Raw genomic sequence first — 72,089 nt, 5'->3', positions numbered from 1 at the left:
GGAATTAATTTAGAACAAATGCCAAGATTTATTAGAGTTCAACAACGCCTTATCTCCAAGATTATGCAGAAAAGATGGAAATATCTGGGAAATGTGCTAAGAATGAAGTGAGAGCATCTGCCTTGAAAGGTATGCCATTGGGCAGTTTTGGAACATGTAAAAAAGAGGCAAACTGAAAGACATCCAGGGTCAAACAGTACTTAGAGAGGGAAAACTCATGGTATTTGACAATACAGAGGACGTGCAAAGAGCAGCCCAGGATAGACAGGGATGGTGGAGCCTTGTTCATGCCTGAAACGACATTTCATGGTCTGGAATAGATTCAGATTCAGAAATGGAGTGTTTCTGAAGTGGATTTTTAGTACTTCAAGTGCCATTTTCAGAACAAAGATGGAATTTTCAAAAGACCCTTATACTCCTAAGTCAATGAAATGTTTTTGAAAATCCCACCCAAGATCTTTATTATAAAACTTAAATTTGTATCCATGATCCAATCACATTACAGAGATTGGAAAAAAGATAACTGAGGCTATCAAAGATTGGAAAAATAAAACCAGTAATTATAGAAGAGAATCAAAATCAACCTCAGAATAAGAATGGAAAACTTTTACTACTATTTTTCACAGAACTTTTAAACTGAGTTAAACTTTATCAGGGCAAGTCACTTTTTATACCGGTGCAGCTACAGCTGTGCAAAAAACCCTAGCATAGACAAGGCCTTACTCACTAGAAACCTGAATCTAAGATTTGCATTCATCTATTTAAGTCTCAGTTCAGGAAAGCTCGTAAGCACATGCTTAAGCACCCTTTCTGAATAAGGATTCTTTCCTGTATCAGGGCTTTAGAGAACAGAAACGGGCCGCATGTCCCAAGTGGTCTCAAACAAGTGCAGACCAAGAATTATTCACAGAAATTATTCAGAGAACACTTTTGAATATCTTCAGTTGCACCACTCATGATTAAGTTACACATGTACTTAAGTGTTTGCAAGATCAGGGCCAAAGTCAGCCCAAATAAGCTTCCTAAAATGTGTTGCACTTTATTCTGTACAATTCAGATTTAAAAAAACTTCCTTACCTACATTACTAAGATAATTATTGTATTCAGACAGATGTTTGGAATTGAAATACATTAACAATTTAGAGCCATCTCTGCAGGTAGTAACTATGCCCCTGCAAGCCTAGAGACTTCTTATTTAGAGTCACATCCATGTGACTAACTTCACTGGGGCTCCCTGAGTGTAACTGAGGACAAAATTTTGCTCTTTCTGTGACTCCCTTTTCACTGCTAGTCTGGGCTGGATTGTGAGGCAGGTGGGGTGCTCACAGGAGAGTAATTGGAAGGAATGCTACAGGGGAATGTTTAAATCAATAGAAATGATGGCTCTGGAAGTCTAAAAAATAAATCTGCCAGTTTTTCTAGCCATATTAGGCTTGTCAATCTTCTTATTTAAGAAAAACCTAAAATTGGAGCCTATGAGTAGAATTTCCAAACACGCTTGGCACTGGGATAACTTTGCTGGTATTTAAGTCAATGGTAAAATTGATTGAGCTAGGCCAGCCCTGAATACTTTGGATAATCTCACTCTAAGGATTGATTTCCTTTTAATCCAAAAAAGAGTACATTAAAATAGATGTTAGGTTAATATAGTTTGTAAATATTCCTTCAGTTTAGGTTCAGAACCTTTTGGAATCTAATTGTCAAAGCAGGGAAGCTATTTTCAATCTTGCAAACTCTTGCAATTTTATCGTGAGATGTGGTATTTTTCTTTAAGCCTCAGCTCTTGTTGTCTCACACCTATGTGAGAATCTTGACTTGCATTTTTTTTAAATGCAAGTCGCTAACTCTCGTGGCAGTGGAGAAACGCTTGGAAATATGAACCCTGAAGCCTCAAAACCCCAAAGGCCAATGAACCCCAAATAGATGATTTTTTTCAGTCCATCATGTTTTTTTGCCATCTGACTCATAGTTTTTGAACATTTGGGATAGGTGATACTGCTGTAGTGTTTCTGCCAACAGAATCCCATTGTCCCCACTTGCCATATATTGCCATTGGGTTGGAGAAAGTCATATGATCTGGATGTGGAAATGACTGCAATGGGGTGTGTTAGATGTGGCTAGATGTTGGCTGTGTGTGTTCCCGCTGTATGCTGTCCCAGTTCTGCGCAGGTAGCTGGCATAGCAGACCTCGAGCGAACCGCCCAATGACCACAAGATCCATTAAGAAACAAAGGCACCGGCCAGATTTATTGTTGACGAAGCATTAGTAATAGTACCTGCCAGACTTTGAGGATACTAAGACATGTATGCCTGTGACATGGCGGGACTTTCCATTCCCGCCTCGGCTGGCCAAAGACACTCCCTCTGAGACTCCATTTTATACATCAGTACAAACAAGTTACGTATTTCCTCTCTGACATGGGCTATGATCACCCATTATCTTATACACGTTGGTTTGATCAAAACATCTCTATCCATCACACTGTCATCCTGACCTTATCTTTAGGAGGGGTCAGTGTGTTCTCTTTACCTTTGGATGTTCGTACTATACTTGGTATCAGGGTATTCTGGTACCCGCCTTCTGGAACGCGTTTGCATGAGTGTCCTGTGCCTAGCCTTTCTTAGGAGTGGGTGTGTTTTTTTTGCAATACTAGCCCTGTTCTTGCCAGGTTCTATGAACCTTATGAGCCTTAGGCCTCACACCAGGCTTTTGATACAAGGCCTTATGTCTTAGGCTGTCTTTCTACAACAGGGTGCTGCCCTCCCAAAATTACAAAGCAGCCTCCAAATAGCTCAGGACACCCACAGCACTTTCATGGGCAGCAGCAGAGAGAGGAGGCATATTCGGAAATGAGCACTTTGCCCAATGTTTTCAAATTAGGTACACTTTACTCTGCTGAGGTACCTAAATAAAAGGGCCCTGATCCTCAGAGTTTCTGAGTACCCACTACCCCTATTGATTTCATTGAGAGCAGGAGGTGCTCAACACCTATGAAAAAATCAGAGAACTTATTTAGGTGCTTAACTTTAGACTCCTACGTTTGAAAAATCGGGACTTGGGCTTCAGTTGTTTATAGTAAAATTTCTCTCAGAGCCACAAAAATAGACATGCCTGTAACATGTAATCTTTTATCTCTACCAAAGAATATGCCTAAGTGACATCACTTCTGTTCTAGAGCAGGGGTTCTCAGCCTTTTCATAAAATATTTGAGACTCCCCAGCATTCATGAGGACATCACATCCCTATGGCAACCAATCCTTCTCAACAGAGAGGAGGCAGGTGAAGTAGACACAATGGAGACTCTTTATTCAGGATGTCAGACACACAGGTTTCAGAGTAGCAGCCGTGTTAGTCTGTATTCGCAAAAAGAAAGGGAGTACTAGTGGCACCTTAGATACTAACCAGTTTGAGCATAAGCTTTCGTGAGCTACAGCTCACTTCATCGGATGCATTCAGTGGAAAATACAGTGAGGAGATTTATATACACACAGAACATGAAAAAATGGGTGTTATCATACAGACTGTAAGGAAAGTGATCACTTAAGATGAGCTATTACCAGCAGGAGAGCAGGGGGGAGAAAACCTTTTGTAGTGATAATCAAGGTGGGCCATTTCCAGCAGTTGACAGGAACATCCGAGGAGCAGTGGGGGGTGGGGGAAATAAACATGGGGAAATACTTTCACTTTGTGTAATGACACATCCACTCCCAGTCTCTATTCAAGCCTAAGTTAATTGTATCCAGTTTGCAAATTAATTCCAATTCAGCAGTCTCTCGTTGGAGTCTGTTTTTGAAGTCTTTTTGTTCTAATATTGTGACCTTTAGGTCTGAAATCGAGTGACCAGAGAGATTGAAGTGTTCTCCGACTGATTTATGAATGTTATAATTCTTGACATCTGATTTGTGTCCATTTATTCTTTTACGTAGAGACTGTCCAGTTTGACCAATGTACATGGCAAAGGGGCATTGCTGGCACATGATGGCATATATCACATTGGTAGATGTGCAGGTGAACGAGCCTATGAGAGTGTGGCTGATGTAATTAGGCCCTATAATGGTGTCTCCTGAATAGATATGTGGACACAGTTGGCAACGACAGACCCATTAGCTCCCTGGCTCTCCAACTTGCTGGATAAGGACACAGTTTGCATCTTAATATTACCACAGAGGCTTGTCTAAATCTGGCCCAGATTAAGCAATCATGGAATGGATTGTTGGACTACACAAGCACTTGCTTACATGGAATAATAGTATTAAAATATTTTAGTGGTCTTTTAACACAATTTAACAGCTGGAAAGAAGGAAGAGGGCCAGCGCCATGACCAGCTGAGTCTCCAGAAAAATACCATCAAGTGCTTCACAAACCACCCGTAGAATACAGGCCACAGATGGAGACTTTTTTGTATTGGAGCAACAGATTTTTTCCCCTCTGGATCCTTTTCAGAATCTATGCAGATATTTTAACAAAAATCTGTCTGGCGCTCCCCAAATAAAGAGCTTTGGAAAGTCGTGGGCCCAGATTCTCCAGTCTGCAAATGTTACTTTGCGCCACATGAGCGGCACAAAGAGGTCTTGAAATGGCTGGAGACAGCCAATGGAGAACTTTTTTCCTGTCCAGGCAAACTCTCCTCAGATGTACTTCTGGTGCAGAAGGCTCTGCTACTTGCTGTGCCAGCTTCCCTTCCCTTCCCCCGGCCCCCCACAACCTCCAGCACAAGAGAAAGTAAGGAGTATGATGGGGGCAAGGAGAAGAGGTGGCATTAGAGAGTAGCATTGGATCTGCTTAACTTTTGCTGGAGATAATGGAGCTGCAGCTGTCCCCACGTGGCTGCCCCTACTCTATTTGAGCACAGATTAGTTGGAGTGAAGAATCAGATCCTTAGGATATCTTTGCCTTTGAAATTCACATTGATTTAAAGCACGCACTGTTTTTTTAAATGTAGCCGTTGTTCCTCCACAGATGGTCTTGATGCTTCATCTCATTAACCCGCAGTCCTGGACTGCCAATTTTTGGTTGGCTGTATTCCTGGAGATTTGATCATATGACATAATCTTTAATTCCTGGACACTCCAGGCCAATCCTGGAGGGTTGGCAACCCTAGTCTAGTGACACCTGGCCTCTGAACCCCTTGTATGTGTGACATAACTACATCATATCATACAAGGAAATTAGTTTATTTATTTGACAATTTATTAATGGTAGACATGTTTGTTTTACTTTAAGAATGTTTGATTTCTTTGCTTTCTATGAAGTCAGGAAACATGCACCCAATAAACCTATGAAGTGTGAAAGGCATTACCTATATTATGCCCAGAAGTGAAGGCCTATAAAAAGGTTAGTAGCAAGAAGTAGCTGAGGGCGAGATATTCCTTTGCCAGGGGGAAAGAAACTAAAATATTGTAACTGAGTTAAAAATAAATAACAGAGTATCAGATCTTAGAAAACATACCATATTTTCTTGAAGAACAGAAATATAAGACAGCAAAGGGAATTCTTTTCCTCACTGTCCCACTTTTATCCCAAAGATCTGAGGAAGTCAAATGAAAATTTCCTGGCATCCTGGGGTAATGAAATAATCTCAGTCTTCTTGTGAAACCACATTAGTGTGGAGATCGAACAGTGGTTCTTTGAGAACAGTAAGTGCTATATAAGCATCATGTTTCCCAGGAAACTGAGGCTTTGTTTATTTGTACAGAGCTATGCTACTAATGTAATAAGAAATAAACTGCTTGAGTAGAGAGACAGACCTGAATACCTATCATGTCAAAATATGTCAGCTTTCAGCTTTGTGACTGAGTCAATTATCCCTGTAAGAAGTACCAGAGCTGATTATGGTACTGAGTCAGCAAATCAGTTAGACATGTGCGTAAATGAATTGCGGAACAGGGAAGGACTTAAGCAAATGTATAAGTGCTTTGCTGAATCAGTCTCTTGGCTTTCCATTCAGTAACAGTACACCCATTTAAAAGGGATTAGCATTGGCTTGTTAATTTGGCAATGTGACCTGTATATACTGTATACTATCTGTGCATAATTATGCACAGCCTTCAGAATGTGCAAGTTCAGTTGGCTGAATATAGTCACAGGTCAGTCTCTCCAGGAGACAAACTAGCCAGGTGGGCAAGATCAAAATATGCTTTAGTCTCTCCCATTATAAGAAAACCCACCCTTGACCTCACTTGGCTCTCCAACTACCACCCCTTCTCCCTTTCTCTTTCATCTCTGAGCTCATTGAATGCACTGTTTACAGTTGCTGTCTGGAGTTCCTCTCCTCTAATTCCTCCCTAGATCCTCTTCAATTTGGCTTCCACCCCTTGCACTCATCTGAAAGTGCTCTCACGAAAGTCTTTAATGACCTCTTCTTAGCCAAGCCTCAGAACCAGTACTTCATCCTCACCCTCCCTGACCTGTCAGCCACCTTTGACAGTCAGTCAACCATGCCAGTCTTCTAGAAATCTTGTCTTCCTTTGGCTTCTGTGATGCTATCCTCTTCTCCTCTTACCATCCTGATAATGTCTTTCAGAGGATACTACTTATTGCCCCCTTCAGCTTCCTGTGGAGGTTCCTCGGGGATCTGCCGTTAGTCAGTTTCTTCTCACTCTGCAATTTATCTCTGGATAATCTCAACTGCAAACAAATTCAGCTACCATCTATGCTGACAACTCACAGATCTCTCTCTCTCCAGCCCTGTCTCCTTCTGATCAAGGTAAAATCTCAGTACCTCACATCTCCTTGTGGATGTGTAGCCAACAACTCAAGCTCTACATGGCTAAAACAGAGCTCTTAATCTCCTGTCTCGATTACTGTGGACAGCACCACCATTTTGCCTTTCAAGCCCTAAACCCGGGTGTCATCTTTAACTTGGGCCTCTCTCCAGATCCTCACATCCAGGCTCTGTGTAAGTTTTTCAGATTCTTTCTGCATTACATCAAAGACATGGTCTTTCCAGTCCATCCACACAGCTAAAACTGTCATCCAACATCCTTCTTTCTGGCCTGGACAAATGCAATCGTACCCTGCTTATATCCACCTCAGAATGCTGCAGCAAAGGTCACCTTCTTAGCCCATCACTTTGTCCATGTCAACTTTCTATTTCAATCCCTCCACTGGCTCCCTCTTCTCTATTGCATCAACCATAAGCTACTTGTTTTCACTTTCAAGGCCCTCCACAGCCTATCCCCACCTTACCTGTCATCTTTCATTCAGGGGTGTCATGTCAGAAAAAAATCGGGGGGGAGGAGTTCTTCAGCATATAGAACATTATGTGATTATATTATATCCTGCACAGTTGGAGGGAGGGAGAAAAAGTGGAACACATAATGGAGCATATAGAACTATGAAAAGTTGGGGGAGGGGGAAACTACCTCCGCCTCATAGGAAAGGACTCCTCTTCCCTATTTACTATCAACATATTGACTCCTGATTCTGATCGGCCTATGATGGCAAGCTCCATCACCTCCATTGTTAAATTTTCAAATAAGCATCTTTGTACTTTTTCCCATGCTGCCCCACATGCTTGGGAGGAGTTCCTCATAAACATGTGTACAACTAATTAATTCTCCTCCTTCAAATCCCTCCTTAAAATTCTCCTTTGCCACAAAGCCTACAAAAAACTTGACCATGGTTAGGCTGCTGGTGTGCTGAGACCACTGCCTATTATGCTGGCCAATATTGTCTCACTATTTTTGTGTTCCCCTATCTGTCGGCTAATTGTCTCTTGTTCTATACTTAGATTTAAGATGTTTCGGGGTATAGACCACGTTTTTGTTCTGTCTGAAGCACAATGGGGTCCTGGTTCTTTGCTGGGTCTCCTAGTGCTACAATAGTACAAATAAAAAAAGCAGGGAAAACCTATGCACTACAAATCCTTATCCTAAGCCTGGACCTCTTTGCCCCCCCGCCCCATCTTGCTACAATGACCCTACAGCCCCAAAGTAGAAATAATGAACCTGTGTAGACCATGGTAGGGAGAAGACTGCCTCTTTCTTACTTGAGAGCTGAGTTAGCCATGTCAAACTGGAAGGCTCTCCTATCAGGACTCTAAGTGTAGGACTTCAAGTGAGTCTCAGAGGATCCCTCCATCCCCCCCAATTCCATGTGTATTTGAGTGATGGAGGATAGTAACCTGTGGGATACATGGCTTCTCTTAATTGGAGTTACCCATCAGGTAAGGGACCATGACCACCGTAGCCCTTGTCTGATCTCTGTTAACTGAGCAAGAGCACATTGTGGGTAGGGCAGTGCGGAATGCCCTTAGTGTGGCATGTTGTTCCCATGTTTCTGACAGCAATGGGAACTGGGCTCACTGAAGTCTGTAACTCGGCTTACTGAAGTCTGTAACTCTAGCCTCGAGTAGTGGACCAACTTTGGTGAGCAGGTTAGGCCAAAACTCCCTTCAGAAACTCCCTTCTGCCAGGCCAGCAGCCAGGATGCATTTGTGGGCTGGACAGAGCCCTATCAACCTAAAGATTTTAAAGTATGTTTTTCTTTAGTTTGATTTTAGCTTCAGACCTACAGCAGCAGACTGTCTGTGGCACAGTAGTTTTTCTAGGTTTCACAATCAGATTAATTCCTGAAATGTACCGCAATGAAGCTTTTGACTAAAGCCGTTTGCTGAGAAAACCTAGTTTGGATCTAGAGGTTTTGCCGGTACATAAATCAAAGGTAGGATGAGTTCAAAGATTCCTTCATCTGATATTTTATTATTTGGTATGTAATTTAGTCCATCTGAAAGCTCCTTTAACAGCGTTACATTTATGAAAAACACTGAATGCTTCCAAAATGGAGAAATGCTATCTTATGAGCCGTGGTATACCTCTTTCCCCCTGCCCACCCTCCCCAAGACAAAACCTAGATTGAAACACAGTAGAGATAGCAAGAGGAAGGATGGTCTGGTGGTTAAGGCTATGCCTTGGAACTCAGGAGAGCAGATTAGTTCCCAGCTCTGCAACAGACTTCCTGTGTGCCTTGGGCTAGTCACTTAGGCTTAGATTTACAAAACCACTTAAGTGCCTAAGTTTTAGTATAGGTGCCTGTGATGGGTCTGGCATCGCAGCACCCCTTTGTGGCAGGGATGGGTGGGGTGTCGGTACCTCGCCACTCGCAAGTTCCCACACCCACCCCTTTAAGGGCATCCTGATGTGGCCTAATGGCTGGTCTCCCCACACTTGTCCCTTGGTCAGGGTAGTGGGTTCTAACAGCCCGAGTCCATATAATTCCCCTGCATCTCAGGGCAGCATGGCCCAACAGCTCCTGTCCATACAATACACCCTGAGTCTCAGGGTAGCACAGCTCAACCGCCATAGTCCATGTAGCTTGCCCTGGGTCTCAGGGCAGTGTGGCCCAGTGGTCAGAGTCCATATCACTTCCTCAAGTCGCAGGGCAGTGTGGCTCAACAGTCAGAGTCCATACAATACACCCCAAGTATCAGGGCAGTGTGGCCCCATGATCAGAGTCTATAGAATACACCCTGAGTATCAGGGCAGTGTGGCCCAACATCCAGAGTCCATATCACTTCCCCAAGTTGCAGGGCAGTGTGGCCCAATGGCCCAAGTCCATATAACTCACCCCACATGTCAGGGCAGTTAGTAGGGGGATCTGGGCCCACCCTCTCCACCAGGTCCCGCTAGTGGTGTGGTTTCCCTGGCCCCAGCTCAGCAAGTATCCACCCACAACACACCAAGTGCCCTTGCGGCTCCCACGTCATTTGTCTCTAGAGTTCCCCTGGGGCACTTCTTACCAGAACCGCCTGGTTCTCCACTTCAGGGGGTCCTCCGGTCTGCTCTACTCCCATGGCATCCTCCGTCTGGGCTTCAGGGCGCGTCCCGGCTTGGCTGACCACTGGATCTGGGAGTACAGGCAGTCTCTCCTCAGGAGGCAGCAGCACACCTTCTTCCCCTCCAGGGATCAGCCCTGACTGAGCAGCTCTTCAGGCTTTTATACCTGTTCTCCAGTTGGAGCATGCCCAGCAGAGCTTCCGGGGCGTGGCTTCCTCTGCAAGGAGGGAAGGGTTAACCCCTGTGGTACCAGTGTGGGGCCACTCTGCCCCGTGACAGTCCCTAAATCCTAGTTTTAGGCTCCACTGCGATTCACAAAACTCCCGCCAACCCCTGTAGGCCCCTAAACTTCCTCAGCACCTATGTTTTTGGTGTACAAAGTTCCTTCTGTGCCTATGTTTCTGCCTGTAGGCATGTGCACTGCTGCCCCACTCTAGGCATCTGGGCACCTACCTCCCGCCTATGCCCCAGAACGATTCCCAGACCAGGGAAAGATAGGCATTCGACTGCCTAACTTGTGTGTGGGGTCTGATCCACAGTGGGGCCTGCATGCAAATTAGCTTGCCTAGGGGAGGAGGAGGACCTCTGTCATAACTTTTAGCTTAGTGGGTAGGGTACTCGCCTGGGATGGGGAAGACCACCAGTTGAAGACTTTGGAGTGAAGCTCAGTCTCCCACATCCCTGGGTGAGTGCTCTAACAACTGGGCTATAGAGTCATTCCCATGCTTGTATGGGTGTGTACATGCTCGCTTGCTCTCTTGCCCAAAGGGCTCTTTAAGTATTGAATTAAAGTGGAACAGCTTCAATGGGAGAGACTGAGGAAGCCCCACATCCAAATATCCCATAGCCCACTGGGTAGGGCACTCAGCTCAGAGATAGCACATCCCTGTTCAAATCCCTTCCCCGCATGAGGAAGAGGAGCAACTTGAACTGCGGAATCTTTCACATTCTCGGTCAGGGCAACTTTGGAGCTACCAAGTGTCACACAATTCTTGTGACATTCGCACATCTGCCCTGTCACACATTCCCTCATCTCAGCAGGAGCCTCATCCATCCATTTGGGCTGCAGGTAGAAGCTGTAATTCCCAAGTCCAGCAGCCACAGGCTGCTGGGTGCTTGATTTCAGGTGGCTGCTCTGTCTCTTCTTTCTGGTCCCACTGCTGGCACCAGGTCAGGAAGGAGAAAGAGGTGGTGTCAGCAGCAGCTGGTGAGGAAGGAACACAGCCAGGGAAGACTGAGAATGGGAGCAACACAGGACAGGGCTGAAAAGGGATAGGGGAGGAAAAATTATTTGCAAAATAACTCATTAAAAATTGAATAAAATGCCACATGTAGAGCTGTACAAAATTTGGCAGCTGTGTAGCTGCCTGATTTATTTGGTTGAGAGCAGTGGAGTCAAATATCCAGCCAGGTTGAAGTATTTAACAGGCTCCCATGTCAGATTTTGATTCTATAGAATGCAAGCTTTCCATTTAAATTAGAAAGAAAGAAAGAAAGAAAGAAAGAAAGAAAGAAAGAAAGAAAGAAAGAAAGAAAGAAAGAAAGAAAGAAAGAAAGAAAAGCCTTTATAGTTGTGAAGATAATATTGCATATGTGATCTGACAGCATCTTATCTTAGACCTGGCTTACACTCAGGAACAATAGACCTGATTCACCAATCAGTGGCCTGCATTCGGCATAGCTACACCAGGGCTGACTCCTACTGTAGATAAAGGCAACTCAGAGTCTGACCTGACTTAGCTAAGTGGGGCTTACTCCTGGTTTAAGCACATGTTTACAGATCTGGCCTCCTACCATCTTTCTAGAGCTGTGGTTCCCAAACTTGTTCCGCGCCTATGCCCGCCCCGCTTCCAGCAGCTCCCATTGGCCTGGAGCAGCGAACCGCGGCCACTGGGAGCCACGATCGGCAGGTAAACAAACAGCCCAGCCCTCCAGGGGCTTCCCCTGCACAAGCAGCGGAACAAGTTTGGCAACCGCTGTTCTAGAGAATTTCAACTTGATAATTAATTGCACAGAATATTTGGCTAAATGGTGGTACTCGAATTCAGCACCAATTCTGCAACAGACATCAGAAAACCCCCAAGAATGCTATTCCTTTTCTGAAAGAAATGGACCAGAATCCTTTTCTGCATAGTCCACCAATGACACTCCCCAAATCATGAAACTTTCGATTGACAATGTATACATATGTTCATATATTTGGACAAATGGCAATTAAAACAATTTTAAGGGGAAATGCTTTATATGAGACATGTCTAGAGATATTAAAAGAAAAATAAATGGACAGCACAGTTTAGAGACTGGTTAGCAAAAGGATCAAAAGCGTAGAAGCAATTTAAATACATGCACAAATGTCATTAATTTCTTGTAGCTACGTTTTTAAAATGTATTTTGTTTATAATATGTTGTCTGCTTAGGAGTTGAGTTAAACAAAGTTCTGATGTGATCCATTTATCAGTTCCTAGTTGGGTTTATTATTACAGAGCTGTCTTTGTTTATGAGTTGTACTGCTCCCTAAGTAGTTATTGTTTGGGTGGGACTCCTGCTGGTGGCTCACTGTCTCCTAAGGGATTTATCTTCACCCATCCAACAGCTTATGAGACAGTATTATTCATCCAGTCACAAGCAAACTTCTTGTCACATGATACCTGGCATACTCTGTCGATTCTATCATGGACTCACTATAACTGATCCCTATAAACTGCAGGGTGAGAGCTGCTTTAGCCTTTTCACAGATGATGGATGCAGATTAGCAGATCTAAACAATTAGTTAGGGGTAGGGAAATGAGCATTTGTGACAATTAAGGCAGTTAAGCATCCTGCTGATGGCTGTGGTGACAGCAGACAGTAAAACTACACCTTGATGAAATGCAAAAGCTCTCTGCCTTTTTGATTTACAGGCAAGTTGACTTATCGGTTTTACGGTACTTAACTACAGTGGTCACAAAACCAGGCACTAACACTCCTCTCTCTCTAATGAACAATGGGAAATGGCAGCCACAAACAGATACAATTCAATCCTGGTGGAGTTTGTCCAATGCAGGCTATTTGAAGGAAAGATACAAATGTGTCAGGCAAAAGGAGAGCAAGCTGAATTCTTATACTATTGCTGGCTCTAGGGGAAAAAATAGATTTAATGCTATAAGATATGCCATTATCTGAGAAAGTGTGTGTTCCCTTCATGATTTTTGCATTAAAAACTGCCACTTAAATGCTTTTGTTTCAAATCTTGAAGCAGCTGTTTAGCGAATTTATTTTTAAGTGTACATTAAGAACAAATGATCCCTTGTTTTTAACCCCTTGATTCTGGGAGTCTGGATTTCCAGGTGTGCAATGATCCCATTCCAGTCCCATTGTGCTCCTATTACCCATGAAAGAGATTTCAAATATTTGTGGTCAGTTCAATGGAATTTGTTATAAGTGCCAACAAACATTAATCTGTACAAATTCTGCGGGGTGGGTGGGTTTTGTTTTGTGTTTTTTCTTTTTGTGGGAATGTTTTAAATAACGATGCCAAGTTGAGAGACAGATGTGGGTTTTCTTTGAACCAGAAAAGGATGCACTGTAGAGTGGGTTAGAACCTTCAGACAATGTTCTTCCATAAGATCAAGAGGCAAATGTAAATTGCTATACAGTGGTTCTCACTTAGATGTTAGAATTACAGGATATTAAAAATTAAACATAAAGATACTGCAGTTTTTCACAGGGCATCTGGAAATGAAAACATAAAACAAGCGATTACTATCAATCAGTGAAGTGTGATAACAGCTGAAAGCATTAAAGCCAGCCTAGAGAATCCAAATTTTTTGTGCCAGGTGGGCGGAGAGATGGGTGTCACAGACTGTAATCCAAATAAATCCTTAAATGTACCAGTTCATACTGGGTTAAGACAATATGGTGTCATTCATTTCACCAAAGTGACAGGCATCCACAGATGGATAACCAGCAACAATGGGACTTATAATTAGAGCTATGCAAAACTTTCAATATGAAACCTGAAGCCACACACAACTCTCCTGATTTCAAGTTTCATTGCTAACGTGAAACTCAGTCCATGTTTGAAAAGGTTCACTAAGATATATGAACTGGGGCCCTCTTTTATGTGAACATGAACTGACTGATGGTTTTGAAGAGAAACCTGGTTCAACCCCATGGCTTCCACTAAATTTCACTTTGGGATTTTGGCTTCATTTAAATGATACACAGTAAAAAAACCTCTGGATCAAATCCACCTGGATCAAAACCAGAAAGGAGCTTCACATGAATCCACATTAACTTCTGCATAGCTCCTACTACAATAGTCTGCACCATTTTATAAACCTAGTTTACATCTTCTTAATGGATGAAATCCTGGTCCCTTTGAAGTCAGTGGCAAATCTCCCATTGACTTCTGTAGGACAGGGTTTGGCCCTTTTTGAGTAGTTGTTAGTGAACCCATCCCTTTTGTGACACTCCAGACTTTAAGGCTGTGATTTCAACAATAAGTTTCCTGCTTCTGTAACCTTCTTAGCTCAAATACTGTAGACTTTTGTCAGCCCAAACTCCCATTGAAATCAGTGACAGTTTTGCCTGAGTAAAAACCACAGAATTTGGCTTAGTGATACATCTTAAAAACAAATATTTATTTCTATTATGTTAAGTCTTCATGTTAACAAATAGTTACACTTACGTGTAGAAAGTGTTTTCTTCCTCAGAACAATGTGAGCATGTTTTGATGTTTGCTTGAAAGATTTGAATAAGGAGCTAATGCTTAGTTTCATTATATGATTCAGTGTAAAACAACTGTGGATACTGGAAAAATGTCTTCACTTCTGCATCTTGGACACGAAAACTACTGAATATGGAGAAGGACCTTAAGTGAAAGTCAACAGAACAATGCTGTTAGGAAATGTAGAAGGTAATGAATATTTCAGTTAACTAATTATTAACATTCATGTAATACTTAACAAAGGAGTAAATTAAGTCAGAATGTTTTTATTTAAATCTTTCAGGGTTTTTTTGGCTCTGAAAATATTTAATTTAAATTCTGCTTATATGGTTACCCATTCTTGAAACTCGTGTCTTTCTTCAGTTGAGATAATGTACATTAATCATTCTTGTGTCCCTTGTTTGTACCCAGCTGAGGGGAGGATCTGGGTCTGATGCACAAGAATGGTAGCACTTGTAATCTCCTTCAGTTGAGTTCTTCATTGATGTGGTAGACTGCTCTCTATGGGCCCACTTCTAATAATTCAAAAGTGGCTGTTGCCTAAATAACTCTAAAATGCTAGCTAGGAATCAAGTACAAAATCTCTTTCTCCTAGGGGTCAATAAACATACACAGGAATAGGGGATGAACTTCACTTTTCGTCAACCCAAAGTGGGGGTGGCTTGTTTGGGTTCCAAAAGAGAGTTTTAATATAGCCTAGGAAACAAGGGGTACAACAAATACTTCTTATGTAAGAAATTATTAATGTAATGTGTGTGTATATGTAACCAATAGCAACATAGGTACTGTGCAATAACATGTGGCATTTCTCATTTGTAACAACTCAAAGAACTTTACACCAGTGAATAATCATCATTGCCTATGTTAGAGAGGGCAAAATGGAGGCACAGAGAGATTATTGACTTCCCTGGTCCTTAGCAGAGGTGGGAATAGAATTCAGGCACAGAGAAATCCGGATCACTTGGCTCTCAGGAGAGTTAAGTAAGGCAGACAGCAAATCTTCACTGGATAGCTAGAGTCCAAGCCTGTATGACGAGGTGTATGTTCACCCTGGCAGGAAAATCATTTGGTCAAGGCCCCTGAAGAACACTGACAGGCCAACACTGAGGCACTCAGGTACCACAGCAATGAACATAGTATATAAGAAGTTAGATTCTCTATCTAACATCACTCAACCATTATGCTTCTGTGAGGTGTTGGAGCTCTTGGTCAGCTTGGGAGACAGATTCTGTGGTGAAGCTCAGTGCAAGAGCTTCTTCATCCCATCTTTTCTCCTCTGGCACAGCTCTCCTCTGTGGATTCCTCAACTGCCCTTGAACCTTTGGGCTTTGCACTCCACCTCTCTTGGGTTACAGCTTATCAGGTCTGTTAAACCAATGAGAGAGAGAGAGGGATGTTACCTCTATTGTTCCTCTTTTTCCTTCCCCGTTCAGTATTTTTATTCTCCCCTGCTCCCTCACTCTGGCGCTGGGTGTTATTGGAGAGATTGAGCAAAGGCTAGGGGCTCTTTGGATAGAGGCTACTCTGCCTTCAACAGAATATAAATTTAATATTTTTCTCATGACTTGATTGTCATCTTTACAATTCTGAATTCAGCTGTTCTGCAGAGCTCTTTGTTTTGTTGTCCTTTTAAATTATGAAATCCTTTCTTCAGTAATTTGCTGTGACACGGTAAGTGACTCCTCATGGTTGTGACATGAGTAAAGTACTGAAAGTACACGACTAACTAAGCCATGTGCTTGAAAGGCAGAGAACAGCACCAAGTTTTACTTGTGGAAGCGGAGGTGCACGTGGTGCAACATGATTGAGATACCACAGACTCAGTTTCCTCTGGGAAATAAGAATGCAAGGAACAAAAAATGGGCAATAGACTCAGTTCTTCCCCAATCTGACCAGCAGAAAAGGGCCCTTCCACAAGGCTCTCTGTCATCGTGTGAGATGGATGGGGTGCCCCTGATACACCAGGGACTGAACCAGAGACCTCCAGGCTTATATACATAAGCTGCTACAGCTTGAACTAAAGAGCCAAGGCTGGTTAATTGTAGCTGTAATAGACTCATATCCTCTGCAAGTGAGGCACAGAGGTGGACTGTATCACACACTTACCAATGGGTTACATCACCTGACTACAAGGGGAAGGGGCTGGCCAGGGTGGAGGCACAGACCTTATCCCACAATGCCTGGAGAGCCCTCGAGTCGACTCAGAGATGGATTGGGATTGGTCCTGCTTGGGCATCTAAACAGGACCCTGCCTTCTACAATGGAAGGTTTGATCTGCATGTGATTGGTCCCTGAACTGTTGGTGGCTTTACTTCATTTTAGTATAGCATTTGATATAGCGTGCCATGAAATCTTACTCTGAACATTAATTCTTTAGGTTTAGATATGAATGCTGTTCTGTTGAATGGATATTGACTGAACGGCCATAAATAAAAGGGTTATGATGAATCCTTTAAAAAGTATTGAATTGAATTAGGGTAGAGAACAGAAGTATTCAATGGGGTTCTGCAAGGATAGGTGTTAGGTCCCACCTTTAACATTTTGATTAATAGTTAGGAAGTGATGAATAGACAGAACATTAACATTTGGAGTGATACTAAACTGAGTGTATCTAACTTTCTTAGCCCCCCCCCCCCCCCCCCCCCCCCCCCCCCAGCCCCCTTTACCAGAAAGATATTAACAAATCGGAGAGAGTTTAAGGAACCACAGAAATGATTAGAAGGCTGAAGGGACTGACTCAAAGAATGAAATAACATAGCTAACCAATGTTCAATGGAAGGATAACATAATAGGGATATCTGAATGATGTAAGCAATACAGAAGGTGGGGACTTATTTCCGGTGGGAACTTTGATACTATGATGCCATTATGAAAACCTACTTGGGTGAATAGATTGAAAGGGTTCAGGGGATGTAACCGATGAAGGATGAAAAAAATAGGCTGAAGAGCAGGGAAGACATCCTGGGAGTGATACTGAATACAGTTCTATAGCTATGAATCAAACTAGAATTAATCTAGTTAAATTAAATAGATCTAGTAGAGAAGGACATCCTTTATCTAGTGTCTTTTTTCAACCAACCTATGAAATGTTACAGAATGGGCATGCTTTTCTATAAAATTCTACAGGATGATTTAAAAAACTACAGAAACTTTATCATTGTCTCTGTTGACTTCTGAGATTTTGCCATAAGCAATTTAAAACTACAGTGACCAAAGTACTAGAAAATATACGGTAAGGAATAATAATCCTGCAACAGCAAAGAGATGTCACAGAGGATTTCAAAGGGCCTTCCCACTCTAAATATCTTGATTCTGTTATCAGATTGTTACTGAATATTTTGAAAATAAATATACGCAAATAGAGAAAGGAAAATGGAAAAAAATATACATGTATATTGGTCAATAATGCAACAAAACTGCCGTGGGAAATGAAGACACTGGATATGAGGATAACTTAAAATTATCTAGTAGATTCAGCTCAGTTCTTTGAGTTGATATATCAATATTATCAATATTACCTATATTCTTGACTCATTTTTAACAGACTTGTCATAATTTAGTAGATTTATATTTTAAATTACATTTTCAATTGTGTGTAGCCTAAAATGTTGTTAATATCTACTCAGGGAAAGTGCCACAGCAGCAACATTAGGGAAAGCAGGACATTTGTTTCCAGCTGCAGTTTAAAAGATGAGAATGTCTGACCAACATATGCCTTAGGCTGCCACCACATGGTGAGTCCAGTGAATGAACCTGACTAGCAGAATTCCACATACTTCTATGATCTCTTTTGCCTGATGCTCCTTCTATGGATTTTATTGAAGTAGCTTTTGTTCAGTCTTAACTTACAGGAAAACATAGTTTTTTGTAATGGCTTTTGATCACACTGAAGTTCTTTCAGAAATCATGTGCACAATTTCTCTGTTTCATTCTTTGCATGGTGAGATTTTCTTTTATTCTTTCAGTGACAAGAGACAAGACAGACCTTTACTATCATCATTTCACAGGATCAGTTGGTTGTGTAGTGCTAGGGATACAACTTTCATCCAGTGGTCTAAATGCCAGTTGACATTTCTTATCCCACGTCAGTAAAGTTAAAAAATAAACAGTGTCCCTAAGCACTGACATGGTTTTTCTTCTATCAACTTTGGTGTTATGCGAACAAAAAGGAGACAGACTCTAGAAAAATATCTTCAAAACATTGACCTATTTTTAAGTATAGATTTTATACAGAAATATTTTAATGAGAGAGACTAGTATTGCCTCCAGAGAAATACATATTTTTTAAGAAAAATAGTTAAATCAGCTTAAAAACAGTTTGACAGAGAAAGAAGAAAAATTTCCAACTGGAAGTACAAGGGGAATTTTTAGGTAGATGGAATGTAATTATTCCAGATTGTAATTTGGTCATGGGTGCAAGAAGTGTGAAAAGTTTCATAAATGTCATTGGATTTTGAGTAACTAAAAGTCATAAATCAATATGTCAGTTTTATGTCATCTAATCCAAAAGCCAGCTCTTCCAGTAGTACAGCACCTTATCACCATTTCCTCACAAGCACTGACCCAACTCAGTAAGAGCTCAGTTTGGGGCCAGTGTGGCTGTATGAGATGGGGGGACCTAGCATCCTGATAGAGGACCACAGTATGTGCAATACCTTTGCATACAGGTGTTCATTAACTATAGAGGGCCAAATTCTGCTCTTGGTTACACAAATGTAAATGCAAAATAACTCCAGTGAAATGTGAACTTGGTCCAGGATATCAGCATTGCTCTGTTGTTCTAAAAAACTGATCTTATTTACACTGGTGTAAATGTGGAGTAAATCCACAGAACTCAGTGGAGTTACATCACTGTAAAACTGGAGTAAGTGAGATCAGAATCAGGCTCTAAGCTTCTTGGCATTCTTGTGTTTAAGAACATACAGCAGTAACGGGAAGAGACAAATCAACTCAATGTGCCCCCCGTTTGAAATATTTTAAACATTAAGCTGCACCCTGTCATCTCATTTTAACATAGTTGCCTGTGAATGGGTTTTGTTATGGTTCAGTTAAGGGATTTTATACTGATTTTTTTTAAGGCAGTGTCTGAAGTTTTTGTTTATCTAAGGCACTGTAAAAGCTCTTCGTGCCTGTCACGTCCATGCATAATGTAAAATAATTTTAATATACAGACATAGACTCTTCAAAAGCTCTCTCCAGCCCATATTACTGTATCATATAAATAGGTATTTAGGAACTTTTCACAATGCATGTCATTCTCCTGATAGCCCATGATGGCTTATTATGAGTTTTAACAGTCCATTGTGGAAATACCTATTTGGGGAGTTTTTAAAAGCTGATTTTTGACACGATACACAAGGAGCTGCTACGGTCTATAATGTCAACGAGTACTTAGAGACTCTTAAATCTCTACATTCTTCAGCTGTTCACAAGCACTGAGCTTGTTGCATGTTAAAAATCCACATGAAACTTTGATTGAAAAAATATTGGTAAGAGCATGCTCAACCGGAGGTGTTTTTAAACATAAAAAGCTGTCATTTTTATTTTCTTCTTTTTCTCTAAATACCCAAAGGCACTTGTCCATGTTCTCTGACCTATAAGCCTGCATCCCTGCACTGTATGCAGTTAAAATCTATGCTGTTGCAAAGAAGCAAAACGAGAGTTTGAAAAGAAAAGGAAAGAAAAAGAAAAACAAACATCTAATTTTTATTTTAAAAATGGAACAAAAACCAAATAAACAAAGAAAGGAACAAAAACAATTTCCAGATCTAAGAAGTTTCATGGCAAGTTTCCGTTCAGACTAAATTTTTATCTCAGTGTTAAAATAAAGAAAATACTGCCCCTTAGCCTTGAATCTCACCACCTTCAGGTCAAAGTGCAGAACCCACCTCTTTGCCTTAGCTTTTCAACAACTGCAGTGGAGGAAAAAATAAATAAAAATAAATGTTAAGCAGCCATCCCTACTGTTAGATGGAATGGGAGAGGTAGAACTTCTCAGCAATTTGAACTGTTTTCTTTTAATATAATATGTAATATGCTTTTCATCTTCTCATGTACCAAAGAAATGAGCACCTCTCTATGTCGTATTTTTTTCTATAGAGAGGATGATGGAGGTCTGAATGCATATTTACCAAAATTGAATTATGCTCAGATGCTATTACAGTGTCTTGCTATTGCACAACTTTTCCTATATGAATTAATTATTCTGCTTCAATTTTAAAAGAATAAAAAGGGGAACCGCACATCACAAATATATAGGCAACATCAGCTAACTGAACGATGGGGGAAAAGCTGTTTCTATGTCCCTTTTTCTGTCTCACAAAAGTTTGCTTTCAAAGATAGGAAGTGTCCCTACTGTACCTTAATTTCTGTCTCGGTGAAATTTACCACTGTGCAGAGGACAAGCACAAGATTTATGTATCACATAAGGCCTCAAAACAATGATTAAGTGAGAATTTAGTGGTTTATAGGCCTTGTGCTGCCTTTTTGCATATGGGTGAATTTTACCTTCTTAATGCCTCTAGTTTGGTAAATTCAGCCTTGATTTTGAACTTTTCAAATGATTCCACATTCCACCACTACTTTAACAACCATTTGGGTTACTAAAGTTAAAAATAAAGACCATTGTAGTGGAACTTTTTCATACCTCTGTCTGAGTAGAACACTTTACATTTCTAATGTTTGGTAAACAAGCCCGTTAATTTGCTGTTTTTCTTGTAAGCATTATGCAGTTCCTCTTTTTTTTGTTCATTTGTTTTTCTTTTCTTTTATTCTTTATCCATCTGGACAATGGATTTCTGGAACTTAGGAACAAAAAGTGTCACTCCCATATTGCATAGAAAATTGGTTTGGTTAAGCAAAATATAAAATATACTCCCTTCCTAATAGTTCATAATCTTTTTCAGTTCTTCCTTTTGTGATGACTTTATTTTGGATGCATCCCTTTTTGGTATCACACTTTTACAAACACTTAAGATGGGATTTTGAAAAAGTGCCTAAGGGAGTTATGTATTTGGAAACAGCTAGGGTGGGAGTTGCACAAATTTTTAAATTTTGTATCCAGCACCCGTTGATTCATTGAAAAATCAGTGCAAGTTGAACTCCTTATTCACTGAGAATCTTTTGAAAATTCCACCTGCAAGACAGCTGATTTTTAAAAATCTTTATAGTGTGATACTTCAAACCCTCCATTCAATAAGCTGCCCTATCAGCTCGCCCTCCCTCAGAGAGCATGACTCTAGCCAGGATATTATTCAGTTGCAGTTTCCTCATAACTGCGGTGTAAAAGGAAAGACACGAAGAAAAAGTCCATTTTGGAAACCCTTCGTAAAATTTTATAAAATAATTGAACTCTGAAATTTTTGCATTCAGACAAAAAAAGAGGGAACTTGTTTAAAATAAGTCTGATTTTTATATATATATTTATTCTTTTTAACTGCAAAGATTTGCTAAACAGAATCTGTTGTTCCAGAAAAACCTCTGAAATCACTTAAGGTTGATTATTACCTGCTTCCTATCCAGGGAGTTACAAAACTACCTCTAGTTGTTTATATGGGATACAGTATTTGAAAGTTGCTAACGTTACTATTTTATTTATTAGTTTATTTATATTTCTTCTATGTGAAATTATATAGTTTACATTTTCAGTGTCTGGTCATATAATGTTTGATGAAGTGTGAGTTGTGCACTGCTGTGTGAAATAATTTCATGCTTGTTTCTTCACCTCCTTCATGTTCTACCAGTGTACCACATCCTCATGTAATCTTGAACATGTCCACTCCCCCCCCAACCCCTCCCCCCCTAATTTTTGTGGGAAAATAAATTTTGCCTTTAAACGACACTGTCTGCCACACAATCTTTGTGTAGCATTTGAGTTCAGCTTTTTATGTTTCTAAGAGGTTTAAAATATCAAAGGTACAACAATTGTCCTTAAGGAGCTTTGGCCAAAGCCCCCATGCCTACTTGCACCACCACCACCACTCCTCTTGAAGGCATGTACAGATGCCTTGAGGCATCTTTCAGCAACAGTATCAGATTTGCAGTCATGCTGAAGTAAATGTTGTCATGGTCTGTCACCTTGATTTTATTAAAGGTGTTGGGCTAGACTATTAACCTCTGTTGGAAAAGTCTCCTGTAGAGGCTTTATATTAGTTTTGGAATTTTTAATGACCAATCATTTTCAGCTTACAACAAACTTGCTTTGCATGGTACGATTGACTACTTTTACAATTATTCTGAAGTACAAATGTACTTCACATACTTTAGGCTTTGCTGTCTTACTGTGTGCTTGTGTGCCTTAGATTTAATCACCACATTTTACACAGCTTTGATTTTGGTTTCTCTGGAACTCTATTCCTTGTGTGAAAGAAAATAGAGGAGTTGAAAAATCCTATTTCCAAATATATGATTTCATTGATTTAAATATATAATCTCATATAAATATTTTCAGATTCCCATAAACAGCCTGATCAGATTTGACTTTTAAAAACCAATTTGGGCTCATTCTGTATCTTTAAAATGGCAATTGTGTATTTGGTCGATTGCTTGTTTGTTTTGAACTATATTACATGACATAAAAATGAAGTTGAGATCAAAGATTAATATTTGCGTTGTCGGTAATTTACTGTATGTGCAGGTGTCTTGTTATAACCTGTAATTTCAGGACTTGGTTAGAAGAAGGTACATTTGATATTTTTCAAAAGGACTCATCCCTTGGAGACCAAACAACTTTACAAGAAATGTATAATTTTTACCAGCACAAATTCTCAGTTGCTGAGTTAAGCGCAAAATGTCATTAAAAACTAAAAGCACGAGTGTATCCAGCCAAAGAGCTCAGTGTCTGCTGTTTATACAGCTACGGCAAAGCAAGTGTGTGCAACAGGGGCCCACATGCAAAACAGAATTGTGTGTGGTCTGAGTGGACTTTTTTTTGTCATCCTGTTTGGAAATCATTTCAGGATCTGTTTCTGTTGGCAGTTTCCTCTTGTTGTGAATATATTAGTACATTTCTCAAGGCCTCTGTACAGCTGAAATGCTAGTAATTTAAGCCTGGAGTATGACAGGCAATCATCTTCATCAGTTCAGAGATGGGCGATGGGATGGAAAAAAAAAGATTACATCTCTGAAAACAAAAGAATTAATGCTGGCCAAGACCAACCAGTGGCCTCTAATCTCTGCTTTACCATACTGTACGGAACCCTCTTATCTCTGTTCTTAAAAACTTGTGTGAAAGCAATCACTGCACGTGGGTACTTCAGCTAGTTCTAAGTAGTGGCTCATAAACTGACAAGATTTCTTTAAAAATGAAGAGTTTTTAACTGTCTCATAAGAGCTGAGTAGAAAAACTCCAGCCTTTTATTGTTTTACAAGTTGTTTAAAAGTTTCAATTAGTATTAAAAAGAGATGTATATAGCATGTAAGATTTTAAAGCACCAAATCAATGGGAATGTACAGTATCGTGTTCTGAGTACTCTATTTGCCATAAGTGCGCATGGGCTATGAAAACTTGATATTTACATAAATTTTTCAGTGAACTAAAGGCAGGTGCCAGTTACATAATCTAAGCTGCATTACAAAGTAAATGTCCCAGAAATCTCTCCCTTAGCTCACATCTGCAAATATTTTGTAAAACCCCTACCTATATTGTATTTTCATTAATGAGGAAGGAATTGCTTGTATCTCCTCTATTAGCAAGTTGTTCAATATGTCCTCACTTGCTGGAAGCATTTCATGGTATACACACCAACAATGTCCTGCAGGGATTCAGTGACTTATCTCACGAGGTACCTTCTCCACCGTTTAGTGGAAGGCCTCCCACCCCTATTTTAGATTTCCAGATTCAGGACTGAAAATGAAGCGTAAATCTTACTGCCTAATAACCACGGCAGTTACTTCAATAAAATGTTACTTAAAAGTCAATAGGCTGCACATGTTAAAGACATTAGAGCTGTTAACAGACCATTGTAAAGCGAAGCAGAATCTTTAATAACCTGCATGTAATGCTTAACCATTCTATTTTCAGCACAGGACAGGCTTAGCTCTGGCACCCTGTGGCTTGACTGTTCATATGAACCACTCTCACATTCCATGAACTAATGGTGTAACAAGACTAGATACAGTGCAAAACTCTCAGACCTCTGGGAAGGTTCAGAACACAGCCAAAGTCGTCGTTTTTGTGAACCTAACAGCAAGGGTCAGGGTAATCAAATGTATCAAAAAAGAATCCTACAAAAAGTGGGAACATGGACAAATTGCTAAGTAAGAGTACAAAAAAATAGCACAGGCATGTCGGAACAAAATCAGAAAGGCTAAGACACAAAATGAGTTACACGTAGGAAGAGACAGACATAAAAGGCAATAAGAAGAGGGTCTTTAAATATATTAGGAGCAAGACAAGACAAAGGAAAGTGTAGGTCCTCTACTTAGCGGGGAAGGAGAGCTAATAAGTGGTGACATCAAGAAGGCTGAGGTGTTTAATGCCTATTTTGATTCAGTCTTCATTAAAAAGGTTAATGGTAACCAGATACTTAATACCATGCTGGGCATGCTCCAACTGCTACCACAGTATAAAAGTGAGCAGCCCAGCTCATACTAGGTGGACCATTGAGGAGAGAGGATGCTTGGTGGAGGCTCCAGGACAGGAGCTGCTACAGCCGCAAGAGCCCACGGACCTGGAGACCAGACTGGTGACCTGCAACCCTCAACAAGCAGCCAAGAGCCAGAGTTCCAGGGAGTTAACCCAGCCAGGGAATCTGGAGATCCTGACAGCATAGTCACTGCTACCTCAGTAACCATGGTAGGAAGTGGTCCAGGGAGGCAGGGTGAGTGGTATCTACCACCCAAGCAAAGTTGGTGTGTTGCAGTAGGATTACCTGCTGACTGGGTGATGACCAACCCCATCACCAACAGGGCCCTGGGCTGGGACCCGGTAGAGAGGGAGGGCCCGGGTCCCTCACCATAGCCACTACCCACCCCTCGAGGGTGGACTCCTTCCCAGACTTTGGCCTCTAGACCACACAGCCCTGACCCCCAGAGCGGTTATATTGTCTCCGGATGTTGGGCCACACAGCCCTGACCCCCAGGGTGGTTATATTGACTCTGGATGTTGGGCCACGCAGCCCTGGCCCCCAGGACAATATATTAACTCTGGATGTTGGGTCACATAACCCTGACCCCAAGAGCTGGTATATTGACTCTGCCCACTAGACCATGCTGTTTTCAGCCAGAGGACTGTCTGGCAGACTGTAACCCCAGTGGGGTCACACCCCACCTGCCCCAAAGGAAGGGGGGTGTGCTTACCCCCTGACAGTTTAAAATACCTATCTGTGGCAGGTCTCTCTCACCCTTAGAATTGCCCCTTGCATTGGTGTGGGACATGGAAACTATCTTCAGCTCCAGCACATCCTGCCAGCCCCAGGTCTTCTGTGGCTCAGCCCTCTGGCCAAATCCCCTAAATTCATGCCCCCTTGTGGGTATCATAAACAAGTCCGAACAAAAGTCCAAATGAAACTGAATGGTTCTCCTACCCTCTTGGGCTACTGAAGTCTTTTGCTCTCTACTTACAAATTATATCTCAGGGCTTCCCTTGCAGGAGCCTACTCTGCCCCTGTAGTGCATTGCCCTCATTGACTCTGTCCATGTACCCTAACTCTGGGGCTTCTCTCAACCAGAGAGTCCTGTCTCCTCTGCCCATCTCCCCATTTAACTGGCCAAAAACTTCAGTCTACTTATTATGGCTTAGTTCTGCCCCCTCTGGCGGGGGACCAATTAGCTATTCCCCTCTCCAGGTGCAAAGCATGGCGAATTGAGAGCATTCACTAGCCTTACAGTAGATAAGCTCCATCACACTCACCCCTCTCAAGGTAGTAACCATCAAGCTACTCTCTCCCCTTCACTGTATGTGCCCTGTAGTCACTTCAGCTCTTCCTCTAAGTCATCTACTCAGGTAAACAAATAATTTGTATCATCTAACACATAGTCTGGGGCCACATCCGGCCCTCCACACGTTTTAATCTGGCCCTTAAGCTCCTAACAGGAAGCAGGGTCTGGGGCTTGCCCTGTTCCACACAGCTCCTGGAAGCAGCGGCATGTCCCCCCTATGCATAGGGGCAGCCAGGGGACTCTGCATGCTGCTGCTGCCCCCGCAGCTCCCATTTGCCAGGAACTGTAGCCAGTGGGAGCTGCAGGGGCGGCACCTGCAGACAGGGCAGCGTGCAGACCCTCCTGGCCACCCCTCTGCATAGGAGCTGGAAGAGGGACATGCTGCTGTTTCTGGGAGCTGCTTGAGGTAAGTGCCACCCTGAGCCTGCCCCCCTTGCCCCCTCCTGTGCCCCAACCCCCTGCCCTAGCCCTGATCCCCCTCCCGCCCTCCGAACCCCTCAATCCCAGCCCAGAGTACCCCGCACCCCCAACCCCTCATCCCCAGCCCCACCCCAGAGCCTGCACCCCCAGCCAGAGCCCTCCTGCACCCCAACCCCCAATTTCATGAGCATTCATGGCCCACCATACAATTTACATAGCCAGATGTGGCCCTTGGGCCAAAAAGTTTTCCCACCCCTGTTGTAGGGCCTACTTTGCAGCAGTTAATCCCTCTCAAAGTTCCTGGACCTATGTAGTCTCCACAGATTAAGGGCTGTTATAAAGAGGATGCTGATCAATTGTTCTCCATGTCCACTGAAAATAGGACAAGTAGTAATGGGTGTAACCTGCAGTAAGGGAGATTTAGATTAGATATTAGGAAAAACTTTCTAACAATGAGGGTAATTAAGCTCTGGAATAGTCTGCCAAGGGAGGTTGTGGCATCCCTATCACTGGAGGTGTTTAAGAACAGGTTGAACCAACACCTGTCAGGGATAGTCTAGGTTTACTTGGTCCTGCCTCAAAGCAAGGGGCTGGACTTGATGACCTCTCAAGTTCCCTGCCAGCCTTACATTTCTATGAGTCTATGAGTCAGTGTATACCTTTAAAATATTAATGTACTTCTTTTGAGGGACACAGGAGGGACCCTCCCTTGTCTAGGGTTAAGCCTCATCTCCTACTGAGACTTACTTCACTCATCCTCAGTGGGGAGCGCAGCAGTGGGAAAGAGGTTGTAGATGCTGTCTGAAGGTAACAGGCTGTTGCTACCCATAGCAGCAGTTCTAAGACTTGCATGGGTTTGGAAGTACTCTTGCCGGCGGGGGCGGGGGGGCAGGAGAGAAGCACTTCATCCCTCCAGGATAGATATGGGGCTGGTGATAAGAAGGCAGAAGGGACGTACTGCTGAGCAGTTCAGTGGACATGCAGTGAAGCTGACACAGGGCAATCACCTGCTACTTTAGAGAGTCTCCTGCCTGACTTTAATCCCCTCCTGGTTTTCCAGAGCAGTAAAAGATGCTGCACTTCCAGTAGGGCCCACCCTCTATCTCAATATTAATCTCTCCACACTTCCAAATAACAGACTTGAAAGCATAAGAATAAAATTCTGAACACTGCATTGTTGGTAGAAAATAGATCCACTCACTGACCAGTGTAACCCTAAGTTGGAAAAAGCTTTGCATTACAGCTTCAGTCTGTTCTGTTTTCTCTCTCCCTGTCCTCACCTCTCCCGTTTTTGGCCAGAATACTCCATTCCTGCATAAAAAAGTAACCAAACCTGGAAAAAAATGAAATTAAAATTATATTTTTATACTTACCTAAGCAGAAACATCTGTGAGAAAGCAGGAGAAGAACTTATGAAGCGGCAAACTATGATCTGCTTGTACAGGGATGAGAGACAGGGCCAACTTTGCATAAAAATCCCTTCTGACCAGCACACTTCAACAGTGTAACGTGGACACCTCTGCACCGCTGTTTGCACCACCCCCTTTCACAGCCCCTTCTGGACTCAGATGGGCTTTGTCAACGTGTAGAAACTGTATGTGTCTAAATTGGTATCCCCAAGATCAGTTCAAGGAAGGCACGGATACTTTTCTACCACATAGCCAGTGAGCTGGCAAACTGCAGTAGCTGCATTTCACAGCATCATAGAAATCAGAGCTAGAAAAGACCTGTAAGGTCATCCAATTCATTCCCCTGCCAGTAGTTCCCCTACAGTGCATTAATTTGTTCATTGTCCTATCTAGTTCTAAATCCCCAAAATAGGGTATACATCATTTCCATATCACACACAGAGTACATTTACACTGCATGAGTCTTTCAGTGGCATATAGCGTACAAAACTCATACAGCCCCCTTAGCCTGGGTATAAACAGCGCAGACTGAGACAGAGTAAAGACATGGCTGAAGGGTGGGGGCATGTAAGCGAGTACATACCTGAGCCCAAGCCATGCCTCTCCATCTACACTGCTATTTTTAGCTGTGTAGTGTCCTGTTGCTGGAGCCCTTCCCTTATAGCAGGGAAAGACTTCAGCAGTGTAGAAAGACTCTGGCAGGGGGAGGCAACAGAGAAAGGCTGAGCCTTTCCCCATGGCCTCCCTTCTGCCAGAGCCTTTCACTGACGTGTAGCTACACACCGCAGTATGGATGCAGCCTGCTTTTCACTACGGCGGGCAGCCAAGCCACCAGTGGTGTATAATGTAGCTGTAGCCTTATAGTTGGGAAGATCTTACCATTGGGAAGTTGTCCCATTCAAATGTCAACCCCTTATTCCTAGCTCTAACCCCGTGGTGTCACCCGACTTCCTTTATAGGAATATATATTCCTTTATTGTATCTCCCAAACTCTGCTTAGTCATCACGCTACAATAGAGCCATGCTGTCTTCATAAATCAATCCTCCCTGCCCTCTAATCCTTTATTGCTGTCCTTTAGAAATTCCTCCAGTGTGTGACTATCTTTGTGGTACTGAGAGATCCAGAAATGAATCCATCTGGAGTCACCACAGGTCTGTGACACGATCTCTCTGCATACGTAATGTGATGTCTCTTCATCAGCTGTTCTTGCCACCATCTCACATTAGAAATGCAGTAGGAATTTGTCTTTCAGCAGTCACGCTTTCCAGCTTTTCCCTTCCACACGATACTGTTTTTAAATGAAGAACTGTGTGTATTTAACTGAAGTTTTTAAATTCTATCATGAACAGTTGAAAGCTTATTACTTCCTCGTTGTTGCTGATCACGTTCGCCTTTATTATTTTAAAACAGTGTATGATGTGATGCAGTGACAGCAATCAACTTTCTTGATGACATAAAAAGCTTTATTATAAACATTATAATAAAAGTCACCCATTGCTAGGCAGGCCAGCTGCCATTACCACACCAAAACACCAGTAACAACAGAACCTTTCCAAAACAAAAACCAAAGCGCATGAACAAGTGCAAACGGTAAAACCATGGGTACAAGACAGAAACCTCCTACCACTGCATGTCACCTGGCCTCCTTTCTTCTTCTCTTCTTTCTCCATTTGCCATGTACTTGGTGCTGGGGGAGAAGGGGTGGAAGAATCCACAGGAGAGGGGGAATCAAGGAGGACTGCATGGGCCTAAGTTGCCCTGCCTGACCACACATGGGTCCCAATTGCATGGGCCTTCCCTCCACAGAGTTTTCCAAGTGGTTTCTGGATTGATCCCAGGGTACAGCACAGGGGACTCAGGCCATGGTGTGGGTGAGGCAGCAGGAGTTGCTTCTCTTGTAGCCATTATTGATACCAGCCACTCAAACAGTTCTGTCTGCTGAGCTCTGCCCTTCTCCCTTAGCTGCCGTTCCTGCTCCAGGAATGGCAAGCAAGTGCCTGCTACCGCGCTGAAACCCTGTCCTCAAGCTGTGCAGCCAGCCTCAGCCCTTCCTCTTGGTTCCCAGCAGGCCTGTTCTCTAGCCAAAAGTCCCTCTGGTTTTGGTACTAGGACCTGCTTGTTGGCCCTGGATAGAATTTTGGCCATGAGTTCATCACAGAAATGCTTCCTTTTGGAACAATCCGTGAAGGTGCATTGGGCCAGGCTTGTACTGCCCTGCGGCCTAGCTGCAGAGGCTGCCGCCAGTAGAGGGGGAGAGACCTACAATAGTACAAGACACAGAGGGTTATTGTCTCAAATAGCCCAGTGCAGGAGCACAGAAAAAAATCCTTGTGGAATTTCAAGGACACCAAATGTTACTTTTCCAAACTGAATTTCAGTACACTATGGGAGGGATGCCACAGTCCCCAGAAGCACCTTGGACACAGTCTGGTTAATCTTAGTGAAAGAAGTGCAGGCATAATGGTTAGTTACAATTGCAAAGCAGTCTTTTTGATGTTAGAAAACTGCAAAACTACTTGGGTTGTGGGGCCGGGAGTGATACAAAAGCTTTTTCTATCATCTCAGGTCTTCCATATTTTGGAGGACATAACAGTTCTTGTGGTGCCCGATTGGCAAAGAGAGATGTTATTCCAAGCTGCTGGTAGGAAACCTGCAGAGTATGCAAGCGAAATATTCAAACGTAGAGTGACTGAATAGCACATCTCTGAGTGGAGTGGGCTGGTTAGTCTCCGAGGTGGCCCTGGAAAATACATCCTTTCCTGCAACGTGACTGCCTATCTGGAGCTCTCACAATCTTTTCCTGAAGCAGCGATTGGTACCCAGGATTGGGTCAGAATTCATGAAGGAATGAACAGAATGCTCTGTTAGCTTCCACATGGCTTAGTCTCTTATGGCTACATGCAAATATGCAGAACTCCACAGCCTTCCTCTTCCCCCCAACCCCAGCACATTTCCGGACAAAATTTCAAACTCCAGTCATGTTTGGGACAAATGACCTAGTCCAGATTCAATTAGCCCTGCTGCGCTGCCGGACTTTTAGCACCTCAGATCTCCCAGTTTGGTGTCAGTAGCCTCTGGGAGATAGGGCGTGATTCCAGGAGACTCCCAGCAAAACCAGGAGGGTTGGCAACCCTAGTCTCCAGCCCAGGAGCAAGCCACCTGTTACAGTATGTCTACACTGCACACTAAGCCTGGGCTCTGACTCAGGTTTGAGTTCAAGCCCCACTTCCATCCACACACAAATCAGTCTGACTCAGGTCAACAGGCACTCAAGATCCAGGCCCTGGCACCCTGCTAGTGGCCTGGGTCAGAACCCAAGACCTGTTGAAACTCAGGTCCAAGAGCTGCCATTTTGCAGTATGGACGCATCTCGAGCTGCAGACCTGAGTCAGAGAGTCTGAGTAGTGTATTATGAAGACATTAGCATGGCTCTGAAAACCAGGTTTCAACCATTAGAAACCCAGGTTTACAAAGCAGTGTGCAAACCCAAGCACAGGCCTGGAAACACTGAGTCCACAACTGCAGGTCCCACACATCCAGGTTTTCCAGAGGATGTGTGCACACTGCATTGTATCTTCTGACAGTTGTATCCTTTTAGTCATTACACTTTGTCTCACTCAGCAACTTCAGCTGCCTTTCAAGCCGTCCATTCTTTCCCCCAAAATGGAAAATATTTTTCACTTATACATATGTAGCCCTCATCATCTTCATTCAGAAGCAGGGAAGTCACCCGTGTTTCACATCACATTATCTTGGATCCTTCAGTAGCCATTGTTTATAGCAACTGTTGCTTCTTACCTCAAGATCTCTCTTCACTTTTTGGAATCTGTTAGGGTCAAGCCACTATGGGTATGTCTACATTGCAGCTATACACTCAGCCTGTGCCAGCTGACTCAAGCTCACAGGGGTTGGGCTGCAGGGTCCCAGAGCTCGGGCTCCAAACCAAGCCCAAACATCTACATCACAATTTTATAGCCCTGCCACCTGACCACCCATGAGGGCCAGTCGCGAGTGTTTAATTGCAGTGTGGACATACCCTGTATTACCTCAGGAATTCTCTAGCCCAGTGGTTCTCAAAGCTGGTCCGCCGCTTGTTCAGGGAAAGCCCAGGGCGCGCCGGACTGGTTTGTTTATCTGCCGCATCCGCAGGTTCGGCCGATCATGGCTCCCACTGGCCGCGGTTCGCCACTCCAGGCCAATGGGGACTGCAGGAAGTGGCGTGGGCCAAAGGACGTACTGGCCGCCCTTCCCACAGCTCCCATTGGCCAGTGGGAGCCGCGATCAGCCGAACCTGCGGACGCGGCAGGTAAACAAACCGGTCTGACGCGCCAGGGGCTTTCCCTGCACAAGTGGCGGACCAGCTTTGAGAACCACTGCTCTAGCCCACAGTTCCCTATTCAGTGCTAGGCTAACTTTCCAGTTGTTCTAGATTTAAGAACTCGTACCGCGGCTAGTCACTAGATGTTTACCACTCAGCAGCTAATTCCCAGACAAGCCAAACTCTTTGGTTGGACTCATTCAAAGTGCTGTACTTAGTGGCTGCTTCCCCTTTGAGCTAGATTCCTAGTGATTTTTTTCATCCAGCCTGTCACAAATGTAGTGTGCTGGGTGTCCGTCCATCCAAAAAAAAAAAAGGATCCAAGTCACATCCTGTCGCTCCTCCTTTCTAGAGTCAGGGAGGGGGTTACTATAGCTCTAGCGGATCAGGAGAGGGAGGGATAAGACTAGGATTCATATCAGAGCTCATTTTTATGAGCGTATTCCTCCCACCCTGAGAAGCACTGCAACCCCTGACTATGAAGTTATTTCCCCTTTCCACCCTTTTACACCCTGGCCTGATTGTCCCCAGAATGGATTGACCCAATGTACTGCCAGTTTATGCAGCCTGTTCTCTGTTGCTCTGTAATAAAGTTAAAAGGCTAAATAAATCTTTTGACAGCTATTAAAAACACCAACCCAGGCTCTGAACGTTGAGTTTTTCATTTACCTCATAACTTTCCTGGCTCCTTTTCCATGCTTTTTTCTACACCTCTTTTAAACTAAGTTCTTTTATACGGCTCAGTTAGCGAAAATTTCCCCTCCCAGGGCCCATTCAGGTTTTCAATCAGTTGGGCTAACTGGCAAGAGTTTTTTAACACATTCCTTATTTATAACTGCTAACAGTTTGTTAGAACAACACCCAAAACCTTTTAAAAAATCATTGGTCTTTCAAATCTTTTTTTAAAGGTTTTTTAAAGGTTAAAAAAAACCCATTGATCTTTCAAATCTTTTTAAAAAAATACCGTCCTGTAAAGACGAGAGAAGATTCCAGGTACAAGAGAGCTTCCTCTCAGAATACCCTCCTCCCCAAACCAATGAACTGTTTCCTAGCCTTGGGGATACTTCTGAAACATCATATTTGCCACTGCATATATGGAATGGCAAATAAGTTGCTGATGGGGATTGGAAGGTTCCTCCAATCACTCCCCTGTCTATATATTCAGGATTCTTTAATTTAAAGTTGAGATGAGCGGACAAGTGGCTTTCTCACGACCAAAACAAACAAAGATAGCGGTGGGTCTGGTGTTGGAACAACAGGCTACAGGAACATGGAGTGTCTGACTTTTTCCAAGTTTCCTTTGCTCTTTTATTGAAATAAGCTCCTTTTCACAGTCTGATTGATGGGATTCTAAAAAAGCCTGGGTGGCAAAATTCAGATCTAAATCTATACCCAAACTGATGGGCATTCAGACACGGTGAGTTGATTTGATTGGCGCTCATCTCGACAAAATACAGCAGATAACTTGCACAAAAGAAGTTTCTCACACCCACTGCCCGCCTAAATGATATACTGTATCATCTGAGGTTAGAGATTTTTCCATTCATCCCCTCTACTGGTTGGCCTACAGCACCTTATTGCAGCTATTTAAGATTTTGAAATAAATATTCATGCTGTTGTTGGGATAAAAAACTTCTTCAATGTTCAAATGTGCAAATATTAAGCCGTTTAGATACAGGTTCTATAAAAATTTATTGAAAAGGATCATGGAATAGCTTAAGGTTATGGGTAAGGGTGAGCCAGGGTGCTAAAATGTATTTAAGCAAGAGGCAAAATTTTGTGACCACCAAATCCTGCAGTGTCCTTAACAGAGCTCTCAGCTCAACTCTTCTATAACAGTTTTGTCATTCCTCTTTGCAGTCTTTGCTATTTGAAAAAGTTTACCATGTTGGATGATTTTAAAGGCAAAACCACAGCAATGAAGCAGTGCATTCTGGGACTGTTTGGTTGTCTCTTTCTTTCTTTCTTTCTTTCTTTCTTTCTTTCTTTCACAGAATGAAAGGCACACCAAATGCACATTCCACTGAGTGTTTCACTGAATTCTGTGGGGGACGAATAGCAAGCGTGTACATAACCACACACATATGTATGTAGAAATTTACAAGCTACAATATCCAGACATCATGAGGCTCTGCTAATAATTTTCTTAACCTTGCCCAGACTGTAGCTACATTTATGATCTGGAGATTTATTGATTTTAGTTATTTTATCCCTCCCATAATAGGAAACTGCCCCTTGGACCATTGACCTACACTCGTTATAAATATATTTTAGTTCTCTCTCATCATAACAGTATTCCTAGGAGTCAGGCATCTGAGGTGTTGTTATGAGGTGGTGGTGGTGTAAGGAAGGTGACTATAATGGGGTTTTAAAATAACCATTTAACTCTTCAAAATATGAGATTTCACACCTCCGCCCATTGAACACTGGCATAACTAGATACAGCATAATGCCAGTCCTAACCAGGCACAAAGCATGTGGTGTCACTCAAAGTCCCATGCTTTAGGGGCCCTGCTATGTCAGCACCCACCTACAACATCCACCCCCCACTGCTCACTCCACCACCACCATCTTTAAAGAAGAATTTGGGAGTTCAGTTCTCTTCAATGGCCCCATTATGATCCAAACTCTCTACAGCAGGCCAAAACCTTTCCATATTCCTATTGACTGACAAGGGTCCTACACCCATTTCAGTTATTGCTCATTCTCTACCCTTAGATTGTGCTACATTGGCTATTTGAACTCTGCCTGGGGTAGAACATATCTTACTTCATACAGATTCCCACAAAACACTGAAAACCAATAAAACTGTCCATCAGCACAATACTATCTTGTAAGAGATTTATTTGTTTTGCTTACTGTTGGTTCTGGGGTAGCTACATCCATTTTAATTATGCCACCTTCTGCATTTGGTCTTTTAAATATTTTATTCTTTTAAACATTTAATTGTGTTTTATTGTGACTTTTTCAAGCAGCTGGAGCATTTTGGTGAAAGGGAGTTCTTTATAAATAAAGTTATCATTATTCATTATCACAATAAAAACGTAGGACTAGGTGTGAACTAACACAGGAATTTAAGAAATGTGTGCTTTAAAAAGACCTGACAGCTTAGCAAGCTGAGAGAATAAAAGAAAACAATATTACTTTTCTATTACTCTAGCTAGAGAAAATGACTCTGTAGGAAAAGACTTAAGGTCTAGATCAAAAACTTCCTTTCACCCTTTCTCACAATACAAAGCAATTAAAACAATGAAATTAAAAACCAGGCAATTTCATAGATTCCAAGGCCAGAAGGGACCATTGTGATCATCTAACTGGCCTCCTTTATAACACCGACCATAGGGCTTCTCCAAAATAATTCCTAGAGCAGAGCTTTTAGAAAAACATCCAAATGTGATCTAAAAATTGTCAGTAGTGGAGAATCTACCACGACCCTTTTTTACGCCTTCTTTCCAGTCTGAATTTCTCTAGCTTCAACTTCCAGCCATTGGATCGTGTTATACCTTTGTCTGCTAGACTGAAGAGCCGATGCTTAATTATGTGTTCCCAGTGTAGATACTTTCAGACAGTAAATCAAGATATCTCATCACCTTCTCTTTGTGAAACTAAATAGATTGAGCTCTTTGAGTCTATCACTGTGAGGCATCTTTTCTAATCCTTTAATCACTCTCATGGCTCTTCTCTGAACATCCTCCAGTTTATCAACATCTATCTTGAATTGTGGGCTACAGAACTATACACAGTATTCCATTGGCAGTCACCAAATACAGAGATAAAATAATCGCTATACTCCTCCTCGAGATCCCACTGTTTATGCATCCCAGGATCCTGATAAGAGAGAGACTTTCTCACATAATTTATAATTAGGCTGTGGAACTTCTAACCACCAGATATCGCTGAGGCCAAGAGCTTAGCAGGATTCAAAAAAGGTTTGGACACTTGTCTAGGTAATAAAGAGATTGAAAAATAAAGAAGAGTTCCAGAAGGATATGTATGTATATATATGTGGGATAGAATAAGAATTAGGAAGAAATTGTCCTTGGGCTAGGTTATCCCATAACTGCCTACTGCAAGGTTTCTTCTTCTTCTGAGACAGCTGGTACTGACCATTGTCAGAGACTGGATTAGATGTACCATCGTTCTAATTCCAGTATGATCATTCCTTCAGTAATTTGCGGTTACTGGGGTCCAGATTTTTACCACTGTCGCTCATTCTGTGCAACAGTTTACTCTGTAAGTAGGCTCCAGGCCCCAAAGACCGAAATAAAGGTAAAGGTGGTGGAGTAGCATTGTATATCAATGATGAGGTAGAATGTAAAGAAAATAAGAAGCGATGAAATGGATAAGACTGAGTCCGTCTGGGCAAAAATTAAATTGTGGAAGAAAACTATTAGAGCCTCCCCTGGGATAGTGCTTGGGGTGTGCTATAGACCGCCGGGATTTAATCTGGATATGGATAGAGCCCTTTTTAATGTTTTTAATAAAGTAAATACTAATGGAAACTGTGTGATCATGGGAGACTTTAACTTCCCAGATATAGACTGGAGGACGAGTGCTAGTAATAATAATAAGGCTCAGATTTTCCTAGATGCGATAGCTGATGGATTCCTTCAGCAAGTAGTTGCTGAACCGACTAGAGGGGATGCCATTTTAGATTTGGTTTTGGTGAGTACTGAGGACCTCATAGAAGAAATGGTTGTAGGGGATAATCTTGGCTCAAGTGATCATGAGCTAATTCAGTTCAAACTGAACAGAAGGATTAACAAAAATAAATCTGCAATTACAGTTTTTTATTTCAAAAGGGCTGATTTTCAAAAATTAAGGAAATTAGTTAGGGAAGTGGATTGGACTAAAGAATTTATGGATCTAAAGGTAGAGGAGGACTGGGATTATTTTAAATCAAAGCTGCAGAAGCTATCGGAAGCCTGCATCCCAAGAAAGGGGAAAAAATTCATAGGCAGGAGCTGTAGACCAAGCTGGATGAGCAAGCATCTCAGAGAGGTGATTAAGAAAAAGCAGAAAGCATACAGGGAGTGGAAGAAGGTAGGGATCAGCAAGGAAAGCTACCTTATTGAGGTCAGAACATGCAGGGATAAAGTGAGACAGGCTAAAAGTCAAGTAGAGTTGGACCTTGCAAACGGAATTAAAACCAATAGTAAAAGGTTCTATAGCCATATAAATAAGAAGAAAACAAAGAAAGAAGAAGTGGGACCGCTAAACACTGAGGATGGAGTGGAAGTCAAGGATAATCTAGGCATGGCCCAATATCTAAACAAATACTTTGCCTCAGTCTTTAATAAGACTAAAGAGGATCTTAGGGATAATGGTAGCATGACAAATGGGAATGAGGATATGGAGGTAGACATTACCATATTTGAGGCAGAAGCGAAACTCGAACAGCTTAATGGGACTAAATCGGGGGGCCCAGATAATCTTCATCCAAGAATATTAAAGGAATTGGCATATGAAATTGCAAGCCCATTAGCAAGAATTTTTAATGAATCTGTAAACTCAGGGGTTGTACCGTATGATTGGAGAATTGCTAACATAGTTCCTATTTTTAAGAAAGGGAAAAAAAGTGATCCGGGTAATTATAGGCCTGTTAGTTTGACATCTGTAGTATGCAAGGTCTTGGAAAAAATTTTGAAGGAGAAGGTAGTTAAGGACATTGAAGTCAATGGTAAATGGGACAAAATACAACATGGTTTTACAAAAGGTAGATCGTGCCAAACCAACCTGCTCTCCTTCTTTGAGAAAGTAACAGATTTTTTAGACAAAGGAAATGCAGTGGATCTAATTTACCTAGATTTCAGTAAGGCATTTGATACCGTGCCACATGGGGAATTATTAGTTAAATTGGATAAGATGGGGATCAATAGAAAAATTGAAAGGTGGATAAGGAATTGGTTAAAGGGGAGACTACAATGGGTCCTACTGAAAGGTGAACTGTCAGGCTGGAGGGAGGTTACCAGTGGAGTTCCTCAAGGATCGGTTTTGGGACCAATCTTATTTAATCTTTTTATTACTGACCTCGGCACAAAAAGTGGGAGTGTGCTAATAAAGTTTGCGGATGATACAAAGCTGGGAGGTACTGCCAATTTAGAGAAGGACAGGGATATCCTACAGGAGGATCTGGATGACCTTGTAAACTGGAGTAATAGTAATAGGATGAAATTTAATAGTGAGAAGTGTAAGGTCAAGCATTTAAGGATTAATAACAAGAATTTTAGTTATAAGCTAGGGACGCATCAATTAGAAGTAACGGAGGAGGAAAAGGACCTTGGAATATTGGTTGATCACAGGATGACTATGTGATATGGCCGTGAAAAAAGCTAATGCAGTCTTGGGATGCATCAGGAGGGGTATTTCCAGTAGGGATAAGGAGGTTTTAGTACCGTTATACAAGGCACTGGTGAGACCTCACCTAGAATACTGTGTGCAGTTCTGGTCTCCCATGTTTAAGAAGGATGAATTCAAACTGGAACAGGTACAGAGAAGGGCTACTAGGATGATCCGAGGAATGGAAAACTTGTCTTATGAAAGGAGACTCAAGGAGCTTGGCTTGTTTAGCCTAACTAAAAGAAGGTTGAGGGGAGATATGATTGCTCTCTATAAATATATCAGAGGGATAAATACCGGAGAGGGAGAGGAATTATTTAAGTTCAGTACCAATGTGGACACAAGAACAAATGGATATAAACTGGCCACCAGGAAATTTAGACTAGAAATTAGACGAAGGTTTCTAACCATCAGAGGAGTGAAGTTTTGGAATAGCCTTCCAAGGGAAGCAGTGGGGGCAAAAGATCTATCTGGCTTTAAGATTAAACTCGATAAGTTTATGGAGGAGATGGTATGATGGGATAACATGGTTTTGGTAATTAAATATTCATGGTAAATAGGCCCATTGGCCTGTGATGGGATATTAGATGCGGTGGGATCCGAGTTACCCAGGAAAGAATTTTCTGTAGTATCTGGCTGATGAATCTTGCCCAAATGCTCAGGGTTTAGCTGATTGCCATATTTGGGGTCGGGAAGGAATTTTTCTCCAGGGCAGATTGGAAGAGGCCCTGGAGGTTTTTCGCCTTCCTCCGTAGCATGGGGCACGGGTCACTTGCTGGAGGATTCTCTGCTCCTTGAAGTCTTTAAACTACGATTTGAGGACTTCAATAGCACAGATATAGGTGTGAGGTTTTTTGCAGGAGTGGTGGGTGAAATTCTGTGGCCTGCGTTGTGCAGGAGGTCAGACTAGATGATTGTAATGGTCCCTTCTGACCTAAATGTCTATCTATCTATGAAAATCCTCAAAGGCACCCATGATGAGGTATTCATGTTGGGAACGAGTTAATATGGTCCTGAGAGGCCTATTAACCTTCCTGCTCACCCCTGGAGGGTGGCCCAGTCTAGTTAGAAATAATGCTCAGATGGGGGAGAGCAGGGCTTGTTTCTATAAAGAGCTGGGTGAGCCCAGTTGGGAAGAGGAAATGAGGTTGAGAGTTCCTTCTCTCTGGGAAGCAACCTGAAAGAATGCTGAGAAGGAGAGCATACCAGATATGACCAGACAGCTTTCCTCAGAGGTCATCTGGAAGCCTGACTCTGTGGCATCAGAAGGGGTAGGACTCAGCAAAGTGCTCTGGCCAGAGGGGCAGAACACTTTTACAGTAGGAGTTGGAGAGAGGACAGTGTTGGGGGCAAACTGAGGCACGGCTACTGCAACTCCACATCTGGCCACAAGTGGGTGTTTTGGAACATTAACTTTGCCATAAGTTGGGCCTTCTCCAGGAGCTACTGAAAACTCCCACTGAGAAAAAGAGGAATCTGGGAAAAGATGGAGCTAAAAGAGGCAGACGTCATCTTTAGAAGAGCGCTGTTTACCCTCCCAAGTTGGGGTAGTGAAGGGGAGTCACAGACACTGGAGGTCCTGTTCCAGTTGCAAGAGGCAGCCAAGCAATCAAAACAGATCCAGGCTGCCCTCCTGCAGATCCTGAAACAGAAAGAAAACCTGTGGGAGGTACAGTTGGAGCTGTAGAGGCAACTGTCTGTATTGGAGGGGACAGAAGAAAAGCCCACTGGAAAGCATGAGAAAAGAATTACTCACCGGACACAGATTGTGGGTTAAAAAAAAGATATCCAGGCCAAGAGGTCTGAGGTCGAGTCCACAGTATGCTGTGCCTGTGGGCAATCTGCACACAGAAAATGGCTTACCCCAACCCTATGTAAACTATGATACAAAGACTTATTCTGGATGGGCAGATCATGGGAGATGCTCAGATGCTCAGCCTGTTGCCCAACTATGGACAGGGCCTACGTCATTTCTGTGTGGAGAAGCAGGGCATTTAATAAGGTATTGCCCTCAGCGGAGAATGAGCTGCAGCCAGACAAAGGAACAGGGTCCCAGCAATGGGGGAAAAAAGGAGCAGGTGGTCTTACAGCATCCCTGTAGTGGAGAACAGCCAGAGAGGTGTGACAGTGGGGATGGTGGCCCTCACAGATATGCAATGGATTCACCTCAGTAGGAGACTGGAGGGGATGGGAAGGGAGGAGTATAACTCCTGTGACAAACCCTGCTGAAGTTGGGGTACAGATGGAGGTGAAAACAATTCACTGGGGGAGTACGCAGTCAGAGTCCCTAATAGAAATAGGTGATCTAGGAACAACTGTTGACACCTATGAGTGGGCTGAAATTCAAGCAAAGAGCTGTGTGAAGGCACAAGCAGCACGGGTGGCAGGAGGGACCAAGGAGACTGACTGAGGTGATGGAGACAAAAAGTTGCTGAGAGAAGGTGGTGACAACAGAGCAAGTTTTGCTGATGGCCCAGCTAGAGAAGAAGCAAAGGTTTAAAGAAAAGTCCAAGTTGTGCTTATGAGGAAAGTTTCTGGAAGATGAGAAGGTCAGACTTCATTTGTGGCTGGAAGATGTCCAGCAAGAAAGCAATGCGGGGAGATAAGCAGTTAGTGTATCCAGAGGATGTCCTGTATTCCCCACCCTAGACAGAAAGGCCCCAGTGCTAGGTGAGGTTCAGTCCTGTTCACCCCCACACATGCTGGGAAAGGGTTAATATGGGCCTGAGAGGCCAATTAACCTGCCTGCTCGCCCCTGGAGGGTGGGCCAGGCCTAATTAGAAATAAATTAAATAAATAAATAATACATAAATTTTCCCCCGCTGGGGGAAAGCAGGGTATAGCTCCATAAACAACAGGATGAGCCCAGCTGTTGGGAAGAAAATCTGAGAAGAGGCAGAGGGGTCCCTGTCTCTGAGGCCAGGTCTACACTACAGACTTACACTGGTATAACTACTTTGCTCAGGGGTGTGAAAAGTGCACACCCCTAAGCAATGTAATTATACCGACCTACCCCCGCAGTGTAGACAACGCTATGTCGACATAGCCACCGCCTCTCGGGGAGGTGGGTTAACTACGCCAATGGGAGAAGCTCTCCAGTTGGCGTAAGAGTGTCTTCACTTAAGCGCTACAGCAACACAGCTGTGCCGCAGCAGCATATTAAGTGTAGAGCTGCCCTGAGAAAACAGCCTGTAGTAGCAAGGCTAAGAAGGAGAGCTGAGGCTACTCCAGGGGTGAGCTGGAAGCTTGAATGGAGGCAGGGGCCCTGAGGGAGCTGCAGCCTGCCTGAACCCTGAGTGAGGGAAGGAGTGTGCCAGCCCCTGGGCTGTGGGGCTGAGAAAGGCACAGAAGCCTTTGGGTAGCCAGGAGGCCAGTAGAGAGCAGCACAGGCATGCCTGGGATGTTGTGGCTACCAGCTGAGCCCAGCAGGGCTGAAGCTTTGGTTTGGTTACATTGCTGTGGGACTTGGGGCAAAGGACTCTTCAAAATGGTCTGGCTGGAGGGCGATAGGACAGTGAGGTGGGAAATTGAGACGCAGCTACCACAATGCCAACTCTGGACACAGAGCTGTTCTGTGGTGGCAGCTTTGCCATAGCGCCTAACTCCCAGTGATTTCAATGGGAATTAGGTGCCTAGGATCTGAGCCACTGTGATGAAAGATGACAGAACCTGGCCCTTGAGAATGAATTGCACATTTACAGAAACTCTGGATCTGCCAGTTTGTATATTTGTTGATCTATCTAGATTGTAAGCTCCTCAGAATGGGGACCTGTGGTATATACAACCATGATTCTGTTTTCTTTGTACTACTCCTTTAAATGTGGGAAATATGACTGCCTGTCTGCCAGTGGCAGGGTTTGGAGAGGGTTTGAGTTAGAGAAACTTAGAGAGAACCATGCTGAACGGTCACTCAGCCAGATATTTTATATTAATTCTGTCTTTGCTGCTGTCTGTAATCAAAACCAAAAATACATGTTTTATTTTTTATGTATGGATAACCTAACAGGACTATGTCTTCTTTTCTCTTGTACATCTCTGAGTCGCCTACCGTCGCTTAAATAACTCACAGCTTTCACTCCTGCGGCTGACTGTCCCACTGTCTCAGGGAAAGCTGGAACTGTGAATAGTCATGGCTGCACAGTATCGGACAGTTAGAGCTAGTTCCATGGACAGCTTTGAAGCTCCAGGAGCGAAACCTTGAACTTGACCCCGCTATTCACGGAGTAGCACATGTAAGGAGTGCAGCACTCGGGTGATTTGTCCTCAGAAGCCTGGGTTGGTCACTTAGCTAGAGATTGCACTTTGAACTAAGTGAAGCCTTTTTTTTTAAAGCAGGAGGCTTCATCTCTAAGCACATTGCATTGCAATAATTGAGGTCACGAATACGTGGGCCCCTGTTTCAAGGTCAGAGTGTGACAGAATGTCTCTGAGTTGATCATAGAATAGATTGGGATACTCCCATTTTTTTGGATTTTTTTTTTCATTTTTATCTTCATAGCAGTGTGCAGGGAGGAGTCTGACCTAATTACCCGTCTCTCCTCAATCACAATCTGAACTCAGGTCTACAGGCTTGTTTATGAATCCAAAAGGAAAAGAAAACACCTATATGGATTGGTGTGACTCTCTCTAAACACTACACCAGTACAACCCCACAGAAATCAACCCTACTGAAATAAAAATAATTCCCTTGAAGTGCACAGGTGCAGCCAAAGGATGAATTTGGCCCATGTTTTTTTTCTATCTGTGTTTCAGTGATTGAAAAAGAAATGAATGAAACCCCTCACAGTTAATTCTTACATCTCTGTTCAGTGCTTTGGGGAAAACTGTAATGTATATTTCATAGCCAAATTTATGGTCCAGTACTGTGAGGTGCTGAGCAAAGGTTAATGGGAATTGAGGGGACCCAAACCTTTACAGGATCAAGCCCTGTCTAGGTAATGTGAGTTTTGCATCATTTCCATGTTGTAAAGTAATAGAGACTGTGTAATCAACTGACATTGCTTCATATTATCTCTGGAGTTAGATTACCAAAGTTAAAAGGAGTATCATCACTGATTGTAAGCCCTTAGGCAGGTGCTGTCTCTTTGTTCTGTGTTTGTACAGCCCCCGGCACAATGGGGTCCTGGTCCATAACTGGGGCTCTTAGGTGCATGGTAATTATAATAACAACAGCCACATACAATAGGAGAGAATAGATTAGATAAACATTATTCACAGACTGCAGTGACTGGGCATCGATTCCGTGCAATTATGGTATAAAAACTAAAGCACAAGACTAGTTTGAATTATGTGTGATAATTCTGAGAAAGAGAGATGAAAAACCCCTCATTTCAAACTGGAACAGCAGAGATTTTGTTCATGCTCTCAAATGAAAAGCTTAATATCTATGTAATTAAACCAGTTAGTCCCTGTACTTCCTCCTTGGAAAGTCACAAATACAACAGGGTTTGGAAATTATTGTTATTCCAAAAATAGGAAGATTTAATCCAAAATGGATGTTTAGAGTAAAAATCACTTCATTTGATTCTGCTTTAAAAGTCTGTCTGTACTTGGCAATGTTATTGTTACTTCCAAATCGAGACCCGTGGAATTTCTGAAATGTTAGTAAAAACATATCTGAAGAGTGACATTTCAGAATTATTTCATCATCCTTTGGGTCTTGTTTGTATGGGAAATAACTTTTGTCTGAGCCAGTTACAGTATGGTTAATGGTTAAATATATTAAGAGCAATAACCAAAATCTGACATTCCATTGTTCACAAACTTCCAAAAACACATCAACGTTTTTACTTGGAAAGCCCAAAAGGGGTTTGAGAAAATATTTTAAAGAGACGCCCATTTACATTTGGTAAAAGCTGATTTGGAGCCAAACAGAAGATTAGAAGAAATTTTTCCAAGTTTTCTTTGTTATAACAAAGGAAAAGAAATGTGTTTAAAAATACTGTAGGAGAGTTTTAAGTTTATATAGTCTTTTGTATAAACCTTGCCACTGAGTATGTAAAAACATCCCTGTAATGTGTAAGGCAGTAAAACAAAAAGGCCACTCAATTAAACTGAAACATTAAGGGCAAAGCTGTGGCTTCCTGCACTCCATGCAATGGAAAATGAGGTTCCCGAGCTGTAGCAACCAAGCAAAAGCAGCCTGAGGGCCTTGCCTGCACTAGTTCAGGAAGAGGCACTCAGCATCTGCCCAGACTAGTCCTCCAGGAGTGTTCTCAGCCACAGAGATCAGCAGGCATACAGAGGAAAGGCTGGCCTGGACACACCCCATTGTGGCCCACTGATCACTGCCCATTGCCAGGCCCCAGCCTTGTGCTAAGGGGGCACTAGGTCTTTACTGTGGCCGCAGCATACCCATCTATGGATGTATTGAATGGAGAAGAAGATTGTCCCTTCTTTCCCTTTAACACACGCTTGCAAGTGCAGCTAGAATGTGGTTCTTAATATGAAATCCACTGTTGAAGAGACAAAGGGAGGATCAATTGCTGCCAAAGCTCCTGAGAGGGCAGCTGTAATATGCAGAAGCAATGGTAAAAAAAAAACAGACACCTTTTTTCCTTCCTTTACCCCTCCATATTCTGGTTGTGGAATAGTTGTGCTTGTTATAGGTAGCATTGTCATCTCTCATAATTTTATTGCAAGTCTCATGATTTCTGGTGGCTTTGTTAGCACTCCAGCTGCTGGAATCAAGTTATTACGTCAAAATCTCAGCTTTTTTTTTTTTAAAGTAGGTGTCTAGCCCTCACAGCTACAGATAAAAGCTTGAAAAGGTAAACCCCAAACAGTCTAGCTGCAGAACTTTCCAATGTGAAGGGCCACATTCCTGGATCTGTGTGCTGAGCTTACTCCAGCGCAGAGACACCAGAATGAGAGCTGCACTGACAGTGGAGAAGTAAACCTTGTAAACTGGAGTAATGGAAATGGGATGAAATTTAATAGTGCAAAGTGGAAGGGCATGCATTTAGGGACTAACAACAAGAATTTTTGCTGTAAGCTGGGGATGTATCAGTTGAAAGTGACAGAGAAGGAGAAAGATCTGGGTGTATTTGTTGATCAAAGGATGACTTTGAGTTGCCAATGTGATGCAGGTGTGAAAAAGGCTAATGCAGTCCTAAGATGCATCAGGTGAGATATTTCCAGTAGAGAGAGGGAAGTGTTAGTATTATTACTCAAGGCGCTGGTGAGACTTCACCTGGAATTCTGTGTGCAATTCTAGTCTCCCTTGTTTAAGAAAGATGAATTGAAACTGGAACAGGTGCAGAAAAGGTCTACTAGGATGATCCGAGGAATGGAAAATCTGCCGTACAAGAGCAGAATCAAAGAGTTTAGCTTGTTTAGCCTAATCAAAAGAAGGCTGAGTGGAGATATGATTGCTCTCTATAAATACATCAGAGGGATAAATACCAGGGAGGAAGTGGAGTTATTTAAGTTGAGCAACAACGCTGACACAAGAACAAATGGATATAAACTGGCCATCCACAAATTTAGGCTTGAAATACAATGAAGTTTTCTAACCATCAGAGGAGTGAAGTTCTGGAACAGCCTTCCAAGGGGAGTGCTGGGGGCAAAAAACCTAACTGGCTTCAAGACTGAGCTTGATAAGTTTATAGAGGGGATGGTATGATGAGACTGCCTACAATGGCATGTAGCCGATCTGTGGCTGCCAGCAGCAAATATCACCAACGGTGGTGATGGGACACTGGATGAGGAGGGCTCTGAGTTACCACAGAGAATTCTTTCCCAGGTGTCTGGCTGGTGGGTCTTAGCCCAACAAGTCAAAGAATGGAAAAGCTGAAGCCCCATCTACATGCTCAGGGTCTAACTGATTGCCATATTTGGAGTCGGGAAGGAATTTTCCACTGGGTCAGATTGGCAGAGACGCTGAGAGTTTTTTATCTTCCTCTGCAGTATGGGGTACAGGTCACTTGCAGTTTAAATGTGTAAATGGTGGCGTCTCTGTAACTTGAAGTCTTTAAACCGTGATCTGAGGACTTCAGTAACTCAGCCAGAGGTTAGTGTCTATTACAGGAGTGGGTGAGTCAGGTTCTGTGGCCTGTGATGTGAAGGAGGTCAGACTAGATGATCATGATGGTCCCTTCTAGCCTTAAAATCTAAGAGTCTATGTGAGTGATGATCATGTTCTGGAGGCTTGCAACACCAGATTGCTACCAGTCAGTGGGAATCAAATTTGGAGCTGGAAAATCCACAGGGGGGCTGTAGTCATCTAATGGTGCAAGGTCATTAAACCTATCCTGCTGCACCAGATTGTGGCTCTTGGCAATGTGCAGCAAATAGTAGATGGATTTGAAGCAATGGGGTTCCCAAACTGCAATGGGGCTGTGGATAGTACAGATACCTCTATTCTGCTGTAACCCCACTTCACCATTGAGTACACCGACAGAAAGAGGTACTTTTCCAGGGCTATGCAAGCATCAGTGGATCATCAGAGACGTTTCGCTGATATTGGTGTGAGCTGGTCAGAGAACATATGTGATGCTTGCTTCTTTAAGAACACAGGAATTGTCCAAAAGCTGCAAGCAGGGACATTCTTCCATGACTGGCTCATTACGTTTTTAGTATGTAAATATGTGTTTGTTGTTTTGATGTTTTTTTAAATATGGGTCACCCTTCTACAGCATTGCTAAAATATTAACTTTAACTTTATTGTGTGCAAAGAAATGGGAAATAAATTTCTTTTATCCCTTGAACAATCTTGAAGCTTCCATGGAGGCACTCTGCAACCTTCTCCCAAACATTTCTAGGGATGGCAGCCTTGTTTCTTCCCCCGTGATAGGAGACTTTCCCATGCCACTCTGTAATGCAGTGGTTCCCAAATTTGTTCTGCCGCTTGTGCAGGGAAAGCTCCTGGAGGGCCGGGCTGGTTTGTTTACCTGCCGCGTCCGCAGGTTCAGCCGATCGCGGCTCCTAGCGGCTGTGGTTCGCTGCTCCAGGCCAATGGGAGCTGCTGGAAGGGGCGGCCAGTATGTCCCTCGGCCCGTGCTGCTTCGAGCAGTTCCCATTGGCCCGGAGCAGTGAACCGCAGCCACTGGGAGCCGCGATTGGCCGAACCTGCAGATGCGGCAGGTAAACAAACCAGCCCGGCCCGCCAGGGGCTTTCCCTGCACAAGTTGCAGAACAAGTTTGGGAACCACTGCTGTAATGACTTCTGCTGGCACCCAAGACAGCTTCAGGACTACAGCAGCAGTTGCGTCCTGTGCCTTGTCACCCTCCAGAGAGAAACATCAACCAAGATCACCACTGCCTGTGAAAACATTGCCAATATTCACGGCACTTTCTCTATGCTCATACCCAGGGCACTCAGTATTTAAAGCTTCCATGCAACAGACCACCACCCTACCAGGCCATAATCACCATGGCTTGAGCTGCAGAGAGGTGCACCAAAGCTAAAGTGACAATTAACTTTTCTTATTAGAGATATTTTTTGGACTAATGTAAGATAAGTCTCAAAAATCCCCTCCTTTTCCATTGTGACTGCAACTTGCCTGGTGTCTCTGTCTGCCATAATCAGCAACCTCTGCTTGAGAGGTGCCCCCTCCACACCTGCTGAATATCTGACCATGATCAGGCTAAGAAAGAAGTGTACCATGGAGGATATGTTCTGTAAGATCTTCCAATTCTCTACAGCTGCTGCCTATGAACACAGGGATTGGAGGGCCTGAATATCCGAAACCAGGGTGAAGGATCAAGAATGGAGAGAGTGGTTGCTGCAGGAGAAGCAAAGGAGCCAAGAGGTGCAGTGGGAAATGCACCAGGACATTGTGGTTTTGCTCAGGCAACAAATGCAGATGTTGTAGAGCATTATCCAGCTATGTGCCCAAAGACCCTGGCCACAGCAGTCTTTCCAATCTATGGAAAACTCTATGGTTGCTGCTCCCTATACTCCTCAGCATGGCACAAACTCTTACCCTGACCACTCCATGCCACACCACCTTCCACACCCCAACCACCTGCCCCAGCCCTGAGCCCCCTCCTGCACCCCAAACCTCTCATCCCCAGCCCCACCCCAGAGCCTGCACCCCCAGCCAGAGCACTCACCTTCTCCTGCACCCCAGCTTGGAGCCCCATCCCACATCCTGAACCCCTCATTTTTTGTGCCACCCCAGAGCCTGCACCCCCAGCCGGAGCCCTCACCCCCTTCCACACCCAACCCCCACCCCAGCCTGGAGAAAGTGAGTGAGGGTGGGGGAGAGCGAGCGACAGAGGGAGGGGGGATGGAGTGAGCAGGGGTGGGGCCTCAGAAAAGGGGCAGGGCAGGGCCTCTGGGAAGGAGAGGGGTAGGGGTGGAGCAAAGGGGTTCGGTTTTGTGAGATTAGAAAGTTGGCAACCCTAGTTGTACACCATGGGGTTCCCCTTTTATTGCTAACCTCTTTACTGTGGTCAATTTTGGGGTTGAACTCTCACAGATTAAAGTAGGTAGAAACCATCACTTTGGGGTAGGCAATTGTCTAAAGTAACCCAGAACTATAGATAAGGTTATATCTTTCTTCTACTCTATCCAAGCACAGAACACTGATCGGATGTGGTCTGTGTAATTTAGCCTGCAGAACTAATTGTTTTATGCAGTGTTGTTGTAGCCATGTTGGTCCCAGGATATTAGAGGAACAAGGTGAGTGAGGTAATATCTTTTATTGGACCAACTTCTGTTGGAGAGAGAGACAAGCTTTCAAGCTTACGTATCCCAGACCTGAGGAAGAGCTCTGTAGAAGCACGAAAGCCTCTCTCTCTTTCTTTCTCTCTCTCTCCAAGAGAAGTCGGTCCAATAAAAGGAATTACCTCACCCACCTTGTCATACTAATTGGTTTGAACTGTTCTAACATTTTACAAGTAAAGCGAGCAAACAAAAGTAATGCCCTTGTTCTCTAAACAGGTGCCATTTTTAAATAGGGAAGAAGGGGTGAAAAGGGAAAGACAGGAGGTTTCAGGCAACAAAAACAACAAATACTTACAAGGAATAAAACATATACACACTTACCTGGGATCCCTTATCCTTCATCACCAGGCTCATCGCCACCTGCCTGTCGGGACTGGCTTAACTCCGATGGAGTTTCCAACAGCTCCTGGTTCCCCACAAGGTTTGTGTCTCCCTTCCTCCTCCTCCTAACTGTACATGGCAAGGGTCACTGCATTAGGCTCTCATGACATGTCCACAGTCACGTTCGAGGTGCTCATGGGGTACCCCACAAATATGGCAGGCAGTTAATTGTAGAAGTGGCAGGTCTGCAGGTCAGCCGCAGATTTCTTGTGCGCTCTCTCTCACCTCCTGGTATGTCTGCCTAAGTTCCTTCACTTTCATGCAGCATTGTTCCTCATCCCTGTCATGTCCCTGTTTTAGCATCCTCGGTGCCATCTGCGCATAGATGTCTATGGGTATGTCTGAGCTGCAGCTGGGGGTGAGTCTCCCAGCCTCCGTAGACAGGCTCATGATAACTGTGCTCGAGCTAGTGTGCTAAAAATAGTGTGATGTTGTGACACAGGCAGTGACTCAGGCTAGCCACCCAAGCTCAGACCCAGAGGGTTGACTAGGTTTGGACTCAGATGGCTACCAAGAGTAGCCTGTGCCACAACATCCATGCTGCTATTTTTGGTGCACTAAGTTGGGCAGAGCTGCATGAGTGTCTACTCAGACAGAGAGGCACAATCCAAGATGCAGTGTAGCTGAATTTCTTCAGCTGCTCCTTGCACAGGCCCTTCTCACCACAGGTCAAGGAGATCCATGACTTCTTTCCTGCTCCAGGCAGGATTCTGGCTAGTAGCTCTCCATGTTCATGGAGCTGGATGGTCTATGGTTGCAAAACTGAGCTTGTAGGCGTGCAGGAAAAGGCACTTCAAAAACATTCTGGGGACCTAAAGGCAGGGGAGGGCCAGGTTTCCAGTGTCTCTGACCCCTGGTAGTGGAGTTCATAACTGTGACCAGAGTAACCACTGTTGTGGGGCTAGGAGCATTGTGAGACAGCTACTAGAGGGCTGTTAGGATCCACACAGGCAATACAAAGTCTACAGCTGCACTGTCTCAACTGAAGTAGGTTGACTGTGGCTCTGTCTCTTCGTGGGGGAGTTATTGCATTGATGTAAGAGGGTACTTATGTTGGCGGGAGACAAATTTAGGGGTAGATGCAGAACTAAGTCAAAACAAGTCAATTTAGGGCAGCCCAGCCTTGTAGTGTACACCAGGCCTAAGAAACTTATGAATAAATAAGTTACAATTCCTTGCTCGATCAGTAGGTGGAATGTGACTTGTGGTGTGGAGAACTTAAGATGGTAAACACTAGTTAATTAGTGCAGTGGAGAAATCTATGCAATGGCTACATTGCAGTAAAGATGCATTAGAGAACAAATCCATGGCCATCTGTTTCTGTTTTGCCAGCACACTCAGTTGGAGATCACAAGCATTCCCATGTGCATTGATTAACTGGACATCTGGCAACAAAAAACGTGACTGTTAAAAATATGATAATAGAGGAATTACAGAAAATATATATAAAATGATTTCATTGTTGAAATCTCTATCAAGGCAGGCAACTTGGTCAATAAAGTCGATATAGAAAAATATTCCTTTCCTAAATTTTTCTTTACTATATGTTCTGATACGTAGGTAGCTGGTGCTTCGATGTAATGGCAGACTTTTTATCTTACCTCTTGACCTGTTCTCAGAAGGCAATCAAAACAAATTAAAGCATTTACAAGGGGATGAAAGGCATTAAGGCAAGACTGAAGCTTTGATTAATTTTCTGTTTTAAAAGAAATGAACATATTCTTGCCATATGTTATCAGACCATAGAATATCTACAACATAGAAGCAGAGCTGAAAAATCAGAACATCTTAAACTATTGGCAAAATAAGGCATATGTGTTGCATGATAATGATAATTTGCACAAGTAAAACATTGCTCTCACTGAAAGTTAGTGGAGTTACTCCTGAGTTACAGTGATGTAACTGAGAGCAGAATCTGATCACAGAATTTTAATCAGCAAATAAATAACTCAGCCTATTTACAGCTACTGTTTGCCATGCAGTTGAACGCTAATGAATAAGCCACTCTAAACTCCAATCAACCCATGAATTTAACTTTCTGCCTGGCTGTTGGGTGTGAAACTGGCTGTCTTGCTACTTTCTGTTCAATTTATCTCATTGCTTTAGCCTGCTCTCACAGAGGCTCTACTCACGTTGGGACTGAGTGCTCTACACTATGTTGCTTTCACTTCAAAGTAGTTAATATTTGATGTCAAAAAGCAAGGCAGCTGGCGTACAAGAAATGTTGGGAGTAGTTGGCTTTGTTAAGAAATAGACCTCCTCCACTAGCTTGGTGCTTTGTGTGTGCATGTGTTGGTAAGCATTATAAATATATAGAGCATGTAAATCGAAGCCAGGAAGCAAAACATTATGGCCACATCCTCACCAGGTGTAAATTGAAATGGCTGTATAGACTTCAGCACAGCAATGCTGACTTAAACCAGCTGAGGATGTGGCCTTACAAGTCTCCAGGACAGACCTAGGAGTCCAGTGTCCGCTTCAGTGGCCATTAGTCCTCCTAACAAGAAAAGAATCTGTTTTGGTTTTATTTTCAAAGGGAACCTAAGAATGAGGGCTGCTAAAAATTGATGATTATCTTCTGTTCAGGAGCAGATGGTGTCCAGTGGAAAGGGGATAAATTTCACTCTCCAGTAGAGAAGAAGGCTGATTCTTGGGAGGAGTATTTGTGTATAGTCAGTGGTGATTTCCTTATCGGCTTTTCTTTCTTTTCTTTCTCAAATGTCCTTTCTACACTGAGTATAGAAATTATATTAGCAATAACCATGTTTAAACCTATGTTTAACCTCATCCATCGCTCCTAAGCAATAGTAGAGGCAACCACTACAGGTCTTTACAAACTTCTGATAAGTTGTGCTTCTTAGTGATCCTCAGCCATGAAATAGTGAGTCGCCAGGCCCTGGAGACTCATCAGTCAGACCCTTTGGTATATGCTGAAATGAGATGCAGCTTTCAAAAACGAGCAGGAAAAGGACTGGTCTTTTTCCTTGCTTTTTATTCTCCTCTAGGTCCTTTTTCACTGAATGATCTGTGCCCACCTAGAATTGCCAGGTAGTCTGAAAGAAAGGAGAAACAAGAGATATCTACCCTAGAATTAACATCCTCTGTCAAGTACAATTGTCACCTTATCTAGTTGCAGTTGATGACACACAGTTTGGCTGTTGGTGTATTTCAGCATTCTGTGCAGAAGCCACAACTGATTTTAGCTAACTTAGGTCGATCATACTCTCTACATCATAGTGAGTAGTGAATAGCTTAAAGACAGTATATGCATACAGGCCCCAAGATTCATGCATAAGGCACAGGATCTGTGTAAAGTATTCATTTTTCCCCCTTTATCCCTCACCCTCAGATGCATAGGGCATCCACCAGTTTCCACCATTTATTTCAGTCTAGTACTGATCTGTTCAGGCTTCTGAGTGTCATGTTGATGGATCTGGTTTCTTTTTCTACTGTTCTCCATGCTGTTCCTCTAAGTTGGCCTCTTTGTCTCTTTCCAGGTAGTGTCCATTTTATCACTTGCTGTGGAAGTCATGTTGGTGGCATCCTTAAAGCATGTCTTAAATATATCCCTTGTTGCCTTCTTACAATATTTAATGCTTTAGATTGGTTTCCTCTATTTAGAATTGCTGATGTTGCAAGAAACTCTTTCCAAGGGACTCTGAAGATCTTCTGCCGGCATTTACTTTGGAATTAACTGATCTTATCAGTTTCTGTTGTAGATTTCCACAACTCTGGTCCATAAAGAGGATGGACATGCCAGTGTTAAAAATTCATAACTTTGTGTCAGTGCCAATCATGCTATTTTTCCAAATCTTTTCAAGTTTATGAAAGTTGTTTGCTGCTTTTAGTAGTTATTGCTTGACATCTATTATGGTGTCAACATCATTGCACTTATCACTCCCTAGATAGGTAAAATGACTTACTATTTCTAAAAAAAAGAACAGGAGTACTTGTGGCACCTTAGAGACTAACAAATTTATTTGAGCATAAGCTTTCGTGGGCTACAGCTCACCTCATCGGATGCGTAGAATGGAACATATAGTAAGAAGATATTTATACATACACAGAACATGCAAAGGTGGAAGTACCCATACCAACTGTAAAAGGCGAATTAATTAAGAGGAGCTATTATCAGCAGGGAAAATTTTTTTTTGAAGTGATAATCAAGATGGCCCACTTCGGACAGTTGACACCTTCATGACCTTCGTGTCAACTGTCCGAAATGGGCCATCTTAATTATCACTTCAAAAAAATTTTTTCCCCTGCTGATAATAGCTCCTCTTAATTAATTCACCTCTTACAGTTGGTATGGGTACTTCCACCTTTTCATGAAGTGATAATTAAGATGGCCCATTTCGGACAGTTGACACAAAGGTCATGAAGGTGTCAACTGTCCGAAATGGGCCATCTTGATTATCACTTCAAAAAAAATTTTCCCCTGCTGATAATAGCTCCTCTTAATTAATTCGCCTCTTACAGTTGGTATGGGTACTTCCATCTTTGCATGTTCTGTGTATGTATAAATATCTTCTTACTATATGTTCCATTCTATGCATCCGATGAAGTGGGCTGTAGCCCACGAAAGCTTATGCTCAAATAAATTTGTTAGTCTCTAAGGTGCCACAAGTACTCCTGTTCTTTTTGCTGATACAGACTAACATGGCTGCTACTCTGAAACCTGTTACTATTTCTAGTGTTCTTTCATCCACTCTGATGGTTACTCTGAGGACACTGATAGCCATATATTTTGTTTTCCCCTTTTGATGAATAAAACAATTTGTTTCACTGTATCTGCCAAAAGCTAGGTCTTCTCTTACAGTAAGCATAAAATTCCTTCTGTGGTTACTTTCCTCATGACATAGTCAATGCCCACTAAAAGAAAAGGAGTACTTGTGGTACCTTAGAGACTAACCAATTTATTTGAGCATAAGCTTTCGTGAGCTACAGCTCACTTCATCGGATGCATACTGTGGATCCGATGAAGTGAGCTGTAGCTCACGAAAGCTTATGCTCAAATAAATTGGTTAGTCTCTAAGGTGCCACAAGTGCTCCTTTTCTTTTTGCGAATACAGACTAACACCGCTGTTACTCTGAAACCTGTCAATGCCCACTGCAAACAATAGTGGGGACTTAATATAACCTTGCCTTATGCAAGTTGTCACTGCAAACCATTGACTGATATTGTCACCATCTCTGACTGCACATTCGGCATTATCATATAGATCCTAAATGATTCTCATTTTTTTTACTGGTACTTCATAATATGCCATAATTTTCCAAAGACTGTCTCTGTTACACTGTTAAAAGACTTCTAAAAATCTAGAAAATTTATCACAAGATGCTTGCCACTCCATGCCTTGTTCTGTAATACATCTGAGAACAACAATATGGTCTGCACATGAACTCAGTGGTCTAAAATCTGCTCATTTCCAAGTTGAAAATCTATTTGTTTCTTGACACATTCCAGGATGATGTTGCACAAGATTTTCACAGGCACCGAGATTAATTGCTGTTGGTAAGGTCCCCTTTCTTTGGCAATTTTACTATATGGCCTCTTTCACTGGGTTAGGTTCTTCACTGCATACAGTACCAAAAACACCAGGAAATTCTGGAGGGCTGTTTCATCACTTGCTTTAAGCATTTCCAGTAATGTTATCCTCTCCTGGGGCTTTCCCATTGTTGAGTTTACTAGTGGCTTTTCTAACTTCTTCCCTCATAGTATCTCTTAAATCAATGTGAATCTCTAGTGGTAGGTCTTCATCACTTATTTCTAATATTTGTCTTGGGCTTGGTCTGTTTAAAACAGCCTGAAAATGTTCTGTCTGTCTTTTTCTTTGTACTAAGAGTATTTCCTCCTGTACTAAGAGTATTGCCATTTACATCTTTAATAGAGTTTCCAGTACTGCTAAAGCTTCCTATTAGCTGTTTGATTCTTATACAAGATTGTAAGGTTACTTCTTTGGCTAACATTTTCAGCCTCTTGACACTTTCTAACAATATATGCCTTTTTTATCTCCGCTAGCACTCCTTTTTACCTCCCTGTATACAAAACTGTATTCTTCTTGCCACTTGCCTGTCTTTTCACACGTCTTAGCATTTGAGTTTTTGCTTTACACTTTGCCCAAGTAGAATTACTAATCTGTTCTTCCCTTTTAGTTCTAATAACAACAAAATCTGTCTTTGTACTTTCTAGATAGCGCTATCTGATGTTTTCCCACAGAGTAGCAATGTCTTGATTTTCTTCAGTTAACACCATTATAACACAGAACCTATTCTTCAGTTCAAGCAGAAAAGCACTTTTTGCATTGGGGTCTCTTAATTGTGTACTGTTGCTGCACAGTCTTCTTGTAACCTTCTTCATCCTCTCTAACTTGATCTTCAGTTTAGCAATTCAGAGGTTATGATCACTGTCCATAGCTGCTCCCAGTAAGCACTACATCTGCCAACAAGCTGCAAAACTTTCATGAGCTGCAGAAGTGATCAATCTGTTGTTTTTTTTTATAGTACCCTCTGGGGAGTTCCATGTCACTTCATGGAATTCTTTGAGGGAAATATTGTTCCACCTATTAGTAGACTGTTTACACTGCAAATTTCTCATCATTCATCATTTTGGTTCATGTCCAAACCCCCTGCCACACTTGCCCATAACTTCCCCAACCCATCATAGTTACTTCCAACTTCTGCGTTAAAATCACCCATAGTCTCTATGATACAATATTTTGGAACCTTGGTTAACACATCTTGTAATAAATCATAAAAAGCATCTTTTTCTTCATCTGGCTTTTCATTGGTTGGTGCGTTGCATTGTTTGATTGTTAGTTTGAAGAATCCAGTCTGAATGTGAGCTCTAATAATTCTGTCATTGACTAATTCCCAACTCAGTCTTTGCCTGCTCTGCTTCATTCGACATTAGGGTTGCTATGCTAGCATCATGTCTACCATCCTCACTCCCAAAGTAGATGATGGTCTTGTTTGTTCCTCTAACGCAGTGGTTCCCAAACTTATTTCACCGCTTGTGCAGGGAAAGCCCCTGTCGGGCCGGGCCGGTTTGTTTACCTGCCGCGTCCACAGGTTCGGCTGATCGCGGCTCCCACTGGCCTCAGTTCGCTGCTCCAGGCCAACGGGAGCTGCTGGAAGCTGCAGCCAGTATGTCCCTCAGCCCACACCGCTTCCAGCAGCTCCCATTGGCTTGGAGCAGCGAACTGCGGTCACTGGGAGCCGCTATCGGTCGAACCTGCGGATGCAGCAGGTAAACAAACTGGCCTGGCCCGGCCCGGCAGGGGCTTTCCCTGCACAAGCGGCGGAACAAGTTTGGGAACCACTGCTTCTAACATGTAGTTTGTTCAAACCTGGTCGTCCACACTCATTGATCCCGAGGACAGCAAGACCCATTTCTTTAATTACTTGAGCAATTTTTGTAGCTTTGTACATTGTTCTCACATTCCAAAATAAGATTTTCATTATTGATTTGGCCTAGAACGAGGAACTTTTCAGGATATGGGCTTTCTTATGGGTTTGACCAATGCCCATCATCTTCTTCACACGACGTTGATCTCTTGTTCAAGGCTGTTGCATGCCAGTAGGGCTCCTGGTGTCTGTTTCTGTAGTAAGTTTATTTTTACATGCTGCGGTTACCAGTCCCAACACACAACCTTAGGTCCACAATTCCTTATTCATTATTTGGAGCTGTCCACACGTGAATGATCCCCAACCTGCTATCCAGGGGAGCACTGGTCATTTTGGATGTCCCAGGTAGATAGATTATTCTTTTGGTATGCTTTATATTCTGTGTTTGCTGCAACAGAATTCAGTGGTATCTCTACTTTTGCAACAGGGCAAATATAACTCAGACCTTTTGGCTGGTTGAAGGTGTAAGCCCAATGGCCTGAAGCTCTAGAGGGTACAGAGTGCTCTGCTTCCATTACTGGTGAGCAGGGGGAAGAACAGCCACAGAGCTCCTTCATCTGCATAAGCTATTTACCCAGATCTCCAGAGGGACAGAAGCTTCTGTGGGGGAGGAACTTTTGACACAATCTATTGATAAATGGGGAAGTATGGTTACAAAGAGTTAATTTTGCATAAGCTTTTCATACAGAATTTTTCCAGTAACATTTTGAGAGAGACCAGAATTGAACACAAATTCAGAACTGGTTCGACAGTGGAACTGAATTGAGAGGGGGGAGGCGGGAGGGGAAGGACTCCTATCTTGTGGCAAGGACTCTGCTCTAAGGTCCTCAATGCTACTGGTTCTACTGCTCTGAGGATCCTATGCTATTGGGAGTGCTCTCAGACTAAGGAGACTGCTCGAGGGAGCTCCTTGATGGGGTGCAATGTAGAGAAGGCTTTTGCTGAAGATGCAAAGGACAGCAGCAGGACTGACTGAGCTCTGGTCCAGCCTCCCCTACCCAGCCACTAAACAAAGCTGAAATTGTAATAGCTGGGTTAAGTGTTGGCCTCTCAGGAGAGGAGCAGGCAGTACTTCTCAAGGAACTGGAAAGGGGCCTGCCTGAGTTCACCTCAAGACCCTGGGACTTTGCTGCCCACTGACATTAAACAGTGAGTGAGTTTTAGCAGATGGGGAAGTGTTGTGATAGAGATATTTGCCTATTGGACATTTGAACCTGCAGCTCGGGAACTAAATTGATGTAGTCCTGCCAAAGTTACCATGAGGGACTGTTTTATTTATAATATATATCGAGAGCATTGTTGTGTTTTCCCAAGCCAAGGCTTTCCCCTTCCCACCTCCATACAAAGTTTTCCTTGTTTCACACATAGTTTCAGTGCTTGCGAGTGAGGGCAGTATTGCCTGTTAAGGGCACCCAGGGAAGATATTTAGAGATCTCAGAAATGCTGGTGGGGACTCAACCAGGCAGTATGTGTTCCCCAGCTATTTGAACCTGCCCCTTGTTGCTGTCAACAACACCTGACAGAAGGGTTACACAGAGGTTTTGGGGGGGGGGGGTTGTCAGCTATAATTTGAGATATTGCTACACACACTTATGGGTTTTTTTGAGGATTACTGCTGCTGCCAGTCCACAAAGATTAGCCGCTCTGCTGAAGTACCAGAGGTGGCTCAAGAGCAGAGTGAAAGCTCGAATAACCTTTGGGGATGGGGAGAAGCTGGCAGACCAGGTGCCAGCTCATGCCTAGGCTCCTCGGCCTCACTGCAGTGCCGTAACTAGGTATTTTAGCTCCTGGGGCAAGCAAGCATATTTGCACCCCCTACTAGAGCCTTGCACGGGACTATTTTTGTAATCCCCTCCCACCCCACAAACCCACTCCTACCCGCTCCCACATTGTTTATTGAATTTTTATCCCACTCCTGGCAGCAGGTCCTGTGGGGATCTGCAGGATCCCGGTCCCGCTGCAGGGCTCTAGCTCCTACCATTTTTTTTCATCCACCCCATTTTTCCGCCTCCCTCTCCCCATCTTTGAGCCCTGGGAGCTACCCCGCTCACTGGCCCCAGTTACAGCCCTGCCTCTCTGAACACTGACAGATGCACAGCTGGAAACCAGTCTGGCTCACCTGTGTGTTAGAGGTAGAAGAATGAATTTAGTGTTCGGACTTTATGAAATGCTTGTGAGTTGCTGCATGGATTAATCTCACTTTTAATATTTTAGCACATGCTATAAGATAATATTTAAGTGTTTTGCTCTGTAACTATAAAAGTGTTTGCTCTAAAACTGTAAACCCCCACTGTCAGGATATACTAGATAGCCACAAGAGCGTAGGTGCTGGAACTGGGGGTGTTGCCATCCCCTCAGCTTGAAGTGGTTTTCATCATATACAGGGTTTACAGTTTGGTTCAATGGCTCTCAGCACACCCCACTATACAAATTGTTCCACCACCCCTGCACAAGAGGTGTTATCTCCTGCCCAACAAAAGAAGGCCTGTAGACATTAGAGAAGCCATTGTAAAACATCAGTGGACAAAAGACTTTTTTGACTGCTCCTCCCACACCCATGAAGTGGAGACGTGCACAACTCTCGCCCTGTCAGCTTAAGCTTTGCAGAAAGGAGATAAAAACCTCCGTCAAGAAAAATTCTTATCATTAAGCTGCTTGGAATTTGGAGAGGGCAATATTTCTCAGCATAAGCAAGGATCCCCAAGCTGCTTAGCCTGGGTTATCCCTAAAGCAATATAGAGCCTGTACATTACAGCAGGTTCTAACAGTCTTAGGTTTCAAAAAATGAAACTCATTTGTGTGTGTGTATGTTTACATGCTTTAACTTTGTAAATAACTCTCATTTATTTTGCCTAGTTAATAAACCTTTAGATAGTTTATTATAGGATTGAACACAAGCGTTGTCTTTGGTATGAGATCTGAGGTACACTTGACCTGGAGGAAGTGACCAGAACTTTCGAACTGGGAGTAACTTTAATATTGTGATTTTTGGTTGTAGGGACCATCTATCACAAAGGCAAGCTTGCCTAGGTGACAAGAAAGACCGGAGAACCCAAAGGGACTCTCTGTGACTCCATGTCAATGCTGTTATAGTGCTTGAGAAGTTAACATCTGATCCCTGGTTGTTGAAATCTAAGCATAGAACACCCAACCAATTTGGGGTTTGTGTGCTGCTTCTCAACAGTCTGCACTGAGTTTGGTAGTCACACTCATGAGCCACTCCAGACAGCTTATCAGTCTGATCATGTCTCCCTCTAGTGGCTGCCCCAGTAACTATAACTGTCTCCTACCTACAGCTAAAGCACTTGTCTCTTAGTTCTAGTGTTAGAGGGTTAAGTTTTGGTGATGAAGCTCCTAGGTTTGATCCCTGCTGATAAACACAGTGTGTCTTCAGCCACCATTATAGGAAGGTTCCTCACTTCAGCAATCAATAATAGTGCTTACTTGTGCCTCAAGAACATTCATTTCCTACTGGAGATAGTGGTTTGACAGAACAGCCACTCAAAGACCATTCATTTTGAAGCTTGGGGGTGTTTTTGACCTGTTGTTCTGACTACAGTGTCCCTTAGCCTCACCAGGATGCTATAAACAGAGGTAAACAGACGCCCTTCCCATTCCTCTCTGGTTCTCTGCGGGGTTGAAGTTCCCACATCTTTTTTAGTACTGTGTTCCCACATCTTTGTAGTACTGAGATTTGGATCAAGGCCCTTAGTCTTCCTGCAGCTGTAACAACAGCAGCTATTTAGTGGTCAATTCTGTCACACAAGGATTATGAAATTCATTGACAAATGTTCCTGAATAGCATGTCGGTTCTGAAGCACTGCCGAATGGGAAAATAGTTTTATTTTCCCCAAAAAGAGTTAAAAAAATATTCAGTATGTGACACAGACATTTGTTCTCTTTCATTGCTGTAGGAACAAACTGCAGTTATATTTATATTTATATTTCTGTTGTCACTGGGTTATTTGATTGGATTATTTGTGGTGATTGACAGGTCTCTTATTTTCAATTTATTTTTATAATATTACCAAGGGAGCACAGTGTGTGAGATAGTGCACTTTTATTGTAAAGTAGTAAAATCAAAAAGAAGACATAAAAGAAATGGATGGTAGGAAATGGAGCAGGGGTACTTAAAATGTTGTTAAATTTGGTTTTAGATTTGGATTAAGAATCTCACTTGGTGTGTGGGGGGTTGTTTGTTTTTGTTTGTTTGTTTGTTTGGAGTCTTTCCATTGACTTCAGTAGGCTTTGGATCAGGTCCTCGGGATTCCAGAATCTTGCCCTCAATTTGTTAAATTTTTCAGAAGCTAGTGGGAAAATCCCAGTATCAATAACAATCCAGCTACAGTATTTTGTATCAAGCACTAAAAGCTATATAGACATCAAAATGTTTTGCTAAAAATGTTAGAAAAATAAAGCCAAATCCGGCTCACTTTGTTTCACTAAATGAGCAAGAAAAGCAGGACTCGTTCCACAGTCATCCAGCTGCCAACTTCACACGAGCTTCGTTATTTGTGCTGAACATAAACTCAACTGCTTTGAAATATCCCCTCTAATTTTTCCAAATAGAAAGTGCAACAGAAGCATGCTGTTATATATACATTAGGGCTTTGGGTCTCTCTCACTTTCCCAGTGAGGATCCTGAAAGAAAAATTAAACCACTCTTCCCAATATTCTATGGGCATTGAGTACTATCACCACCACAAGTAATATTTCCATCTCATCATAGTCAGGCTTGGAGCTGCTACCGACACTACCTCTCCTCCACCCCCATTTATAATGGATCATCTTTATTAATCTTGTTGCAAATGTTCCTTCTGATAGAGCTAAATAGTTACAGCACTGCTCAGTATACTGCAAATGCTTAACTAAATCTATTTGTCTCTGATCAGTAACTTCACAAAGCGCCATTGTAATTCATATGCTCTGCTGAAACCTTCCCCTGTACTATTTACATCTGTGATTTAGAGTGTCAAACTGTTAATCAGCTAGCATGGCTGAGATAAAACAAGCAGATTATTTTGATACCTTCAATTATATATTAAAAGTGAAATGTGATACTTCAGCCCTTGAGCTCTCAGCACATGCAATTATACAAGGAGTTCCCTGTAAAAGTAATCTGGGAAGCTGAAAAAAAGTGAGTTCTTCCCAGATGTAGTCTTAGCAATGGTCCATAATACATGACATCAATGAGTTAAACTAGGGAAACTCATAAAGGCCAACATCTCAGTTTTAAGTTTCAGATGAGTTTTTTTGCTTATGCCCACCCCAGGAAATGAATATTGCATTCATAAATTGTTTTTCTTATCCAGGAGATGAACCTTAACATTTTCATTCAGCCCTGGAGTATTAGATTTCTTTAACACTTTGCCACATTGGAATATGTTTTCCATCTGAATGTGATGATGCAATATCTGAAGAAAAAAAGTTGGCCAAGTGGCATTCCATAACAAGCAATAAAAGTTTATGATGCACATAGTATGATGATTGGCACAATATGAATTGAATGCTTCCTTATGGATAATATTTGATAAGATATAGCATGTGTAGCTATCATAACATTTCAATCAAGTCACGATTGCTACTTTAAACAGTATTTATTTTATTGTCTCCATAATGGATTTTACAGTGCCAAAAATTGGTCCAACTTCACTAGAAAGATGAAAAAGCTGCATATTCCCTTGTGCTTTTATTTCCCACTGAAATCCTTTCCCTTATATTTTCTTTCTTATTTTTTCCCCTAACCTAGCTCTCTTGCCATGAGCTGTTGACATATGATTTGTTGAAAGTCAAAGCTAGTGGACACCAATGGTTTATTTCCCCTTAGCTCCCCTTCTTCTATCCCCCCTCCCTCCACCGCATGGCATTATTTTTGCATAGCTGCTTTTACAAGGTTAATTAAACTATAATGGGGAAATCATTCACGGACAATGTCCTTTTCCAGTCTCCAGATTTTATAAACCTCACACCTGTTTTTCTTAGGTTTTTGTGCAACATCAGCCTATAAATCCTCCTGTATTTCCCAGTATAGTTTCTTATGAAAAAAGCTTTTTTTCCCTTCACTTGCCCAACTGTTTTCAATACTTGCAGTCAGGCCTGAAGTTGTCAATCAAGGAACAGCTTATCAGTCTGAGCTTTTTCTTTTCAAGCTTATACTCAGTGACTTTTGAGACTTGTCAACACCCAGTTGATTTTAGTCCTAACAATAAAGTCACACTCTATCTCCCACCTAGTAGCTTTAGATTAAATTCTGATGTCATATACGTCATATTTACATAGTTAAAACTCATAACAAAGCAACCCACAGGCAATAGGATGTAATAACCATGCAACAGAGCCATTTCCTGTCCCCTTTTTTCTCTCACACTATGTTTTGTGCAGTTTATTGGATGTGAATGTTTTGAAAATGAAAATCGTCTGGGAGAAAACTGCTAGCCAGGCGTGAGGTTTAGAAGAATTCAGCTAAAAGAATATATAGAGTTGTAAATGCTTGGCCACCTCTGGTATTGTAAAATAGAAAGTCTTTCAATATTCCTTTCATTTCCACAAGAAGAATAGATGGGAGGCTACAATTATGTGCTCCAACTGCTGATTTTTAATATATGTAATTCTGTTCATACTAAAGGAAAACAATTAACTTGGAGTCAGAAAGCCTTAAACACCAAAAGCATTACAGATTTCATTTTAAAGCGTAAAGGACCTACTTCAAATTCAGTTCCAAGTGAACTTTAACCACGGGCTATGTTTAAAAGACAAATCCACCATGGCACTCTAAACAACCAATTTAGGCAAGTTAAACGGTTTTATGGCAGCCTCAGAAATAGCTCCATTAAAAGTAACAAAAATGGAAACCGCTGTCTTTCTCTCTCCATTCTTAAACCACAGTTGCAGCAAGAGATTATGTTTTATCTAAAAACACCAAGAGGAAAATAAGCCTTTAATGGGAGAACATTATGTAATGTAATGTGGGTTCTTTTTGCAAATTGGCTATTTAAACTGAGATGGAATTAAATCCTTTCCTTAATTTAGTTAGTACTGAGCCCAAGTAAAGGTGAAAGAAATATTATAAATTGCTTGGAACTTGATTTGGAGGATTTTTTTTATCGTCATTTTGGAAAATGGAATCCAGTCAGCAAGTAAGAACAAATATAGGGCAAGCTTCACTGAGTCTGGCAGGGGGAGTTAATTTACACTTAGAATCATAGAATATCAGGGTTGGAAGGGACCTCAGGAGGTCATCTAGTCCAACCCCCTGCTCAAAGCAGGACCAATCCCCAATCAAATCATCCCAGCCAGGGCTTTGTCAAGCCTGACCTTAAAAACTTCTAAGGAAGGAGATTCTACCACCTCCCTAGGTAACGCATTCCAGTGTTTCACCACCCTCCTAGTGAAAAAGTTTTTCCTAATATCCAACCTAAACCTCCCCCACTGCAACTTGAGACCATTACTCCTTGTCCTGTCCTCTTCTACCACTGAGAATAGTCTAGAACCATCCTCTCTGGAACCACCTCTCAGGTAGTTGAAAGCAGCTATCAAATCCCCCCTCACTCTTCTCTTCCGCAGACTAAACAATCCCAGTTCCCTCAGCCTCTCCTCATAAGTCATGTGTTCCGGACCCCTAATCATTTTTGTTGCCCTTCGCTGGACTCTCTACAATTTATCCACATCCTTCTTGTAGTGTGGGGCCCAAAACTGGACACAGTACTCCAGATGAGGCCTCACCAATGTCGAATAGAGGGGAACGATCACGTCCCTCGATCTGCTCGCTATGCCCCTACTTATACATCCCAAAATGCCATTGGCCTTCTTGGCAACAAGGGCACACTGCTGACTCATATCCAGCTTCTCGTCCACTGTAACCCCTAGGTCCTTTTCCGCAGAACTGCTGCCTAGCCATTCGGTCCCTAGTCTGTAGCTGTGCATTGGGTTCTTCCGTCCTAAGTGCAGGACCCTGCACTCATCCTTATTGAACCTCATCAGATTTCTTTTGGCCCAATCCTCCAATTTGTCTAGGTCCCTCTATATCCTATCCCTGCCCTCCAGCATATCTACCACTCCTCCTAGTTTAGTATCAGCCGCAAATTTGCTGAGAGTGCAATCCACACCATCCTCCAGATCACTTATGAAGATATTGAACAAAACCGGCCCCAGGACCGACTCCTGGGGCACTCCACTTGACACCGGCTGCCAACTAGACATGGAGCCATTGATCACTACCCGTTGAGCCCGACAATCTAGCCAACTTCCTACCCACCTTATAGTGCATTCATCCAGCCCATACTTCTTTAACTTGCTGACAAGAATACTGTGGGAGACCGTGTCAAAAGCTTTGCTAAAGTCAAGAAACAATACATCCACTGCTTTCCCTTCATCCACAGAACCAGTAATCTCATCATAGAAGGCGATTAGATTAGTCAGGCATGACCTACCCTTGGTGAATCCATGCTGACTGTTCCTGATCACTTTCCTCTCGTGTAAGTGCTTCAGGATTGATTCCTTGAGGACCTGCTCCATGATTTTTCCGGGGACTGAGGTGAGGCTGACTGGCCTGTAGTTCCCAGGATCCTCCTTCTTCCCTTCCCTTCTTCCCAGCACCGACAAGGACTCTTTGCATTTGGAGCATACTGGCTGCCTCAACTTGGTGTTTCCAGTAAGGGAAAGCAGCTTTAATTCCTGCCAGGACCTTTAAAGGTACCTTGCTTGTGGAGGCTGTTCTGTGGTTAGCTGCATCAGCGCATCCTCTTTTCATCCTTTGATTATTATTATTTCCTTTACTGTGGTGCCTAGGAGCCTCAGTCATAGACCGGGACCCCATTGCACTAGGCACTGATCAAACACAGGACAAAGATGGTCCCTGCCCCAGAGAGTTTACAATCTAAGTATGAGATGAGACTATAGATGGATACAGCCAGACAGGGGAGTAATCAGTGACACAGTATTGGTCACCATAATAGGCAGTGGTCTCTGCACACCTGCAGCCTAACCAATGTCAAGTTTTTTGTAGGCATCATGGGAAAGGGTGGAACCATTTCTTAGATGTTCTGATAGGGAAGCAGTGAGACATCTAATTCTGAGGGAGGGCACTACAGGAGACCACACAGCTGCTGGAAGCGTGTGAATAGGAAGTGCTGGAGTGCATGGGTCTGCTTGCTTGGACATGTAGGAGCTGGAAGAGGACCAGCATCAGATGCCACGCACGAGGAGGCTGCAGCGGGCTTAACCCAGATGTTTGGACTGCAACCTGCTTCTCCGAATCCTGCTGCTCCCATTCCCATTTCTGCTGCTGGTGTTGCTAGGGCTGAAACAGAGAGCTCCCAGGACCAGCCAGTTTCCCCTGGAAATGGGAGAATAATTTTGTTTAGTTTCAGTTTTTTCCATTTTTGTTCAGTAAATAATGGGCTTTTTTCAAAGTTAGCCATGTTTAAAGCACCAGAGTTATAGTTTAATGCTGAAAGCCGTAGCTTAAATTATTCCAAATCATTTGGAAACAAATGTTAGGGGGCAGGGAACAGAGTAGGTGTGTACCACTATGTAACTGTAGTGGGAGTTACCCCACTTCAGCTCTGAAGGGCTTAAAATAGCCCTGGGAGAGGGCTGTGGCAGGGGAAAAGCTGGGTTGATTGGGAAAACAGCCACAGCTGTAGCCACTGCAATCAGAGCCCAGCTGGCCCTTACAAGAGGGAGGTGGGCCAGCAGGAAGGACAGATACTCTCTCTAGCTTTCTTGAGAGAGAAGGGCCTGGCTACCTGGGAGCTGTGCTGGGGAAGGGCACAGGGAGGTAGGGAGCTCCAGCCTAGCAAAACCTCAGGCTGCAGGCCTAGTACCCTACAAAGGGTACTGGGGCTGCAGAGGGGCAGCCCTGAGATAGGCAGAAGCAGCAGATCCAACCCCCCTTCCCCTTGCCAATGATGTGGCCTTTACAGACTGCAGTCAGCCCCAGTGAGCGGGGCTAGATGATGACTGGTGGTAGCCACTGAGGCGGGGATAGGGGGTTGGGGGTTCCTCTGAATGGGGAGACCCACATTGTGGGTTGCTGCGGTGGGCAGAACTTCTGGGTAAAGGGCACCAGGGTCCAGGAGGGACACAGGGGCCAGAGGCAGGCAAGACATCAGCTGGTAGAGGGCACTCTGGGGCTGGAAAGACCTAATTCCCTGGACAACCAGCAGGAGGTGCTGTGCTGGTGAGTCGTTGCCCTGCCACAGTAACATAGTGTCAGCCTCTGATCCCCCTTGAGCTGCTCATGCAGCAATGGGTTGCACTGTCAGGCACAACAGTGGTAAACCTGGAGATATCCCTTTGCCGAATGATGAATGAATGATGAATCATGCCGGAGGTTGTGCTGTTTGTATAAAGGCACGGAGAGCTTGCATTTAACAATTAAATTCTCTTTATTTAAAGCTTACATAACTTTAACCCAACAGCCACCAGAGCAGGTGCTGATTGCAGCCTGCAGCTCTGAGCTCCACCTTCCAAAATGGAGGATGACCTTCTGAGCTGTGCTGCCCCATCACACCTTCTGTTACAACCAGTTAGCTCATGAGCAGTGCTGTTGAGCCCAGCATCCACAGGGTCCTTTCACCTCTGAACTGCTGCTGTGGCTGCCGTTCTCTATGAACAGCCTGGTGCCTTCTGGCTTTCAGCTCAAGAGTCTGTTAAATACATTCAGCCACTGTATCGCTGTTGTTATTTGTATGATGTAGGGCCTTTGAGGCCCAACCAAGACTGGGGCCTCACTGTGCTACAAACATGGTAGGAGACAGCCCCTGCCTCAAAGAGTTAATAATCTAAACATAAGGCAGAAAGGATGGAAGGCAAAACAGAGGAACAGAGAGGTAAAGTGACTCACCCAATTTCACACCATAGGTTGGTATCCTGAGTCCAATCTCATGCTGCATTCCCTGGCCTGCACAGCCTCTCCTTCTGTCACTTAGTCGTTCCTTCCAAGGTTTGTCTGAATCTGCGTCATGCAGGAGGGAGAAACTCTTGGTATTTTAACATATGTAACTATAATTTGGAACACATGTAGCCAAAATATGTTCATGTGTCTGCTGGAGTGGTGATTGCCTCAGCATGCACCCACATGTTGTGTACCAGGGCTACATCTGTCTCGCCTGGTTGCTTGCACTGACTTTTTCACCACTGAGGTAACTTTCCTCCTCCAATAAGCCCATGAATGAAATGTTCTGGCTCATGGCAGCATCAGCCCCACTGATGAATGAGCCTCCTCATAATTGTGAGGATGTCATACTCACGGGCCGATTTCAAAGTTGCTGAACCCTCCCGACGACAGCTGAGTGAATAACTGATGTTTTGGCTCTGAACTGAAAACATTGATTTGTTTTGAACTGACGTGGAATTGTTTTGATTTTTCACCAAAGGAAAACCCCCAAAAGATTGTTTGCCAAACTAAATGTTTCAGATGTCAAACGTTGTTTCAGATCTACATTTTGTTTTGACGTTTTGGGTGGGGAGAGGGAGATTTTCATCCAAAATTATTGCCTAATTCAATCCAAATTCACAAATCATTTTTGAGCCCCCAAAAATGCATTTTTCAGTGCAGATTATATTTGCTGAGGGGAAAAATTCACCCAACTTTACTCACAGTTTGCACTGAAGTTAGTGGGAACTAAAGAAGTTCAGCACTTTTGAAAATCAGGCTAAGAATCATCATTAATGGTCCGTCGGATGGTGAGAAGTGTAAGTGGCTGCCCTTCTGGGCCTGAATGGAGCCATTCTGGTAAAACCTTAGTGGCAGCCCTCTGCTCATGGACCCAGTCTAACATGTGATGTGTGAAACTCAACCACATAACCACCACTTGCTTCTGCTAGTGGCATAGGTGTTGATTCAGTAACTGAAGCTCTCAAAGAACATGTGTAATACAAGATTGGATGAAGTGGGCAGAGATCTTTTAGGACATGCAGAGAATAATTTCCACCTTAGTCAAGATCATGACTAAGTCCTTCACAACTAGGTTGAAGTAGTGCACAAAGTAGGATAGGTGTGGGAATATGTGTGTCATGCACTGCCTTTCTCATAGTTTTGTCCACTGTGTAAGATGATAAATCCAGATGAGAGAACGTGGCAGTGTCAGTATCTATTTCTTCCAGTACATCAATGGCAGTAGGTTGCTTCTCAGATCCACACGTGCACAATGTGGTATGCTGAGGCATGATGCTTAAGCTGCTCTTGCTGCTAATGCTGACCCAGTGTGTACTAATGGGTATGTAATCAGTGGCTGGAACACTGACCCACAGGTCTGGGGTCAGGCGTACCATCCCTATCTCACAGGTACCAAAGGTATTTTATACTTCAGCCTTCACTGTTTGGCAAAACTTTGGCACAATTTATTTTGGGGAGTGTGTGTTTGGGGGGGAGGGGGTATGATTTGGCATTTGCCACCCTGGAGCAGCAGTAGCCAACAGTTCCTGGAAACCATCACCCTCCATACAGAAACAATCAGCATATATGAAGTCAGCATTCAACAAAAGATACTTGGCGTGTGCAAAGAAGTGGTTTGGGCCTCTCACAATCTTCTCAACAAGGATCTGTTGCAGCAGGACATCACTGGGTCTTACAGAACACTGTGCATGGCGGTGGTGCTGCTGGGGCTGCTACTGTGCCTCACCCATGGCTGCACTTGTCCGGACATGCTGCATGGTGCTGAGAAGCAATGTTGCTGCTCACCATGTTATTGCTGAGTGGATCTGGTCAAAAAACAGGAGGATTTTAGGAATTATTTTTACTGATTTCTTTTGCTGTTGAAATATTGAATTTCAAAAGTGTCAACCATAACGCTTCCTGGGTCCATCCCTTACTATGACCATGTCTCCATACGCAGTGCTGCAAGCCAAATCCACAGTTCCTGTAGCATTCCATAGCTGCAGACTGGAAAGTCTGAGGCAGTTTCACTGCAATTTGGGAACTGAAGATTTTATTGAATGAATGGAACAATGAATCATACAATCAGTACCTAACCCTCATTGCTATTTGTTTTGATATTAAATCCAATTAATGTTGTGCTATTCTTACATTTTCAGTTTTCAGTGTATTGGAAAGACAGTTCAAAATGCATAAGAAAAAGCCCAGTTGTACATGGAGATAAAAAAAATTACACTATCTTATTATACTTTTCATAATTTTATATTGTACCAATCTGACACAATATTGCCTGAAATCAAAAGGCTAGATCTACAACTGGTGTAAATCAGAATAAAACTCAGCTAAGTGATTCGGATAAGTAACTTTGACTTCATAGCAATTTCCATGATACCACTATGCTCATGTCACTGCCACTGCTTTTTGAGGATTCTCACTCACCAGTGAGGTTTGCAAACGCTGCAGTCCATCTGGCTGTTTGGACAAATATGTCCATGTTGATCTCCTTTCTGCATTATTTGACAATGATCACTTTTGGGTTACAACAGAATTGTGTAACTGTCTTCTATCCAAACATCAAAGCAGGCCAAACAAACTGGGAAATTCATTACAAGCCAAAAACCTGGGCCCAAGCTGTTGAATATTCACTCAGTTTGGAGAAAATGTGGGACAAATTTCAATCTATCCTGCATTGATTTATTATCTCTGGAAGAAACCTTTGGGAACTTGCTTGTTTTGTGTGGTTCTGACCCTCAACCCAGAGAGAACTAAGCAGTTTCAGCTGAATGAACCCAAAACTGAAATCAAAGCTCAGATGTTACCCACACAAACATAGAGCAGAAAAAATGTGTTTTGAAGAATCCTAATTCATTAAACCTCACCTAGTTCCAATTTTCTACAAAAAATGTTTTTATCAAGGGCTGTATTCTGCTGCCATTGATATCAGTGGCAAAACTGATATTGATTTCTGGCTCCAAAAGCCTTCTCTGATCAATATCTGTTTATGATCACCATAGTATAAATAGTCATCTCACAGTACACCTCCAGTGAATCTAAAAGCATATTTGTCAATGAATAATAGATTTCTCCTGACTAGGGAACCTTTCATCTAAGGGATACTGGGGTCTCAACTAAAAAGACAGAATGACCATGTCGTGAATCTGTCCTTTGCGGAGCACTTGCTTTCAGACCTATGTGGGGATCACAAAGGCTTGGGTCAATTTACCCTCACCCCAATGGGCACCGCAGGGATGCGTCCCTCTAGTAGGTTGCTCAATCCTCTGGCTGAGGCCTCCTGGCTCTTTGTTCCCTTCTCAGGGTCCCATGTGATGCAAACAAAAGTCTCCAGTCAGCAAATAAGGTTTAATAAAACCACAAAGGAAAAGACAGAAGAGAAAACTTATAGGCAGCTTCGGTAAAGATATGGGACTCTCCTTAATTCAGCAGGCCTTGGAAGCCTGCTTCACAATCCCCTTCAGAGTTTGCTGGGTCTCCAGTACAAGTCTCAGTCCCCTTCTTAGCTCAGGGATCCGTGCCCTCCTTCAGTGAGAGCAGGGGCTCTGATGGCTGTTAATCTGTCTGTCTCCGTCTCTGTCTCATTCCTGGGAAGCACAACAGCCTTTCCCTTTCCAGAGTTGCCCTCATCTGTGTGGAGTTCCCTCTTTTTAACTCCTCCAGTCCTGGCATGATTAGCAGGTATATAGGGGTGCAGCCACATCAGTCCACACAGCACCTTCTTAACCCCTTCTGTTCTGGTGCAGGGTTAATATATCCATCACAGACCACCCAGGGTTCATACTTACTTGAATGTCCTGTTCTTGAATAAAATAGGCATCATCATTGCACTGGTTCAGACAAAGTAGTTTTTCATAATGTTAAACTACAGAGAGCAGAAAAGTGA

Source organism: Chelonia mydas, chromosome 3, assembly GCF_015237465.2.
Source record: "Chelonia mydas isolate rCheMyd1 chromosome 3, rCheMyd1.pri.v2, whole genome shotgun sequence".
NCBI lineage: Eukaryota > Metazoa > Chordata > Testudines > Cheloniidae > Chelonia > Chelonia mydas.
This window is presented reverse-complemented; position numbering follows the sequence as displayed.